This window comes from Corapipo altera, unplaced genomic scaffold, assembly GCF_003945725.1.
Source record: "Corapipo altera isolate COAL_440 unplaced genomic scaffold, ASM394572v1 47, whole genome shotgun sequence".
NCBI classification, from domain to species: domain Eukaryota; kingdom Metazoa; phylum Chordata; class Aves; order Passeriformes; family Pipridae; genus Corapipo; species Corapipo altera.
In genome coordinates, this window is record NW_020884897.1 from 3,277,734 (window position 1) to 3,349,822 (window position 72,089).

General features: G+C 38.2%; 1 long non-coding RNA gene across 2 annotated transcripts; it reads left to right on the plus strand.

The window, feature by feature from the left end:
* The first annotated feature begins 3,173 nt into the window (after nucleotides 1–3,173).
* LOC113949648 lies at nucleotides 3,174–46,013 on the plus strand. Of its 2 annotated transcripts, XR_003528492.1 has the most exons (5): nucleotides 3,174–3,309; nucleotides 5,546–5,602; nucleotides 6,471–6,642; nucleotides 38,337–38,430; nucleotides 44,490–46,013. It is a non-coding gene; the product is annotated as an uncharacterized LOC113949648 (long non-coding RNA). The 2 variants fall into 2 exon arrangements; XR_003528491.1 differs by lacking the exons at nucleotides 38,337–38,430; nucleotides 44,490–46,013 and having other exon boundaries at nucleotides 6,471–8,523.
* Nucleotides 46,014–72,089: the final 26,076 nt, after the last annotated feature.

The following is a 72,089-nucleotide window of genomic DNA, read 5'->3' on the forward strand; positions in this document are numbered from 1 at the left end:
TCTAGTTCAAATGTGTTTGCCATTGACTAGCAGGCATTTGTTTCCAAAGCTGGTAGAAGCAGTTTTCATTCTTCCTGCCTTCTCAGTGATTGATCTGTTTCTTTTTGGTTTTCTTTCAGAGAACTTAATTGCACTATGTTTATTCAAAAACAAGCACATCAAATGTCACAATATTAGCATAATCATAAAAATGTCAAGCATTCAGTGCATTTGCAATATGTCAGAGCTTCCTACAGAACATATTTTTTCATGTGATCAATGTGAGTCTCTGGAAAATGCCTTTGAATGGGCATCTCTTAAAAAGGTGACTAATAGTTGCTACAGATTATTCCCATTAGGGAAAAGAATAGTTTGTCCCTAAAGTAGAATAAAATTGGTCCTTAAAAGCAGTAGATCCTAAAGGAATAGACAGTTGTAAAAGGTCATCTGAGAAAAGGAAAGTTTACTGTTAGAATCATAGAATCATAGAATGGTCTGAGTTGGAAGGGACCTAAAAGACCATCTAGTTCCAATCCCCTTGCCATGGGCAAGGACATATTCCACATTGCTGTGTCTGGCTGACTCTATTGATCTCCACCTGCAAGAACCTGGAAACCTGAATCACAAATTTCATTGCCTGTCATAATCTGGATGCTACCATTTGTATCATGGGTAGTATTGCTTTTTAAATATAGATAGTTGACTAATGCTGTATATTTAAGATGACTAGGTAAGTTAAAAAGCATCTGATACGTACTAATACATGTACTTGTTTAATTGCATCTAAACTTGCACAGACTTTGTTGCACTGCTTGTACTCACTGTAATGCATTATTTGGGTCAGTAATTCAATGGAAGGATTTGAGACTGTGAATCTCAATGGTAAGGATGTCAGTGTGGGAAATGGGAGTTTCAGATACACTCTGTAAAGCAACTATTATAACTTTCTATGCAGAGTACCTTCATATTTCTTGGCTGTTACAGATGGAAATAGCCAAAAATGCAATAAAAAATTTGGACATAGGAACCCAATTTATTATTAGTGCAGTATTTTGCTCCCCAACATCCTCTTTTGGATTGTTTCCAGAGGTCTTCCCTTGATTTGTGAAAGATGTCTTCATTAAACTCTTGACTGCAGTTGGTGAGACTGTTATCTTAAAAGATTCCTTGGCATTGTTTTTTCCATGCATGGAAAGCTGTCTTATCATAGACACAGCCTGCAGTGTTCTGGTATGATCCCAGGAGAGGAATGGAAGCATGCTGTGAACATGAGTCTCCTCCTCCTTACAGCCTCTGAACGTCCTACTAGGTTTTTCTGAGGAGTACCTGTAGTATCACAGGACAGCTCTGTCTTACTGCCTATGTTTGGATTGGCAGAAGTTTGTTTTTTGCACATTTGTCCTTGTGAAAAATACAATGGAATATAAATAGGTCACACAGTTGGCAAAATGTGCCAAACTTCTAAATGTGTTTATGGAAAACAGTGGCCTGGTAAGCCCCTCCGTTTATGGTAAGGACAGAATCATACTGGTGATCTTTCCTAATGTCTCCTCGTCTTCTCCCTTTAAGGAATAAAATTAAGTCTCCCTGCCTGGTTCTTACTGACCAGTGCAGTAAGTTAAGTCTTACTGCACTGGGTAAGAACTGACAGCAAATGGCTGGATCTGCATCCTCTAATTGCTCTTCTGAACTGTTCTGTCCTGAGAGAGTATATTTGTGCTGCTTTTTTCTTCCTCTCTTTTTTTTTTTTCCTACAGATACCTTTCTGCGCCTCACAGCATGTTTGATGTTCATTGAGGTCATGCGTAGCTGCATGTCCCTCTCCAGGAACAGAAAAGAGATGAGGGTGGCTTCAGTCTGTGAACTGATTGTGAATGAAGGGGAGCAATGTGCACACACATACATGGACCCACTGCAGTGAGTGAAGAGGACATTTTGCTCATTCCTTCTAATTCATGTGTCCTTACATTCTTCTCTGGCCTAGGACATTTGACTCCCTCTCCTGTAGTGTTTGAACACGTTTGAACACCTCTACTCTGTGATAGTCTGCTGGGTATCACTTCATATTCATTGAAGAGATGATGGGATTGTATCAGAGATGTCAGAGGACATGGATTTGGCAGTGGAAAGCACTGATAATAAAAGAGCTGCAAGTCAGATTTTGTAATCTATCTGCTGGACATCCAGGTCCCAAGAATGGATTCAAATATACACATGAATATTTCAGAAAACATTTCACGTAAGTGAACTATAGAAATAACTTCCTTCAAAATCCTAAGCACTGAACTCTTTACAATTGCCTATGTAATGTGTACTTTTCTGATCATTAAATTTTGCTCTATGCTAATTTTCAAGCAAGAACAGGTCTTGCCTTTACCTCAGGAATATGAGGAGTTAGCAACAGAGAGTGCTTGCCTGCAGAGCAGTAAGGCCAGTGGAAAAAATCAGGATTTCGGAGTTGAAAAGCAGAAAATAATGTAAATATATGTAAAAAACATTAGCAGCTTTCTAAATTATTTGCAGGTATCTTTTTTAATCTATCTACAAAGACGAAAATGTCAGACTTTTCCAAAGTCTCTCTTTAAAATGAGTTTTGAAGGCAGTTTCCAGGTAATGTGCATTTTCCATTCAGCAACTCATGTGGTGCCATGTACGGTTCCTACCCTGCTCCTGCTAAAGGCAATTTAAGATTTGATATTGGCGTAATGAAGACAATAGCAAAATATTTCAGACATAAACTGATCCCTCAGTATGAGGGTTTCTTCCCTGTCACACAGACCTGTGTACACCTGCAGGAGCATGGAGGGATTTTTGGAGAAGAGTCTCTGCACTGCCAGGAGCATCTTCTAGTCTGATGTGGAGATGCCCCATGGGAATTGCTGCCTCTGAAGTCAGTAGAAGGGGTTTTAGGGTGTACAGTGTGTAACAAGGGGACAGCTGCAGCTCGTCTGCCCAGGTTGAGACAGGGCAGCTCACGAGTCATTCCTCCTTGTCCTTTTTCTCTTGTGAATGAGAGTTGCAAAAGGGAGTGTGTGTTGTTGCACTGCCAGTACAATAGTCACATTCGCCAGCTGAATTTGTAGACTTGCACTTAAATATCCCCAGTCTGCTCTCTGATCTGCTAGCCAAAATGGAGTTTTCACATCAAGTCTGTAGATGATTCATACTGCCTTCTTTTTCTTTCCTCTAGGAGACTATTGGATTTTATTCCTTCACTAACGCTGTCTACCTTTAGAAAGGACAAGCCATCTCATTATGGCCTCATATGAAGTCACTAACTTTTGCATGTCAAGAATAAAAGAGAAATGTATAAACAAAATGGGAAGCATGGTAAGATGTCAAAGAAAGGGGAAACAAAAGAGTGTGATCCAGAATGTTACATCTCTTTGTGGGTGACTTCACAGATACAGACTGAAGGGACAGACCTTTTTACTGTTACTCCTCAGAACCAAAAGATAAAAAATTGCTTTGCTGGAGGCCACTTCTTCCTGACTGCATTCATATACAGATGATTTGTTTCAGTGCACAGGGACATATCCTGCAGTGTTAAAATCAATGGGAATTTTGCTGCTGAAAATAGGAAATACATTTTATCTCTATTTCTGATAATTGATGTCACAAGATTTTGGAAGGGATTTTACTGCTCTTAAAAACAATCTCATCCTGTGTTTTATTCCTGGTACCTAATACCTCCATTGTAAATGGCATTTTGCTGTGCCTGTTACCCAAGATGCTGTCCCTTGTGAATTCAGGGAGAAGGTTAAACAGTGGAAAGACATAAGAAGCCAGCATTTAGAGAGAAACAAGTAATTAAGACAGCTGAATAGAGGAGACCTCATCAAAAATAACAATTTAAGAAAGTAGGTGTCTGAGAACAGGATCCAGGGAGGTGAGGTTTCAGGTGAACTCGTAGCACAGAACAGTCATGGTTATACTGGATCCTCGACTTGTTGCACTCTCAGCTGCTCCTTCCTCCCTGGAGTCTTTCCAGGGCAGATGGTGCAGCTGAGGCTGCATGGCCTGAGGCAGAGTGTTGGAGCAGCATGCTGTTAGCTCGCTTAGCACAAATTATTTGTATTTTTTTTTCTTTCTCTATCCCTGAAATGTAAGCTGAGGCTGAACTCTGGACTTACTGTTTTCCTGTTGTTGAATCCATAAAGATTTAGACTGTAATAATGGGAACAGATTGTATCTTTTCTTGTCTTTGGATAGTTTGACAGGATGTCAGTGATAACAGTGGTTTTCAGAGCAGTAAGGATTACCTGTCTGTCATATTTTCCTTTTCCCATTTACACCGATCCCAAAACTGAATTGCCTGAACAGCCAGTCTGAAGGCCTGAAGAGAGAATCCATGAAAATAATTTTTTTTTAATTTTAAAACAATCAAGATTTCTTGCACCAGTTAACTTTCTAGAGCCTGTGCAAACCTGGGTTCTTATTGTTTTGGTGAAGTACTGTCAAGGCTATGCACAGCCACAGTTTTCTAGTTTCTTTCCCAACATCTGACTCCAAGCAGGCTGAATCTGTATTTCAGGGAGGTTGGTATTCCCCCTAGTAATATTTCTGTGGACCATCAGCTAGTGAATCATTCTGAAGACCATCAGCAGCAACTCTCATTCAATACGCAGTGCTTGGAAATTCAAGTAGGGAAAAGAGTTCTGGAAATTTTATCCAAGAATGGAATTTTTCTCTGTATTTAATTTTTTTTTCATAGTTCTATGAAAGTTATAGAAAATCATATTTACATGTCACTCTGAAACCTTCACGTCTTCTCTTAAAGTTGTTTTCAATTTAAGTCTTCAGTAGAAGGGCTTATTTTAGGTATTAAGTTATGCTTTTTTTTCCTCCTAAGTACCTATTAAATAGAAAATAAATTTTTACAGGATACTGTTCATTTTTTTCTTCAGAACTTTAGGAGTGTTAAAAAGATGTCACTTAATTTGAACAGTAGTAAAGCTGAGCCCCAAACAGAGAAGTATGCAGTCTTTCTCAAGACATGTCAAGACATTCCCCTGCAGCTGTAATAGGCTATCAGCACAAAATCTCCACCCTTTCACCAGAGGCAACCTCTTAGAGGCAACTTTGTCTTCAGACTTCAGCTGTATATCATCTGATCTCAACTTGTGTCAAAAGACCCAGTAGCTCTCTGCCTGTCTGCTGGGAACATTGATCCACTCACCACAACTATGTACAAGATGTGAAATCTTTCCTTCCCTTGCACTCCTTCTCTCTCTTTCTCTCTTAAAAAAAAAAAAAAAAAAGCTGTCAGTATTTCAGAAAGTGTGAGCAGCAGATCTTTGTGTACTTTAATCCATAAATAAACATTTCTTCTTTTGAACTTCATTAAAATTGGATGTGTTTTCACTGTAAAACACTCCAGCATCCCTATCATTTAGACATATACGGTGATGAATATTGCAATTAAGTTTTGTCTGTGGGAATAATTGTGGTCTAGAAATACTCAATTTATGCCAAAAAAGTAAATAAGTATCAGACAACAAGATATACTGCTTATAACAGTAATTGTAGACCAAGATATTAAGCTCTGGTCATGCTGTTTTAACAGGTTGGGCCAAATGAATCTTTGTTATTATGACTGAGCTTGCAGAGAAGTTGTGGAGAGGTGAGTTTGGTTTGACTTGTGCACAATTATGTCTGACTTTCTTTGGTAAGACTTGTCGACGTATCACATTCAAATTTCCAGCTTTTCCTTCTCTGCCTTTGACCTGAAGAAAGGAATTCCTGCTTTAAAATGCTCATCAATCAGTGCTGCATAGTTAAGCTGATAAAAAAGCTAAGGCTAAGCCAGTGTTAATTTAACCAACTGTTACTTTACTGACAATATTTGTCAGCAAATAATTTTAATTATACCAGCATAATGAGATCAGTAGTCTAAAACTAAGCAAATGACTAAAATTAAAGAGGGGTTCTGATGACAAACAAGCCCTGATGAGAGTAAGAATGATTTTTTGCCACCAACGTCTGAGTATCCTGTGGAAATGGAGAGACAGCCCTAATCACATGAGAAATCACTCAGAAATGATGCTGGTGTGCTGGAATGCTGTGTTGGTGTCAGGAAGGCTTGCAAAGTTTGAGCAAGTGCAGTGTAAACTTTCCTGTGCAGCCTTGCATGTCGCTGACGCTCTCCGTCTGCACCGGTGGGGCTCACTTGTGTACCTGCCTTACATGCTGTGCATGGAACAGGACAGGGAAGGGTTGTGGAAGGTTAAATTGAAGAGGCAGCAGGTACTCGTGCTGGGAGGTGATACAGTGGAAGGGCAGGTGGAATAGAACCTACAGAAGTTTGTGGCTGTAATTAAGAAGAGGTAGTCAAAAAATAGGAAGAGTAGGCAGGGAAAAATACAGTATTTGCTTTAAGACAGAAATAAGAATAGAGAGGCAAAAAGAAAACTATTTTTTGGTGTCTGAGAATGGAAATGTTTGGGCTGAATAGCCTGCTGCTGTATTTGTCTCTTTCTCTCCCTACACAGATTCTTTGTTCTGATTTCTGGTGGAGTATTCTGGCCCTGGTGTTATTCCCCCCACCTGCCCATCATCTTCCTGAGACCTGTTGGCAGAGGGAGGTTTTCACAGCCTGAAGTGTTGATTCTGAAGTGTGAAGGAAACAGAACCACGCTGGATGATGTGACTCATCTTGGAGAAGTTGGTGTTTTTTGGCTGAGGGAAAGTGTTAAGTTTCAGCCTTACTAGTCCAGGTGTTTTAATGGATATTGCTGTAAGAGAAACCCTGGTCTGCTTGTCTTACTCAGTCCTGAATGGGAGAATAACAACTTACGTACTAACATAAATGTTTAATGATTTGTGATAAAAAAAAAATTAGATGGCAAGCAAAATGCTAGGTTAATTGATTATGGAGTCCTAAATTTCCCAAAATGTAGCATTCCAGCCAAATATGGCTGAAATATCAGCTGTCATATGATGAATATTTTAAAGAAGATTCTATTATACACCTAGGGGTTCATTCGCTTCAGTAATGAGGACAGTTACCTCTAGGGAAAGGAAGCTATATTATGCTTGCCACTTAACCAGGGGCTGGTTTGACAGGCATCAGCTCAGAATATATGTGTATATATAGGGAATCACAGCAGCTTGTCTCTAGCTTACTGAGCAGGAAATGTGCTGTACAATTCTTTGGGTTTCTATCTATGGATTTGTGGATGGCACTGAGTGGGATTCAGACTATTTTTATTCCTGAGTCTGATTGTTGAGGTGGAATCCATCACCTACTAAATATTAAATCAGCAAGTTTTTTAAAGAGCAACACTGTCTCTGCTGACTTGAACATCCTTATGTGGCCCAGAGGAAAAGAGAAACAAAGACAAGATGAGAAAACGATCGTCTTTGGCATTCTTCTTAATATTAATGATTTCTCTAAAGTTTTCAAACTGTTGAAGGCAAAAAGTGAGATATAACTTTCACATGGGTAAGAAATGACCCAGGTGAAAAAAAAGCATACATTATAAAAACTGTGGTGAAACTTCTGGAGTTGAATTATTAGTCGGAAGAGATGAATAAAATGCATCAACAGATTATTTTTTAAACAAGTTTTGTTTAATTGTTTCCAAACAAACATGGCTGGGAATTATTAGGAATGTGTCAATTCAAAATTATTTAAACTCTTTCATACAGATGTAAGTTATGTCAGATTTTACACTGAGTATTGTTTCTGAAATCTACTGTTTATAAATGCTGAAGTTTTGAGATAACTACCCAACTTACATGCTGTTGCTCATCTTACCAGACTGACTGGAATTATATGTAGTTCCTTTATGTTTTTCTTTCTTTTTAAAGTTGCACTTCATAGGCAATACCCAAAGACACCAGCTTGTGAGGTTTCTGAGTGAGTATTTCTACTGTACCCGTAGTTTTCTGTATGGACACTCATCATGCACCACTACAGAAATAAAAGCCCATCTCTGTCACCCTTAAAGGGCAAGTAGGTGAAATAACATTTTTTTGGTTTTACATTTTGCAAAGTATTCACATTTCAGTTCCAGAAATCAACATGAATAGTTGTTACAACAATCTTCTAAAGGCAGTGAAAATTCTTAGATAGTTTTTGGTTGCTGACTGCTAAGATGGAAGCTTACTTCTTACGTCACATTTTTAAGATCTCAGATGACATATGAAAATGTCCTGGATGCCCTGATATTTAAAAAGTGCATTCTGTTGCACCCTATGGTAGACAAATTCCAGTCCTTTGCTTAATTTCAAATAATTCTCCTTGTTTAGCCAGATGAATTATCTGGGTTTCAGAATACAAGTAATTTATTCTGATGCTCATTTTTTGATAAACTGACCCTTCGATGCAAACAAAAAGGACAAAATGAAAGTATTCATTAAGTTGATGCCTTTGCATATTTCACATGCATTTTTTAAGATCATGTTACATATTCATCAGTTTGTCTTAGTCACAGAGTTGCTGCCATGAATACTGTGTAAATATGTGGATATTTGAGCTGCTTTGTAGGGGCAGGTAAGGAAAAAGGTAAGGAGGTAAGGAAAAAAGAAAAAATCTAATATGAAAATGGGGAGGAAATAAGTGAGACTAGGAGTAGGAGGGACGTGGAGCTTTATAGTTCCCAGTCTGTACATCTGAATCTAGACATCTGTACATCTGTACATCTAGAGGTTGTAGTGTTTCCTTTCCCAGTGTAACTCTTGATGTGTACTGGGAGTTTCAATCAAATTTTGATGTTATTTAAAACCCAACAGTTATTCTTTTTCGCCTTGAGGTTAAGAGTTGAATAATCTTAAATTGTACAGGGACCATGAACTTTTGTTACCATCCTATCAATTCATTCATTACCTACATTGTTTTTAATTATGTGTGAAAAAGAAAATATTTTAATAAAACCGTGCATTCTGTTTTGATGCAAAGTTATGTTTCTGGAGTTTGTTTTAGATTTGTGCCCTGCTTGATGTTATGTTAGTAATGTAAGACTATGACATAAAGACTATCAAAACTTGAAAAGTTTTGGAAAGTTTAATTTTTGGGGTTTTTTTTGGTGGTTTTTTTTTCTTTTCTTTTTTTTTTTACTTTCAATACTATGTGGGCTTATTTTTTTACATATTGTGAAGCAAAATAGATGAATATTTCCAGCGTCATATAGCTCAGAATTTTTTTTTTCACAGTGATAGCAGTGAGTTGTGAGAAAGAGTATTTGAATGTTTGCACAAAGGAAGTAATTTCGTTCCAGAAATCTGTAAAAATTTTGCAGGGTGGTGCTTCATTTTGAATGAAGTTTAAACCCACTGGGGGTGGAAGTTGGTGCTAACACTGAAAATCCTAGACAAAAGATTTTTTAAATTTCTTTTTTTCACATAATTCCTATTCTGCCAGATTTCTTAGCCCTTTGTCACATCTCAGATTTGGTTTGCTATAAAGAAGTAAAGGGAATTAATTTACTTGGCATACAGCAGACAGACACAAGTTCTGCAACTTCCAGAAGGCCCGAAGGTCATCTGCTGTCTCTAGATATGGTTCGGAAATGTCACAGCTGCCTGCAGTGTTAGAGGTGGAAATGTGAAACTTACGTGAAGAGACTGGCCCTGGCATTGCTGTTTGTTGTGCCATTCCAGGAGCTCTTGCATCTGTCCTTCGTGTAGGCAGACCCAGCCATGCTACCTCACTTTGAGTGAGTGGTTTTGACTTACGGTGCAGTGGGTAAGAATGGGTGACCATTAATTATCCAATCTCTAAGAGATCCTGTGGATAAACCAAGCCAGCTTTAGAACATGCTGCTACAAGTCATAATGAAGATTTCTTGAAACAATGAGAGGGATCTGGGGAAGCGAGCTGTTGACAGGGCAGTCTGCACTTGAGTAAGCTGTGGAGGTCAAATGAAAGGTGCGTGGGCATAAACTTGTATGTTTTTTTTCCCCCAAAGGCCTCAGCATGAACCTGGCACTGCCAAGGTCTGCTTTAGGAACTGTATGACTGACATGCTCTCTGCCTGAGATTTGCAGAAGGCTTATTTAATTGCCACGTGTACGTACCCCCGTTTTGCTCTTAACTGCTCATTTTTCTTTCCAAGTCACTGTTGTAACCAGTGATTTTAGCCAGAAGCAGCTAAAATGACAGAAATCTATAAAAGGGGTTCATGGTTGGAAGTAGAGCACTACGTGCTGAGTGTTGCCTGCCAGCATTTTACTTGGATTTTAAGTGAGGGGGAAGGAAAGTAAGAGTTCTCATCTGCTTTTTTAATTAATGCAGACACCATTTTCATTCTGAAGTGTCACACACTGAAAATCAAAGGAGCCTTGTTTAAATAATAAGAGAAAAAAAGGGTTCTCTCGATTAGTAATGGAAAACATTTTCAAACAAGATCTTCAGAATAACGATAGGGCTGGCACTTCCTCAAGGTGAAAGTCTCTCAAAATCATAACATAAATTATTGATTTGTCCAAGTCTCTTCTCCATAGGAGATTTACAGTCTCATTTTCATAGTTGTCTTAAGGAGGGAGGAGAAAGAGATTCTTATCTAGGTCAGAATGAAAGCATCTTCCTTTCACAAAATCATAATAAACCCCTATTTTAGCTAAAGTGAGTTGCTATGCTACGAAATTACAGGGCCTACCACTCATGTCAGGAACAACTCCATTTAAGAAAATATATTTACAGCTATGCAAGTATAATCAGAGCCAAGCTATATGACATCTTAGATACAAGGAAAGATTGTTGTGAATAGTAAGCAAGATATGTAAGGAAGGTGTCTGGCCTTCTTTGAATTGGGCTGATAAAAATTGTCTTCATGAAAAGAGAACTCCTCAAAGAACAAAAGATGGAAAGTATGAAGACTGTGGCAAATTAGAAGGGAGCAAGATACAAATCTGTCCCTTTTTGGCTGCCACCTTCAGTTCAAATACAGCAGTATGGGTCTAGCAGATAAAGAGCAGGAAAAGCAAATGAAAGGCTAAGTAAGGTAATGTGGCATATCAGTGAAGGTTAACATTTCTTGAGGAGCTTACTATGACTGGCAGCAGTTCTCCAGCACTACGAAGAAGGGATCTGACTGCTGAGCAACCAAAGAAATTGAAACTCAGGAAGAAAGTAGTTATCTATTAATCACCCCAGGCAGGAGAAGGGGGTACCATTGTACATAGTAGGAAATAGAAGGTGATGAGCAGAAATATACTGAACAAGTAGGAGAGGCGTTTGGGCAATGTTGTCTCACCTTCTGTGGTAGGAAGAACCAACAGGCTTCAGATGTTCCCATCTCATTAGACACACAAGATGGAAATAAGCATGATGGAGAGAGTTAAAATTTATTTATTAAAACCAAGGAAGGACCAGTGAAGCAAAATTCCCCAAGGATTAGTGTTGTATGTCAAAGGAAAAGGAGTCTTCACATGACAGAAAATTTGAAGGTAACGCTCTTACGTGTTTGCTGATCAGGATCTTAAAACAGAAAAACATGGCATAGAATTTAGTTCTCTCCTACTGTGATAGCCATGAAAGGACAAAAGTACAGTTCCTAAAGAGTATTTTTAATAAAGGAAAGTACATTGTGTATTCTGGAAGACTTTAGTGTGAGCAATGTGTTGAAAATACCATAATATAAAAGTAAAATATTTGGATATTAAAAATCCCTATGAAATTATCATCTCCAAGCCAAAGACTTATTGTACTCGCCATAAATAAATATGATGTTAATATTTAAAAATTAGAAAGGAAATGATGACATCTCCTCATCAATGTGTTTTTAAAAGTTGATGTGATTGAGATAGATGCATTAATTGTTCGAGAAAAGAATAAAATATTACTACTGTATTTAGATGTGCATGTTAAATAAGTAGAAACATACACACTGTGACATGCACCTATGCATATTTGGCATGTGTAAAAATGGCCACTAGTTGGCTATTGAAGAAGGGAACTGAGGGATTTCAGAAAATTTTATGAGAGCCCCCAATACAGCTTAGAAAGATTTTATCTTAAAAAAACCCCTTACATGGTATAGAGAAAAACGTGAAAGTAGCTATACTTACTAAAGAAGCAGATATGAATGCATACAAAATATATATTTAATTATAGAAAATAGAAGATGGAGGCAAAAATCAGAAAAGGAAAAATCAGCGCCTGGCACATTTAGAACTGTAAGAAAGTTCTTCACTTATATAACAAAAAGAATCCTGAAGAATTCTATTAGTCTAGGTGAGATGGTACAGTTACCAATGACAGAAAAGTGGCACAGGAGATAAAAATTATATTTCTCCTTATTGGTGAAAAAGCAATCACACAAATAGAAGTACTTTTATTTTCATCAGTAATTTGGAAGATGTTGAGGGAAAGTAAGTACTGAATCTTTTTTTTTATGAAATTTTTTTTAATGAATTATATAAAGCTGGGATTTTAAAAAGATGAGGCTGATGAGGTTTACCAGTCATAAACACTGATATGTTTTAGACTACCAGGAAAGTTTCAAAGGACTTAAAATGTTTTAAAATTACATTTAGGTACCATTTCTCAGTGTTTAGAAATCTAGGTTACTTAATGCCTGAATTCAATAACAGATGAATTTGTTAAAGTGCATCAGTTAAGAAACATACAGGAGAAATAATGCAATTAATGTAGCCAACATGGATTGGCAGCCTGGAAATCCTCTCAAAATAGTTTTTGTTTTTAATAGGATTAAAATTTTGATTGATAGGTTTGTGAAATGAGTGTTGCTTAATAACCAATGACATTTTGATGAAGAAAGGTAAAAGATACAAAATTATTGTGCTTGAATACTATGTTTCAAATTATAAATGTAAGTGAGAAAGCCTTAGCACACAAAGGTGCTTATATGGGGCTCCTGCAGGGATTAATTCCTGCTCCATTCTATGTTTTTTCATATATTCTGAAAGAAAAAAAATTAAATTATCACAGATAAAGTTTACAGATAGCTCAAGTACTGGGGAAATGCCAAGTAAGGAACAGAAATGATACAGAGAGATCTCAAATAATTGGAAACAGGCAACTTTATCTTGGAAGAAAGAATAGAAACCAAAGGTACTAGAGGAGAGATTGTCCCAGAAACAGTCACTCTGACTACAATTAAGTGAGATTCTGGTTGATGGATAAGCTGGATATTAACTCCCAGGATAATTCCTTGGCAAACAGGACTAATATTGTCTTCATGTAAGCAAGAAGAATATATCCTATAGCTGGCATTTGCAATTTCATTTCAAGAACATTATATCCAGTTGTGTTCACAGTACAGTGAGGCTAATGACAAACTGGGGAAGTTTTAGGAAAAAAGAAACAAGAATGCTAAAAAGCTGAAAGAATTGGAAGCCTCACCTTGAAACCTAAGAGAAATAATCTGGAGATCCTGTTTTTAGATATCCTGCTTAGCTATGAGACTGCTTGTATGTTGATTAATCCATCTCTCTTTCAGGGGGTTTTAGGTGAATGTCTAATACACCACACCTTAAATTAATGTATTAGAAAATTGAAAAAAAAAAAAGAGAAATAAAAGACAAACTATTTCCATTTATCTTAGAGAAAATAAAATTATGGCAAGTAGTGACTCCCTGCTTCTGGTTTGCCCTTGTTCAAGCTGGTTACTTTTCTGGCAGAGGAACCCAAATTAGTTTCAGGTGCAATAGGCAAAATTAGTAAATACTTTTCTCTGCCACATACAGCTATCAAGGGAACAAATGGATTACCAAGGGCAGTATTAGATTGTCTTATATAACAGTTATCAGACATCTGACATAGTCTCGATTTTTTGTCGGTCTTTGAAAAAGAATAATAGTCCTTAAATATGGATACTTAGACAGATCTTTGCAGATCTGTCTTTAATAGTTGGCTTTCCCCCAGATTTCTGGTACTCTGTTGGGTCAAGTCATTGTGGATATGTTAGTAGTGTGCAATGTAGTCAGCCCAAAATGGAGTATTGGAGCGTAAGGTGAGGTTTTCTGTATGGGGACTTGTTCTTTCTATGCAATGTTGTAATGAGAAGCAGGTAGTTGCTGCATGTGATAAGAACTAAGTGAATACTCACTTGAATATTGAAGATTAAATGCTGAGATGAGATCAGTGTCAAGCAAACAGTTCAGGAACTAGCTGAACCTGTGTGGGCTGTAAGCCTATTTGCAAACCTTTCCCATTTGGACTTGCTGCTCCTCACAGCTTCTCAATAGCTACTATCCTGCATGACATTGAATATATGTTGAAGTTACCCTAGAAAGTATGTTACCAGAATACTTCTATTTCTGAATGACCTTTCCATCAGACACGTGCATATTGAATTTTTATTCAAGAGCTGCAACTGCACCTTTAAGTGCAATCATGCTCTTCACACCCAGCTGTGCTGTAATTCCATTACAACTCCTGCAACTGCTGTGTGGGCTGCAAGTGAAACTTCACTAGGATAGTTGCTGGGGATGTAGGAGAAAGTTCACATTGTGCTTCAGATTTATCTCAAAAGAACATCCAGCTTACAGGTAACTAATAAAAATGCCCTCTGTCAGTAAAATAAAAAGATTTGGCTAGGGTATACAGGAAATAAGTCCAACCGGTGAGGAAGGAGGAATTGTTTTTACCAGATCATTTTTTTTGACCATGACAGGACATTGCCTCTTCCCAAACACTGACTTTATATACCCTTAGTGGAAGAGAAATGTTCTTCTCATGATTGTAAGATTTTGTACATAATAAGTGGCAGTTTTGTCAGAGGACTGGCAATTGACATATAAAAATAGTTCAAACTAGGATTCCCCTGCTCTGGTGGGTTTGTCTAATGTGGAGCTCCTTTTCATTCTAAGTGTACCCCTTGGGCTCTTGCCTGGCTTGATTCTGTTTTTGTTTGTGTAAATCAGGAGTAACTCACCACTGCATCACTGCAGTTCAGGTAAATGAGACCAGGCTCCAGCACACGGTACTCAACACCTCTATTCTGCTAAAGGAGCTACAAATGGGTGTTCATCTAGTTATGATTTGCATAGACCCTCTGTTTTGTAGTTTTGTTATATATCATTTCATCAGATGTCCTTCCATTGTTTTCTAATAACTATTTCTTACCTTTAAGGTTTCCTTTAAGATTCTGTAAAAGTTTTTATGAACTTCAACTAAGTTTCATGGCATTCCTGTAACAGCAAACATCAGTTAATCAGTAGGATTGCACAACTGTTGCATCCCATCAAATGTAGCTCCCAGACCAAATGAAAAAAAAAACCAACCAAACAAACCAATCAAAAGGCATGTTAAAACAAGATTAAGTATGCAGTATTAATTTAAAATGCCTTCAGAACTCAGAGAAGATGTGTTATCTGGCTTACAGGAAACTTTTGGGAGAAAAGACAAAAAGAAAACAAGCCAATATGTTTCCTTCCCATTGGATATACAGAAGAAATTTCAGACAGAAAGCAGACTTTGTGGACAGATTGCAGTGAGATTCAAAACTCATTCTGTTTAGTTACAGTCCAGTTGTGGAGTTCCTGCCTTTTACAGTTCTCCCTGAGGGTTTTTCTAAGATATTTAAGAATCTATCAGGAAATCACGAGGCTTAGCTTCCTAATTAGTGTTGTGAAGCTGTGTTTAAGGCATACAGCAATTCAGTGGCAAAGTGTATAACACCTCTGAATATCCTGCTTTCTCCTCTGCCACCTTTCCTCCTGCCAAGCAGCAACTCTTAGCATGGTATATCTATATACTCTGGGCACAACTTGTGGGCTGCTCTGAACGCCTTATTCTTTATGAAAATACTAGGAGACAATTCCCACTTTCGGGCAGAGGCTCTCTTGTTTGCAGCATGGGAGTCCCTAGGCATAAAGGGCAAGTACAGGTAAATTTGTCCAGGGATTCTGGCCTAACAAAGCAAATGAGATCATGACACGACCACAAGACAGTACCCAAGGGCATTGAAATGAAAAAGAACTCAATTTTCAGTTACAAAAATTGAGCCTTTGGACAAGTAGGTTTTGATGAAATCTATTTTGTTTTTCTGATGGGAAACAGGCACAGTTTGAAAATATATTATGTTGGGTTTTGCTGTTAACTAAATTTTATTTTGCAAAAGTTAAAAGGGAACATTTCCTGGAATCTCTTATTGTAAGTCAATATATACCATTAATATGTACCCTGCTGCAGTAATAAGGAGACCTTGGGACCAGACTGTTACTGATAGATTCTCACGAGTTCAGCTGGTGGTCCTTGGGCCTTATTAAATGCTCCTCATCTTGTTTTTGCACACTTATTCCCTTGAGCTACAGCTTAACTGTGTAACTTCTCTTACTACTTGTCAATTCTTAATAAAATTTGTTGAGCGTTGGGGTTCAAGGTTGGCTCATCCCTATGATTAAGTTTTTTCAGCTTTCAGCACAGTCAGTTATGTTACACTTAGCTTGATTTGCTTTGCTTAAGGCTTTCTGAACAGTTGGTTTGAAAGGTGCTGTTGCTAACCCCAGTTCTAGCCATGAGGTGACCTTTTTCCAGCCCTGATTATTTATGTGTATCCTGCAGTTCACTGGGAAAGTGTGTGTTGGCTTCCAAACAAAGATTGCTGTCTATTATATATAACCTAAAAATGCAGCTGTCAACATGTGTAGGAGCTAGGAGCATAATTTTTTTTTCCTGGAGTTTGTTAACATACTATTTTATTTATTTCAAAACCTACAAGATGGATGTTTTTAGAGGTTTATTGTTCAAAAGTTGCTCTAATTGTAACAACTGACAGACTGATAGGTGCAAAGTACAACTGATTACATTAATGGGATTTAAAAAGCAGTTTAAATTTATGCATTTATATATTGCTATCTTCCCTGGAAACCTGGGATTGCAAGAGGAAATACCTGAACTTTGGTAGCTACCTACATATGCTGGACATTGGTAGAAAAAAATGAATAAATGTATGGGTGTTGAAAATGTCCTGCTACCCAGAAGCAAGTAGAATGAAGTTTTCTAAATCTATGTGTTCATTAAAAAGAAAAAAACCCCAACCAAACAAAAAAAATCTGTTTGACTAGTAAATATACCTCTCTGTTCCATCTCTTTGCTTTCATTTGTTTGACCAGATTTCCTAAGATGAGGCTTAGGTATTTATCCTCTGTGTGTGTAGGTATTAAGGCAAGATCGAAAGAGAAAATTTCTGGATATCTCCATGAAGCAGAAAGCTTTGTCTGCAACCCATGCTTACCACAATACCCAATACCAGTCATAGCTGTGGTAGTCTAAAACACCAGGCATTAATCTTGGGCTCTTACAGAACTGTTTGATTTCAATTCTGGTTAATAAAAAGACAATTCCACAAATTTGGTGTTGGGTAATCAGCTATAGTTTATTTCTTTTTCCTTAAAATATATAATCCTAAAAAAACAGTAATGTTTGATAGTGTGTGAGAGGAGCATAAAACTTGGGGAAGATGAGAAAGCCCTCCTGTTTCTGTGTGTGTCCTGCTGCAGATAGGGAGAGTTTTCTTCGTTCTGCTGCAAGACAAGGTGCACCACGGCAGTTTGGTGCTGCTGTGAACCAGAGGAGGGACTGCAAGGGATCAGAGTCAAAGGAAGGATGACTTGTTTGGAAATACAAATATATCTCCCTACTTTTGCTCCCCCATGGATTCTTGCCCGGTCCTGTGAATTCCTGCACAGTTTGCACTCACCTAACCATAGATATTTGGTGCTGTTATGAAGTTTCCACTACTGCAAGCTATAAATTTTATTTACTACACCCACTCCCATGAGCATTCAAACACCTGGGCTGACACACCATCCAAACGCACAGAGCAAAACAATGCAGAAAGTGGTAGCAGGAATTACAGGAATGAGAGAGACATGTGAAATCCATAAAAATGGCAGGTGAGTGTTCTCCCAGGCTGGTTGTGCTGAGAAGAGAGTGAGTGAAGTAGTAGCAGAGTGGAAAGTGGAACTGAGATTGGAGTCTAAGGATGGAGAGAGGTGAGGGGGAGTTCAGAGGGCAGTCAGGCAATGTGAAGGAAAGAGCAACTTCCAGCTGTAGAAAATTTCAGGGAGGAGACCAGAGGGAAGCAATTCTCCCCGACAGTAAACACTTTTGCCATTATAGTAACTCAGATTAGTAAATATTTATCTTATTAAGCTGTCCAAAGGATTTGGACCTCACTGGACTGGTCTCTGAGTAAGTGAGCAAACTGTCTCATTGGGGCTTCCTGGAGAGATCCAGTGAGTTTATCAAGTGAAGCTGGTGACAACAGGGCAGGATAAAAGAATGCAGGTCTCCTGGGCAAACTGCTGTGCTGTCTCTGTTCTTCCCTGTGCATAACAGACTCTTCTGTGCTCTACACAAACTCCACTAACCTTCGATGCTCTTCAACTACTGCAGCAGAGTGGATATATAAAAGGGCACTAGTCCAGCTGATCCTCCAAAAGTGCTGCTGCTGCACCTGGTCTCCTGAAGGCAACAATCTCTTGTACTTTGATTTGACATGACAGAGGTACCACAGACCATCTCCAAACTTTTGAGATGGCTGTGCCCATAAGTATGAGTTTGAACCAAAGACACAAGTTGGAATAAGCCTCCAGAGGTCATATAATCTAACCCAAAGAAGAAATAACTGCAGCTTTAAATCAGGTTACTCAGGACCTTGTCCAGTCATGTTTCAAAAATCTCCCAAGGTAGATAATTCACCATTTCCCTGGACAATCTCTTTCAGTCCTTAATCACTCAGTCTGATTTTTTCCCTGTTATGTCAAATTAGATTGTCTTGCTGCAACTTGTTGTGACTATTGCCTTTTGCTGAGCACCCCAGAGAAGATTTTGGTTCCACCCTTGGTAAACTCCTTTTTCTGTAGCAGGAGGCTGCTGCAATCAGATTCCCCCATACCCTTCTCCAGGCTGAACAAACATGTTCCATCAGCCTCTCCTTGGATTTAATCTCCTCCAGCCTCCAGCTAAATGGCCTTTTTCTGGAATCTTTCCAGGTTGAAAATGTATTTCATGTAGTGGTAAGCCCCAAACTGGACACAGATGCAGCCTCACAAGTGCTGAGTAGAAGCAGTTTCCCCCTTGTCTTTCTGGCTATTCTCTTCTGCTAAGGTAGCACTGTTTGCTATTACCCTGAGCCCCTGCCCAGGCCCTTCTTGCAGAGCTACGAGCCAGGTTGTCCCCAGTTTGTACCGCCAGGAGGGACATTATCATTCCCATTCAAGCCTAATGATACACATCTTTTTTATTGATTTTGCCATTCACCCACTGAAATCTCAAGCAACTGAAAACCTGTTGCCTTTTTGCAGCCCCTGGGGTGCACAAGGCTTCATACAGTTCACACTGAAAATCTACCAAATTCACTTCATTTAAAATTCAGCACAGTGTTTTCCCTGTTGGCAGAAGGAGCAGTTGAGTACAGTGATCAGTGTGTAATTTAGTTCCTTTCTACCTGTGGAAAATGAATGTTTCATAGCTGCAACAGAGGCTGAGGACTTGGAGGGCTGTTGTCCAAATGCAGCACAGGAGAAGGAAGTGCATCCTGGTTCTGTCCACTGTGAAATATACCTCAGACTTCCATTTCCAGCATTTGTCTCTCCTGTACAAGTAGAAATAAATAAGACTGATACTTATTTATGGAGATGTAATGCCCTCTGTTTGTGTAGCTGCAGGAATGCTCAGTTTATCAAAACCAAAAGATGTAGATTATCTTGAAAAAATTTCCATTGGCTGTTTTTCGTTGAGTCTTTTTTTTTTTAATATATATAAAATAAGATAAATGCATGACTTTAAGCAGCCACATAACGGAAAAATTTTGAACGGGAAAAGTTCTGCAAGGGCTCAAGGAAAATCAACTTACATGAGCAGCTAAAGGTTTGAGGAAAGGGCTGTTGGGATGCAGTGCAGAAATGGTTCACAGAAACAGCCTGTGTTATCAATCGATGTTTTATACCACAGCTGACATGATCTTATGGTCTTGTAAGCTCTCTCACACAAATAGCTTGGCTAATCTGAAGATTTTCACTATCTTCACGGAAAATGTGGTAGAATGAAGACTACATGTGATAGGATTTTCAGTTAGCAGCAAGTAAAGCAAACCCATAAATTTTATGTTGACCCAAGCTCTGTTTTGAAGTATATTTTGCAGGCTGCAAATGAACTTCTCATCTTGTTACTGTTCATTAACCCAAGGATGTGAAATCATTCTACATATCTGGTCTCTCGTCTCTCTCCAGACACCCCTCTCCCTCTCTCCCCCTGCCACCCCATTCCTGTGTAAACAGTGCAAGTTCATCCATCACCAGGTAATCAGAAGAATGTCAGGATCTACTGGCTGCAAAATTTGAGAGTACTTATAATTTCATCTATAATACAGAAGGATGTAGTTGAGAAACTGCTGGAAAGAGAAACAGAAAGAGATGCATGTATTTCACAGAATAATTAGTTCTTGTTTTGCACTAGATTTTCCATTAATTTTTTCTTAATGATGTGGACTGTTTCTTTTCTGTGCTGCTGTTCACATTTGGCCTGCTTTCATGTGAGGCTTATAAACAGGGGCTATTGCTGTAAATGAAATCTGTAAAACATATACAAATACATACAGGAAGAAAAAATAATCTTGATACTATTAATCTCATGAAAATTAATTTAACAGAAGTGGGTCTTTAGTTGTAGAGATTTCAAATGTGAGGAATTTATTTAATGTAGTTTTCAAGGCAAGTTTTGATAGCTTTAAATAATAAATGTTTTGTTTAAGAAAAATCTCAAGAAAGCCCTCTATCCATTTGAACGTGTGTTAACATTCCTGTGCTTGAGACCTCCCTGAACTGTCACATTCTGTGACTTTTATGCTGTTGACTTTGCCTTTTTTGCTGGTAATGTCAGGCTTACTTGCCCAATCTAAGCTGTGTGACTGAGGCACTCATTATTATCCATTGTTTGAACAAGGTCTTGTTGTATGCTCTGGCTGATTGATTGCTTATTCTCAATAAACAAAGACTTGCACTCAAGGTCTTTGAAACATTTCTTGCTCAGCTAGCCAACTTATATGCACAGAAGGCCAACTGTCCCTCTATTCATTTATTCAGACTTTTTTCTCAGAATCACTACCTTGAAGAGGAATAGAGAGCAGTCAGGAGGGAGTGTTATTTTTCTAGTTCTACTTATCTTTCTGTTTAAGCTGTAGTGTTTTTCCGGGTGCATCTTTAATCTGAAGTCACAGCACAAAATATTACATTAATGAGCTCCGTTTATTCTAAATGGCATAAAGTGAAGTCCCAGTAATGCTAGGAGAGGAGGAGCACTGAAAACAATTGTATCCCTATGAAAAGAGAGGGCACCCAGAGTTATGCCATGACTCTCTGTAAGAGGTGATGGTCAGCTCGAAGCTTCATTTGGGAAGAGTATCAGTTGTGAATATATCAGGTGATTTAGTTAATAGTTTTTTACACAGTTTTCCTCCTTTACTGACACAACTGATTAACATAAGAAGTTTTTAGAAATATCCTAGTACTGCAGTGTCATAATGACAGTTGAGTTTGCCCTACTGTCATAAAAAGTCCTGTGGAATTAAGTTTTTTCCAAGTCAGCCTTACCATTCTATATCTTTAATATGTGAAAGATAATTGCTAAGTAGTACTTCCACTGTCTCCTCCAATGGAAATATGCAATCTGGTGATGCAGATCTGCTATCATTTTACCTGTAGGTTGCTGCCATTTTGCAAAGCAGTAATAACTCCACTGTGCTGTGCAGACACAAAATAACACAACTGCCTGTCTTCTGTACACACCATTCCCTTCTACCTGTTCCCATGCAAGGAAAAGTCTCATCTAAAGGTGAGGTCAGTAAAATTCCTCCAAATAAAATTAATGATGTCACTATTAAGGGGAATTTTTATAGCTAGTATATGTGCAACTGACAAGTTTTATGGCAACTCTATAGTAAGAGTCAGCCATATTAAAAAAAAAAAGTATGAATCCTGATGTATTTGAATAAGGTTTTCCACCCATCCCCTCTTATTCTCTTTACTGGATTTGGATTGGGCTGCGAAGGGAGGAAAAGCATTTTATAGAACTTTTTTTTTCTCTTTCTTCTCTGTGGTCATAAGAATTGTTTTACTGTTTACGTAACTGTCAAAGTTAATGCACACCTGTATTGCTATGTACATTAAAATACATATGTGAACATTCCCTCATACTCCTGCATTCCTTTGCTACACAGTGGAAGTTTATTCTTATGCTTATATTAGTTAAATCATTCATTCTTTTGAAATACACCAGTATAAACATCACTTTGCAATCATTGCATCACATGCAATTCTGCATATCATTAACATTTGGAGGAAAATATGTATCTTGAAAAGTTAATTGAAACAGCAGATGAGAGTCTTCTTCCACTTGCAATGGCAGATCACATATAGAGGCAGTGAGATGAGACCAATTCAAAATGGGTGTAAACATGAGGGAAGAGCCAAACTCCATTTTTCCTGCATGAAAATAGTGACTAATACACAAGGGACTAATTTAGTAGGAGCATTTAGTCACGGCTTCCTGTAACTGCACCATTTTGTGAAACACGTAATTACACACCAGTAGTTGCAGGTAACAGCGTGCTGGAAAACATAGGACACTAACAGGAACAGAACCCCAACTTTGTGATTTTAAGAAGTGAAGAGCAATTCTTATGTAATCTCCTTTTATTTTACCCACACCCCTTCCTGCCCCTCTGCCTCCCACTGCAATATTAAACCTTAATTTGATTGGTAAAAAGGGATTCTGGCTGATCAGTGCTGTTCCATTCCTACTGCCTGTTATTCTGGAGATGGCAGTTACTGTTCCATCCCTGTCAGGGGGTTCCTAAGATTTCCACATGGGTCAGTTTGTCTTTCTGCATTCTTATGCCCTGTCCATTCCCAGTAGATTTTCGCCTCAGTAATTCTCATCATCCGGTAAATAGGCAATTCCACTACTGTGATTGGAACCTCAGGCTCTACCCCCTTCTGTGTAGCTTGTTTATCAATATTTGAACAATGCACACTTTCCCCCCATGACCCTCATTCTATCTTTTTTCCCCCCTGTCAGAGGCTGCTCTTTTTGAATAATCATTTGGATGGAATAATCACTTTGTCTCTAGAGATAGACGCTGATAATCTCATTTCCATTTAGTCTTTGCATCCTATGTTTTTTTTATACCACACAGCATCCTGGCTTCCACAGCCACTTTAACCAACATAAGTAACACCTGCTGCATCTGGACTAATTTTTTTCTAAAAGCGGTTAAGATTTGCAATAAAGTATTTTAAATTTTTTTTGAGTATATGAGCATCCCTACGCATGTACACATATATTGATAACTGTGTGAAAAACAAGGTTGTTAGGAGGTAGGCTTTGTGAGAGTTTTGTCTTGTAGTCTTGTGTAGCCTTAAAAATGTACCCTTGTGGTGGAAGTCCCAATGTGCCAGAGGAGTAGCAGTTTTGGCCATCATCTTTATCCAGAAGTTTTAATTAATCTTCTAGATATCAGCCATAAGATATCTTGAACATAGCATTTCATTTTTTTAGCTATATTCAATATTCTGTGGGATGCCATTGTAGAATCTGGCAAACAATGCTGATGTAGATGCAGCATTTCTCGTTATGCATTGCAAGATGTAGTGCAAGTTTTTTAGATTCTGTGGACATTTCTGATGCCGTAGAACAACACTTGTATATGAGCTTGAGGACAGTTGCAGTTGATCAGGATTAAGTACTCTTCTTATATTGAAGATGCTGTTAAATGACTCTGATGAACTCATGACATTAATTCAGCAGTAGTATATGATTCAGTACTCCATCATAAAGCACGCGAACGAAGATTTGGGAAGGGCTCTACCCACATTTGCTACAAGCGCGCTCATGGCTAAAAAGGTCAATAAGAGATAGACATGTCCGGTTGCAAAAGGCGCAGCAGAAAGACTCCTTAGATGGTATCGGCAAGACACGATTCTTTCTGCATTGTCTCTTCTCCTCAAGAGTGATCCTGTGTGTGTTCTCAAAGGAGGCAGCAGCATTATAGATGGTGTGTCTCCAGACCTCCTGATTGGAGGCCAGAGTAGACCAGTTATGTTGATCAATATGGCCAAGGTTGAGTTGTTGTTTCAGGGAGTCCTTGTATCTTCTGTTCGGGGCTCCTCTCTTGTGACAGCCAGTGGCAAGTTCACCATAGAGCAAGATCTTAGGGAGGCAGTGGTCCTTCATCCTTGAGATGTACCCTGCCCAACACAGCTGTGTTCTCAGTAACATGGCCTCAATACTTGTGACTGCTGCTTGTTCTAGAACAGATGTATTGGTCACATAATCTGACCAGCGGATGTTTAGGATTGTACGGAGGCAGCGTTGATGGAAGCGTTCCAGGAGTCGCAGGTGGTGGTGGTAAATGACCCATGATTTGGATCCATATAAAAGAGTAGACAGCACAATGGCTTTGTAAACACTGATCTTTGTACTTTTCTTCAGGTGTTTATTTTGCCAAACTCTTTTATGGAGTTTTCCAAAAGCACTATATGCCTTTGCTAACCTGTTGTCTATATATATATCTATCTATGTATATGTTTATATAATTCAGTACTAATTCATCTTAATTCACTAGTATAGGTCCTCTGTCCTAAGGAATGCACTAGGGCTAAAAATACTTCAGATTGCCATGTTTCTTGTCACCAGAAATTTCATTGGGATCAGTTTCATCTGGCTGGTCTTTGGTTAGAAGCTATTGAGAGTGGGAGAACTTGGATAAGCAGGAACTGGCCACTGACTGGAAAAGATATGGGCCTGTTTGTATCATATTTTAAGGAGTATAAATTTTCCCTAGTTAAATGATTTTGGTTACAAGCAGTGAAATTAATTAAGAGAGGTATGAATATGCAGGATTTTTAACTTTAATAAGTCTGAACAGGTGTGAAAGATTAGATGTAGCTGAGAATAGCAAGCTGGTGGAAGAAAATCCCTTGAACAAAGACTGAATGTAATAAACATCAGTATAAGAAAAGAGAAGAAATCTCCTTGCCCAGGAGAAAAGTTTTAAAATATGGGTTATTTTTCAGTATAATCTATTCTTTTCATAATTAGCAGTTCTTGGGTGATTATCTGAGGAGGCTGTTTGTGCTTTATGATTAACTGAGTACCAGTATATCATACAATTAACTGGAGTGTCCTCGGCTCTTTCTAGTATCACAGAAGGTTAGGAACCAGTCTTTTTCATCTACAATAAATGCTAATTGGCATCATGTTTTACTGGAGGGGCTTGTCTCTGGTCAAAACAGAAAACTGCGTTTTTGTAATCAGCAGTCGTGGCTGTCCTTGCTTGACAAGTGACAGCCTTGTCCAGGCAACCTTCTCTCTGTCCTGTAAGTTGATTGGTGGTGGGTTTTTTTTTGGCTGGTGGTTATTTTTTGGTAGTTTGTTTTTTACTTGGGAGATATTAAAACCGGGTGTAGTATTTTGTCAGTGGCTAGAAGGAGCATTGCCTTAACCTGTGGAAAAAAGTATGCCCATAACCTTGAATAGTAAGAATTGATTCCAGTCCAATTTTGAATTGTTTGGGTGTTTGGATCTGGGGGACCAACATGATCAAGTATAAAAGAAGACATTAATTTGGGTGAATAATTATTTAACATGAGAAAAAATCCCCTAAAGTTAAAAGAAGGCATCTCTTTTTTTGATCTCCTCTCTCTTTCTAAATTAAAGAGGATATCACTTCAAATGCAATCACAAACTTTCTGTGCTATATTTTTGTGGATTTGATGGGAAAAGAGCAGAGTGTTGTAAAAATCAGAATTTTTCTCAAATTGATAAGAAGTTTGTTTACACTGACAAGGTTTTTTAAGTCTCATTTGAATGGTCTTTCTTTGACCTCTCAAAGCCCTTGATATATGCACACACAAATAACTTTGGTAACTGGTGCCAGAGGGACCAAGCCCAGCCCAGGTATAAGTGAGTACATAGTTTTGCAAGTAAGCATGTAGAATTACAATCATATCTCTCAACCTTAATTGCCTCATAGAAAATAAACACTCCCAGTTACACGATCTCCCCTATTGCCACGACAATACAAATCACAGAGATCTGTGATAAGACCCTGCTTTTAATGAAAAAAGATTGTATTTCTCCTCAAATCCCTCTAAGTCTTTGGCTTGATTTGAGAGGGACGACTAAATTAAGTTGAGTTTGAGAAGTATGAAAATTAAAAAGCCCCCTAAGACCTCTGTTAGGATCAGGGTTTGAACAGCTTTGAGGATAAGATGAGAAAATCTTTACCCAGGCAGTCAGCTTGGGCTGGACCTGCTCAGTCTTGCTCATACTTTAAGAGGTGCTGAGCGTCCACTAATCCTCTGCACTTGAGGGCTGCTGAGGCTGAGCGTCCTCCAGAGTCTCACTTGAGGAAACTAAATTTGGACACTGTATCAAGGCTGTATGCTCCTGCTCTGCTAATGGGATGTTACACTTGTTTGTGATGCTGTACACAATTCAATGTTAGTGTCTGCAATGCTCCTCTGAAAAAGCACTTCTTGTTATCCCAGACAGGTAAGGCATGGGAAAGGTTGCATTAATGCAGTGGCACAATGAAGAAAACTGTAATCCATACCAAAGTATTGGGAAAGAACCTCTCAACTACCACCAAGGTGCCAGCACTTACTGTGGTTTTATACACTTCATACTGGTTGCCATTTGCAAACATTCAAAACTGATTAGATATCTTTTTCACCTCTTCAAAAGATAACAAGATTACGTGAAAAATCTAAAGGCTTAAAATAAACATATGTTTTTTTGGGATGACTCTTTGCATTTAGTGTCTACCAGGATTTTTGATACTTTTCCATGGGCGGTCAGTGAGGTGAGATTTTTAGCTTCCTTTCTGCCTGTGACTGAGCAGCCCCAGAGGGAGGGAACCTGGTCGAGTGAAAGGTGTCCCTGCAGGGGGTTGGAACTAGATGACCTTTAAGGTCCCTTCCAACCCAAACCGTTTTATGATTCTATGATCCTATGCAGGAGGCCAGTGAAGGTGACCTGTCCTCTGTGGGAATAGGTGTCCCACGGTGTCAGGATGAGAGTTGAGGGGTGGGAAACTTCCATGCAAAGAATCTGTCCTCATTTAGCATAAAAAAGTGAAGCACAGTGAAAGATTCAGCACAAAAGGAACAAAATTACCTCCTCTTTGCCTGCATACCTTCTCATGGTGTGCTACAGTTCCTGAAAGTTTGAATCAGATCCCTGGTAAGCAGAATATAACAGAAAGTACCTTTCTAAATCCACATTTACTAATTGGTATTTTTGTGGGCTTGCTGTGGCTCTGGCCTTCGATAGACTGTCCACCTTCTAATAATGTGTCTGTGATTCAAATAAGGACATTGATGTAGAATTCTGAAGTGATGGTTAAAGTATAGTACTTTCAAACTTAGAAGTAGATAGCCGCTCTGCTTGCAAAAATGAATATTGAAGTGTGCTGTATGGCAGCTATTACCTTGCTTTGAGAGTTATTTTCAAAGATTAATTTCCAGTTATAATCACAGATTAACTCACATCTTCATAATCACTGGATGCACATATCCATGTGCAGGAATATTCAAGCCTAACTTCCAAACTTGACATAATTTAAAAAATAAATTTTGAAGTCACCCGTATTTAGAATATGGGAAAAAATGAATAGGAAAAGACATTGCCTGCTGGAGATTTTGCAGCCAGCTCCTCCTGACAAACAATCAGGTACCTGTTTCAAATGTGCTTTCTAGTAATTTCTTTGTGTCTTCTTGTTTACTGCTTGGAAATTCTGTGAACCTTCATATGGGACAACATTGCTTTCCCTGCGGGTGCCTGAGAGATATGCAATGTTTCTTGCTGCTGTTCTGTGGCTGTCAGCAGGCAGCTGGCCAGAGAACCTTTATTTAGCGAATGTGAACAACTGGAGAATTTTTGTTTGCAAGACTGATGTGACCTGCCTCAATTTACTGAGAGCAACAACAATGTTTCTCCCCCACTGAATAGCTCTAGCCTGAAGCTCCCTGACATTAATAAATGACTAGATCAACCTCTCTCACCTCCCTATCTTCTTCCAACTACAAGTGTGAAGTATAGAAAGTGAGACATGAGTAATATACGCTGTAATTTGATTTAGAAGTTGAAGAAGAGCAGGGGAGAAAAGAAACTCTTCTGGTAAATTTTGTAAAAGCTAAGAATACTTATTAGCCAGATATGACTATATTGTGCTGTCGTTTCTTGAAGAAAAAACAGTAGAAATCCAGCTGTTAAGTTGTATTCAAGATGTTTGTCAGGTAAGATTGCAATAAAATATTTGATCTGAAAACAGTGTTGAGTTAAAACTTGTCAGTGGGAGAATGGAAATTTGGAGTAAAATTCACCGGAAAGACCTTCTTTCCAAAATGGTTGGAGTAAATTTTACTTCATCAAATTTACTAATAAATTTGTGACAATCTTGGAGCAGAAATAGGATTCTAGCTGGGGCAGTGCTGAGTTAAGCTCAAACTACCAGCAGTTTTAGGAAGTCTTTATCCTGATCAGTTTAGGACATTTCTTTCTTCTGGGGTTAAATATCTGGGAAAAGAACAACTGCATTTTTGTGGAGTTTATTTATAATGACTTTAACATTTTGTTATTCATTTGGAAATGATCAGTTTCTCATTAGTTTACTTGCTGATGAATCTTACTTTCCTTCTTTGTTCCTTCTGATCTGCCATGGCCATGCACAATCTCTCTTTCTGTGCAAGGCAGAGGTGTACCTAACAGCTGTGAGATATTTCTGGCTTTTTGTTTTAGAAGGAGACTGTGAAAATGTCATGTCTATTTTGTGTACATTTTCCTCCAACAATTCTTTTGGTATTCAAGTAAATAAAAGGAATTGAGTTTAAAAAAAAAAAAAGAATGTTTAAATTTGGTTTGACTAACCACGTGAAAAGACTGACTTTGCAGGTAGATGTGAAAATGGACATCTCTGTAGGTCTCTGTTTGCCTTGAAATATTTCAGTATTTATACTATGCTTGGACAAGTGTCAGATACTTTTGTGGATCATAAAGAAACCTGACAGCAGGTGAGAAAAATGTTTTACTACCAGAGTTTGGGGCTAGGATTTGTACCCAAGGTTCCTGGGCTTTGGAGTACTTGGATACCTGTATTGTACTAATAAACCCTGTATCTTTACTCCATAGAGAATCATAGAATATCCTGACTTGGAAGGAACCTATGAGGATTGTCATGTTCAAGTCCTGACTCCACACAGGGCAAACTAAAAAGTTAGGCCATATGTCTGAGTGTTGTGGGGGACATGGGACCATGACCACTTTTCTGGGAAATTTATTCCAGTGCTCAATCACTTTCTCAGTGAAGAACTTTTTCATAATATCCAATCTGAATATACTGCCGTGGTAGTGAAGTATATATGGAATATCACCTTAAATCAGCTTGAAAAAGCTGGTGTGGAATATGGAGATCCCTCTTAGCTGGGACCAGTTATAGGTGCACAGGACCCACAGATTTTCTCCGTAGCATTAGCTGCCTGTTGGTTCCTTGAAGGAGCTGGAAATACAAGTGTAGACTCACAAATCTCTGAATGGCTTAAACCTAATATCTTGAGAAACTGCACCTTTTCCCACCACAGCAAAGACTGGGGCATGTACCAAGATACTTTTGGGATTCTTCACAGGGAGGTTGTTATCCTTGAGCATATGGGCGATTGAAAAAGCTGATCTTTGGACCAAATGGCAATCTCCATTTACCTGATGTGATATGGCGAATCCCTGACACAATGACATGTATGTGAAAATAAAAGTGCTGTTTAACTGTCCTATCATTTAGTTTGTAAGTCTGGGAGTGCAAAGGTCCTGAATTCAGCTCTTATTGGACTGCTTTTTTTAGCTTATATCACAAGAACAATCAAGGTTGAAGTAGGAAAGATGTGAAGAGCCTCTACTAAAATATTTCAGAACTGTGAAAGAATTTAACCTTAGTCTGCTAAGAGAGAGGGAGAGAGATGTAGTTTTCCTCTTGCAAGTGTAGGGAACTTTAAGGCTAGAATTTTCAGAGGTGAGTGTTGTTACCTCAGTATTTCACTATCCAGTATTTCAGTATTTTAACTGCTTATGGTTTAGCATGTCCTGGGTTAGGTATTTACAAACTGGTGCACAGCATTAGTCACTTCTGAAACATTTGCCTAGCCCTGAAACAATCTTGAGAGAGATTTGGAATGACAATACATATTTTGGAGGTCCCAGTCACTGCCTTGAACAGATTATTGATATTAATTCCTAATTGCTTGTATATATGCATTAACAGAATGGATTATCATCTGAGATTTTTAATTTGTATATGATATTCATATACAGAATGTTGAAATTTTCTGTTGACTCGACCTGATGGGGAGAAAGAGGTCCAGCTTTAATGGTTTTCCAAATTTTACTATAAATAGTTCGTCTATTTATGCTGAAGTGTCTAAACTGCATATATTTTGGTTTTGTTTTAAAGCTGCATCCAGTGTGAATGGAAACAAAATTTTCATTTCTATGTTGATTTCCATTCTGTGATACTTTTGCTTCAAATACTGCCCTCATGATTTAAAAATATAAATGTTCTCTTTCTCTCGTGAGTATGTCACATCCTGGTTATATATGTTTAGCACCGGGCTTGGTAACATTTTCACTTCATATGAAGAGGGTTAATTATGAACTAGACTACAGATCTCAAATACATCAGCAAGCTAAGTAGTTGGTGACTGGTGCAATCAGTTAACTGCAAGGAAATGAAACAGGACTTATTTACATTTAGAGTGATGCCTGAGTTCTTAATCACCTCAAAGCATTTAAAAATTAACTTTACTACCAACAGCTCAAGAGGCATAATGAACCCCAGGAGGGAGTTTTCTTCTCTTTCATTTTCATTGAAGCCATCTATTCATTTACATTAGACTACTTGCACTCCAGTTTGTTTTTCGACTAAAACCTCAAAAGTTTCCTTATTTCATTTTCTTAAATAACTTGTGGTTCCTTTGGTATGCTTCATCATAAATAAGTATTAAAACTGTGCAAGAACTCTTGGCAACTATTGAAGTACATGCAGTTGCAAATCCTTTAAGGACAAATAGAAGTAAACAGCTTAGTATTTCTGTGTTTTGTTGTAGACGTATCTACGTATTAAAAAGACAACAAAATATCTTTAATTATCATCTTCATGCTTTCCCAAGTTTTGCACCTGCACAAGCACATTTTATGATTTTACACACGGAGAGACCCATACTCCAGAGAAGGGGCTATGCTGTAATCAAATGAGCAGCTAACAGCCTGAGCAGTAATGACATTTGACAATTGGCAATTTAGAAGATGGAAGCAAAGATATTGAAACTAGTACAAATTCTCCAAGCTTTCTGCCATAACTTTGTTTTATCGTGACTCTTATTTGCCCTGAATCTCCTAATAGTAGCAATCCTTTCATAATAAACTCAGCCAACCCATTATTTCTATATACTTTTTTTCCATTCCTACAAACATGAAGCACTAACACATCCAAAAGTGGCCTGTTCCCTTGGGAAAGGTCTCAGTTATGAGGGAAAAAATATCTTTTCTTTGGAAGTTTCCCTTTAAGGTTTGAACAATTTTCCTGGGCTATTTACAGCTGAAGTGAAGGTGGTATTTTGAGAGACAACAGTAATAAAGAGTACAGCAATCCAGCAAAGCTTAATAGGGTTGAAACTTAACAGAAGAAGCTTTTTTTTTTTTAGTGATTTAATGGACAAATTGAACTAAAGTGTTTATACATCTATTAAAATAAGCAGGAATTCTATCACGGTAGATGATTATCATTATTTCTTTTACTATAAGACACAACATGATAGACCATAGCAGTTCTGATAAACTGTAGATACATAGTTACACTAGATGTGGATGTATTTATTTAGTAAAGCATAGTTCTTTTAAGAGTTTTCCCATGGTCTACCCTTTCAATGAAATTTTAGTCATACATCTAATAAACTTGTACATGAATTGCTGTAGCAGCTTTTGTTACCTGATTTTTTTCAAAGCAATTAGCATATGTAACTGTAAATCTCAGGTCTCTGATTATTTAGGCCTCTTATGGGACAGTGTCATCAAACTGACCTGAGGTGTTACGGGGATCAGCTGTTGTGTATGGGGCATCTGAGCCCTCACGGCTGCTGGAGTAACCCTGTCCTGGCTGCCTCCCCTTCCCTCCCGCTGACCACATTAACTTTGCACCCCTGACCTGCTGAGGTGGCTTGGTAAATTGGATGGCAGAGTTGATACTTTGGGAGAACAAGCGGTGTTAGCACTTGTGGAGCCTGGTGTGGTGTGGAGGTGGAAATAAACGCCAAGGAAGGGAAAAAGAAGTGTTGTGGTTTAACCCCAGCTGGCAACAAAGTACTACACAGCTGATCAATTTTCACCCCATTGCCTCCGCTGGGATGGGGAGGAGAATCAGAAAAACGATAAAACATGTGGGTTGAGATAAGAGCAGTTTAATAATTGAAATAAAATATAATAGTAACAACAGCAACAATAAAAATGAAAAGCAAGACAACAAAAATAGAAAGAGAAATAAAACTCAAGAGAGACAAGTGATGCACACAGTATAATTCTTCACCATCCACTGATGCTCAGGCTGTCCCTGAGCAGCAATCAGCCCCTCTCAACCAACTCCTCCCCATTTATATACTGAGCATTACATTCCATGTTATGGAATATGCCTTTGGCCAGTTCAGATCAGCTGTCCTGGCCACATTGACTCTTGGCTTCTTCTTCATCTCCTCACTGGCAGGGCATGGGAAATTGAAAAGTTCCTGACAGAGTAAGCACTGTGAGCAACAACTAAACCACTACTGTGTTATCAGTATTTTTCTCAAACTAAATCCAAAACCACAGCACTGTACCAGCTGCTAGGAAGGAAATTAACTCTATCCCAGCTGGAACCAGGACAAGGAGCCAGGGTCTATTTTTTTTCAGATAACCATGTCACCTCCATACTGCCAATCTGCAGCCCCAGTAGAGAAATAAACAGTGAGCTGGTTGCAGCTAAGGGGAAAGAAATGCTTTCATTTAAGTAACCTAGGCACTGATGCTACAATTGTAAGCAATAACTGTCTATATTTATGAAACAACTGTTCAGTCTTGCAAAGCCTTTTTCAGTCAAGAGGGTAAAAAGTTTGCTAACAAAATTTCTGTATCATTTTACTGACGTGATAAATACTCTGATTGAGAAACAGATGGATTTTTCTGTGTGCTCTCCTGGGGAAAGATGTGACTGCTGATAGCTGTTGCCTTGGGGAAGGCTGGTACAATATCTGCTCACCTGCTGGTGAAGCTTGAGGGATTGTATCCTTTCTTAGCCTAAAGTTGTATACCTGATATTACTCTATCTCTGCAGGAAATGGAATATGACATGTGGTGAGGCTGGAAACAGAGAACTCTATCTATCTGCTTTGGAAAAGAGTCAGAAAGTTTCTTACAGTGTTTTTAAATAGCAGGGTGCTGTTGTCGTGTTCAACATTTCAAATCTGTAAAATGATTCTTGTGTAACTTTCTCATGACGGACTATGCTGCCTCTTGGTTTTGATGTTCTCTTTCAAAACTAACAGCTCATTTCCTCTTTACATGTCAAATTGTCCTCAACTGTAGGGTTTCTGTAAATATCTTACTTAGGCTACAAAGAGCTAGAGTTTGTGATTAAAAAAACATTTTCTTTCTTATCTGTTTTCCTATTCCATTTCTAACCTACCTCCCTAAAATTTCTTTTTATTTCAGTATTTCACTTGTTATGAGCCCATCTCAACTTAGAAAAGCCTAAAAATATGTGGTTTTCTTATCCTTCAGTTTCAATGCATTTTGATATAGGTGTCTATGCAGCAAATATGGCAGGTCTGAAAGATGAGCAGAACCCAATCCTACATTTAATAATATTGTGAGTAACACACTTTCCCTGTAGCAAGTACTCCTCACCTCTGCTATTAGTTGCTGGATAAAAGCTCTGAGGAGAGTTTCTCTCCTGTATTTTACAACTGTTTGTTTTTGTAACTAAATATATTTGTTTCCTTACTAGAAACCATAGCTGTCTCTGGAGTTTACCTCTATTTTCCTCTATAAAACCATCTATAGTTTCATCTTGATTTATATTTACTGAGTGAGAGGTTCAGATATGTCTGTCAGTTCAGTCAAACTCTTTCAAGACATTTATTCTGTGGAAGGCTTTGATGGAAAACAGTGCATTAGAAAATGTTTTTTTCAGCGTCATTTCATCGAGATTAGTTTTCCTGGCTGGTATTACTTGTAGCCAATGGGGCCTGAATCCCTTTTGACTTAGTTTTAAATGACTCCTGATATAAATGTCTTCAGGGCTCCTGCCATAAATGTCTTTAGGACTCCTGCCAAACAGTATACTACTATTTCCTTGTCCTTTATTTCAACCAAAACCTTGTAACGTACTTTTATTGTTTTGGCTGTTTGTGACATTGATTTTGAAGGATTTGTAATATACAATAGAGCATTATATTCACTCAAAACATGAAAAACTGCAGTAAATGTTTCTTCATAAACAAGTCCTTTTGTTGGTATATAGGTATTTGATTCTATCTAGTGGAGATGGTCTGTGTGACCATGTTGGATGTGATGTATAGTATTAAGTCTTTTGTATGAATTCACTGGTAGTTAGAAAATTTATACAATAGAGTGACTGCATACTTTTTAACCTTCTTAAGTCTGTTTTTTTAGTCTCTCTTCATGCTTTCAAAATGTGGGACAGAATTTAAGGTAGATTTCCAGTTGGAAGAATTAATATCTTCATTGCCTAATACAAAAGCAGCTAAAATTACTCTGGGAGGGTCTTACAGGGATTTGGGATGCAAAAATACCGAAAACATTCATAACTAGGAAAATTTCACTCAGTTATTTCCTCTTAGCCTCTGACTTTCCTGAAAGTGATTTTATGTAGAGCACGTTCAGATATCATGGTTTTGTAGGAAATTAATGTCAGGTAACAAATTACTGGGAATGAATTATCCAATGTACTAACAGAATTGTTCACATCCAGGTGCTCCTCAGGCACTGTCAGCATAAACACAGTAGAAACTCTAATTTCTGAGTGTTGCCTGTTATTGCAGATTTAATGTCCTGCTTTATACAGTTTGTACTGAAGGAGCTAGAAAAAGGCTGCCTGGTAGCTGACTCCTTTGGGAATCCCTGCTAAAATAAAATGTATATTTCATAAAGCCATCCCAGAGAACGAAATTTTAAGTAAACATACATTTTAAATGAGTAAGCAATTGTCTACTGGGAAACTGTGTATGGAGCTTTATTTTTAGATATATGTACTCGTATTTCAGGTTGGGGAATTACCCACATAATACACAAATAGAGAACATGCTAGTTAATTCTCAACATCCCTCTAAACACAGTCTTGAAAGTTAAATTAGTAAACACTATAGCAAGGGTATTCTCTGCATAATGCTCAATTTCACTACACTCAAGTCAAAGCTCTATTATTACAGGAGAGTGTTTTATTAATGTATAAACTTTGCAATGTATCTGGCTGAATATTCCTGGAGAGCACATTTTAACTGGAGTTACCTGCAGTGACCCTAACGTAGCAGTATATTTAGAATATATATTTAGAATATTTCTGAATATTGATATGTATTTGTCTGGCACAGTTTCTGTAGTCATAATTCAAATTGAGTAGGTTGGTTTGTCAGAGGCTGGACACAGTGAATGTTTAATCTCTCATGACTTTAAACATCTGTGGGGTACATGCCTGAGGTAGTTATTCAGGCTCCCCTTATTTTTAGCGCAAGAAATAGATACTTTTGTAATGTATTCAGGTGGTTTGTTTTACCTCTCTGCTAAGGATGAGACCTCTTAGTCCCTGGGCTCTGTCATCTACATTGACTACGCACAGAGACAAGGATGGCTGCTTCAGATCTAGATGCCTCTCTCCAAGTGGTCACAGAAACTCTAGCAATGCTGACTAGCAAGACTTCTTTTCTTTGGGATAAAATCCTACAGTTGCATCTTTAATATTAATAATTTGTTAGAATTCAGCTTGGTTTTATATGTTCGTGTGGGAAAATTGGACCTGAGTGATAAAGGAAGAAAATTTGATGAATTATTCAATGCTTTTCTCTTTCTTCATTTCTATAGTTCAAAAGAACTATAAATAAAGGCATTTATGTATGTGTGTATGTATATATGAATATATATAAATATATATATATATGGAAAAAGTCTTTAGGACGAGGTGAACACAGTGATTTCTTTGTTGCTTTTTTGCACCAGAGTTCAAGCTTGCTGCTATGATACCTTTTCTGAATGGATTGCATCAGTCTAAAAGAATAGATTGTCAAGTATGTCAAAGAACAAAAATAAAAATAAAGTAAAAAGAATGTCTTCAGATCCGGACCCTTCATCCTTTTAAATCCTCTCACATTTTCAGAAAGCACTCAGATCTTACTGCTGCCTTCAAAAAATAGCCACATTAAAATTAGCAGCACTCAAAAACGAGTTAGAGGACCATCGCAAAAATTTTAAGGTACACAGCGCATCCTGTGCCCATAGAATCATAGAATGGCTTGGATTGAAACAGACCTTAAAGATCATCTACTTCCAACTCCCCTGCCTTGGGTAGGGACACCTTTCACTAGACCAGGTTGCTCAGAACCCCATCCAACCTGGCCTTGAACGCTTACAGGGATGAGTACATAATTAGCAAGTCACCGGGGGTGGGGTGGGGTCGTATTCTGATTCTTTGTTAATAAGACTTAGCAACTGTACCTCTTTTATATGTATGAGTTCTTATTAATAGTGAAAGCCATATATGGTTTCAAATATTACTTCTCCTTTGTCCTTGCCTTGCACTCGTAGGAAAAGAGGTTACTTGAGAATTAGACGCAGTCAAGAGCATGGTCTGACAGGGCTGTGTTTAGTCCATCTTTCAACCAGGAAGAGTCGCTGTGAATGGGTTCCTCTGCTGTCTACCATGTGCCTGCTGCATAACCACACCACTGCCTCCATTGTGAGGACTTAGTGTAGCAACTCCTTTTCTAATTTGATGATGGATTGAAATCAAAGTTTCCTGGAACTACAGGAAAAACACACAGAAAAGATAAAGATTTCATAGTGCCTTGATCATACATTTTCCCACCTGGTGCCATGTATTTTTTATATTGCTTATATCAATACCCCAAATCACATCAATATCCAGAAAAGGATTAATCCCAAGTTCAACAAGCCAATATAAAACTAGAAGATTCAGTATAACTAGATGTCATTTTATTTCTGTCCTGTGGCAGAAGGGACTCAGTATTTAAAATGTGTATAACTGGAGAAAATGTCAGTGTATGCAGTGTGGTTAAAACAGGCTCTGACTCAGTGTAAGTTTGGATGATGAACTGTTTAGATTTGAGCATGCAAACACAGAAGCTGCCAGGGTAGAAGGCTGATGACTGAGCATAAGCAGGAGGAAAACCCTCCTCTTGGACAGTTCTTATTTTCCTCATACTTGGTTTCTTTTTCATTTTATCTTTCTTTTCCTTTTCAATATGTCAGCTGCAGCTTAATGGGATACTCGGGTAAACAAAGGATGCAGGTCTTACAGTTCATTGGACTTAATAGTTTTCAGTTAAAAAAGAAAGTAGATCACTATTGCTCATACACTGTGATTTGCTATTGCAACTCTTTTTATGTTTGTAGGTGTTGTCATATTTTTTCAAGCACTTGTATAATAGTATATTAGAGAGGTATGAGGGGTAGATGTAGGCAAACACTGATATATTAATTTGGATCACTACGTGAAGTGTAAAATTTATATTATAGTTGATGTACAAAATACATTTTATGTATACTGATTTTTTTTTTTTCTGATACAGAAACTACCTAAATTTAGCATTTTTAAAAATAAAGAACCCATGTAGGTCATGAGATGTTAGATCTCCTTCCTTCCCTTTTATTTTTGGGCAACATGGCAGTAACAAGAGATCATGAGAATCTTTATAAAACGTGTGCTTTAGCAAACAAAAAAAGATTATGAATTTTGTGATCAATGCTCTTAGGAACTGATTTTTTTGCACTGATACTGTATTACAAATGATAGACTACATCATAACTTAACAAAGGCATGTCTCCTCACTTCCAGCTGATGATATCAAAAATAACTTCAAGTGGCAGCATTTTGAATTGTTAATTGTACTGTTGTTCTATGCTGAAATCCTTGACCTAAATATTTGTGAGGAATTTGGTTCTACAGTACATTACATTAGTGCCCTGCAGTAGGACCATGTAAACAAGAGTAGCTGTGATTATTCACATGCTCCCAGAGACAGTGGCAGTGTGGAGGAGTGGGAAGTCTGAGCCCCTGGATCCTGGAGGTTTTTCTCTTGCTCATTTTCTGTGTCTCATTCTCTCTCTGCAGATCAAACATTCCCTGAAGTGTGGTAGAAGGCAGGAAGAATGACACTTGCTAATTTGAATTTCAGAAAGCACCTAAACCTCATTCTGATCTCCAGGTAAGTGTCTGTGAGCCACTTGGCTTTGACACTTGTTAAAACTTAATCACATATCTTTTTGGTGCCAAGCTACCTTATGCAGACCAAAGAGAGGAGCATGAGTGCACAGGGTTTGTGTTTGTGGGGGATGGAATGGTTCATTTGTTTGTGCAGACGATGTGAAGTGAAAACAACAGTACTCTGGAAAACATGAGATAAGCTTATGAAAAAGGAGGAGAGATTTAGTGACAAAATGAAAACCTTAAACTACAGGTGATCTGATGCAGTTGCTCTATGTGAGATCTCAAGAAGGAAACACCTGGGAACATGTAAATTACTAATTTAGATCAGGTTTTATTTTCTTGTATTCATTCTCTTCCTCTTCCCCCAAAGTCCTTTTTAAAAATACCCTCAGGCATGTCATGGGCTATATCAAAGTCCTTTCTTAAGCCGCAGCTGTCAAAAGTAAAGGAGAAGGAAAACAATTAACATATTCTAAATGTCAGTGGTAACTAGGATATCTCTAGCTATCTCTTTGGATAGCTACAAAGAAGTTTCCTGCATGTTATCTATACTGTGAAGCTCAATATTAACTACTGAAAGGGTGTACATAATGACCAGTGATTCAGAATGAAGATTTCTGCTTTAGATGCTTATCCTCATTTTCAGACTGAAGACTGCAAAATATTTTCCATGCTTTCACTTACATTTGGGAAAAAAATTTAATCAGGACTGGGCTGCTTCTTTTGGAAGTATTTGAGCTATTAAGTTTTACCAGCCTGAATGCTTGTGGGAGGTCTGTTGCATGATTTTACTCAAATATTGCATACACCAAAAGTGCTATGCTGAGATAACCACCTCTGTTGGTGCTGATGCAAGATTGACTCACTGTCTGCTTTAGATATCAGACTGAGATACAGTTTGGTGCACTAAAATTTAGGAGCCTGTGTTCCTCCTAGGGTCAGTGGAAAGGGGTGGGCACCTCTGAAGGATGACTTGTGCAACCTACCAAGGGGGATGGTATCACTTTAGTGGTATGTTTAGTAACAGCAGAGTCAGCTAGCATACTTTATGCTCATGTAAATACGGCTTAATGAATTTCCAGGCTCTCTGGCAGGGGTGCTGCATGGGATGCGGGGCATGTGACTGATGAAGCAGGAAAATAGACCTGGAAAATGCTGTGCCATCAAGGTACTGGAGATCCTGTATGACAGCGCAGAACAGAGCAGAGGTGTGTAATACCTTAAACATGTTTTCCATCAAATGATTACATGCAGCAGCCTTGCTGTATCCCGTGTACTTTCTGGAACAGGATGATATATGAACACCTAACAGTTTTGAACTATGTAAAATATTGTTAGCAGGCATAGTGACCTTGTCTAGGATGTTCAAAAGCAAACCAAGAAGGGTGCAAATGAGGATAGTTTGTTTTCCATATTTTTGCTGGACAGGAGAGCAAAATGTTCTTAAACTGTAGCAGAGAAGACTCCAGTGAGACACAAGAAAAGTCTTTCTTAGCAGCACTGAAAGAGGCTGCGAACATGCTGTGAAGTTGTCCCGGGGAATCTCTAACTCAGGAAAATACATCTGGTGTGTCTACCATGGGGGCTGAGCCACTGTTAAGCCTGTGGTGAGGGCTGGCAATGAGATGGTGGTATCAACAGCTGAGGTGTGAGCTGCACTAAACACCTGGGCCACGTCCGGGTGATGATTTGCTATAAAGGACAGTTTTGCCAGGCAAAAAAAGGGCATTTTCTAAGGCTGACACCAGTACTCCTCAGTTTCCGTATGTGGCCTCAGCCTTCCCTGACATGCGGCCTTGCTTTAGTAGCAGGGAGGAGTGAGGGAGTTTTTGTAAGCAGAATGATCCAGGAGTTGTGCTCCCCGCCAGTTATTCAGACAGCCATCCAGGAAGGGCTTGTTTACTAGAAGAGTTTTTTCAGCGATTTCCCACCTTGGAATGGAGCGTGATACTTTTCACATGTGTTGTGAGCACTATTTATAGCTGAGCAGTGAGAAATGTGCTTGCAGCAGAACTGACAGTCATTTGATGCAATGTGTGATTTCTCCCCAACCCCAGATGTAATAAAACACAACCTGCAATATACATTTTATCTATAAGCGCAATTAATCTCAATGATTCTCATGATCTCTTAGCCTGTTAATAAGGTGAGGAAATATTGCTTGATAAGTAATAGGTTGAGGAAGGATGTTTCTGAATCACTGCTTTACTTACTGTGGACACATCACTTTGCGTCTTTGTGCTTGGTCCCTAGGGATTACTCCATCTTCCTGAAAAAGCTGAATAAGGACAGATTCAGGTCAGCATGTTCTGGAGATAACAATGTGATCTGTACTGCGCAATATCAGTGTCTTTTCATAATGGTTCCTAATGTGCATTTTTAATATTTTTGAAAAGACAATTTGTTATTTTTCAATCTATCAATGCATGCATAGCATTTTCTGTCATTCCCCAAAAACACAAGTTTGTTCTTAGTGCAAAAATTGGACCTTAAAGGACTTACGGTGTAAATGTTTCTTTATCACTGGAGAAAGTCTGTGTTTGTGAAATGCAAGTTGGCAATGGATGGTTTGAAGCTACTTGGATGAAGCTTGGTAAAGATGTAATACCCCCCCTTTCATCTTCTGGATATGTGTTCAGTGTCCAAATAAAGGAGAATGCAGGCTCATTCCTTATCTCCATGGATCACCAGTCACATCACTTTGTGATGCATGGATCAAAATTGAGGCCAAGAAGGTGGGAAGACAGGTTAGACCTTCTCCTTCCTGCACCTTGCTTATCTGAATTTCTTTCTCCCCTGTGGTACATGCTACCTGTACTCCCATGGGGCAGCAATGACTCTTTTGAGAGGGCACTGTGCAGGGACAGCAGGAGAAAGAGGCCCGGCATCCTTGAAACATACCATCCTTGCAGCGTACTGTCCTTGCAGCATACCATGCAAGCACTGGCTGCAGCTTTGCAGTTATTCTTGTTGACAAGCCTTTATTTGTACAGGATATTGTAATAGTGGTTTACAAACATTGTGATTGAGATAGTTGGTGTGATAGCTGGACCTCAAAGCCCAGTACCCTGTGGCACTGTTGAAGGTGTCATCAAGGCTAACTGAGGGGCACTGAGAACCTGCTGTGAGGGGAGGCTACATCCATGACTGTGTCTCTGAGCTGTGCCCTGTAGGTAGAAGGGCGGCTTCACTGCTGTTCTGGGGACTCTTGTACACAGGGCTGCACCAACCCTCTGGCTTGCAGACCCTCGGTGGTGGAGCTGGTGGTGGTGCCATCTCCACAGCTTGCCTAGTAAGGGGCCCTTGCACCAATGAGCATCTCTGTGCCACCTTATCCTTACTCCATGCACAGGCACAGCCTCTATTTGCAAGTTCAGACAAAGTCAACACTTGGGAAATAGTGGGGAGGCCTGACACTGTGAGGCCTGCATCTGGCTGTGACCATGGTTTCTGTCCCTGCTTCCCAGACCCTGTGTCTTATGTAGGGTTTCACAGTAGGCTCATACAATCGACATAGTGTGCAAAATAGGAGGATGAGTGATGGATGACTTATTGCACACCACAAAACCAGTGCCCCAGGATTTTCTCTGTGGATACGCGTAGGAGGTACAGTGATATACACTGGGAATGACTCAAACATATTTGGTGTGCAGGCATGCTGGATATTCTGGATGCTCTCAGAAGCTTTCTGTCTGAGTGGTGTAGACACAAGTACCACCTAAAAAGTGAGAGTTCTGTTTTCATCTCAGTGGCAGAATATGAAATTCAAACCAAATGCAACTCTGTCCTTAAGTTGCTTCCAAACAGCACACGAAGATTTCCTGACTTGAACAGAGCACATGAAATATGCGATCAAGTCTGAGTTTTTCAGATTGAACCAGGACCTAGTCAGGAAAAAAAAGGACATTGTATTTGTAATAGGAAAGGGGTACTTGGCTAAGAGGGTGTGGAATGTGTTTGTGAAGCCTTCAGACTGTGTGCAGGATATGTCTCAGGTATGCATTTTCAATGCCAGCAGGCATGTACTTCTTAAATCCATCTGCCCACCTGAGCAAAACCTGTACTCGAAGCCTGAAGGTCTGCTATATACACCTTGTGTGTTCAGGATGTATACAGGGTTTGAGTGGAAAGTTGCCCATGAATGGATAAAAACCAGACAAATTATGGGAAAAAATGTTGAAAGGAAAGAAATGGAATTCTGGAGGATGAGGAAGACAAACAACACAGGGGCAGTCTAGCAATGTGACAGGCAGCTCTAAAGCTTCAACACAATTATTCCTGGACCTTGTCATCTTAGCTGCTTTGGTATGTGGTCCAGTAAATGGGAAAAGGAAATAATGATCAGAGCAGCAATAAGTTGTGGTTTTGTACAGCTCACCACAAGCTTTCTCTTTCCTATCAGAAAGTATGTATACTTGTTTTTAAAAATAACTTTAAAACCTCTCTTAAATATTATTTTTGATACCATTGATTTTTGAGAATCCTGCTGATGAAGTAGAGTAACTTTCTGAAATAGCCTTTTTTATAGTGCTACATTTTATGAGGAGTCCCTAGTAGCTCACTTTCATTAGAAAATATTATTTATTATTTTTCTAACTGCAAGTATCCATGCTCACAACTGTGATCTTGTGAACACTTTTTATAGTCTATATTTCCCATTGTGAGTAAAGTTGCGTGAATGACTTTTGAGTTTTATGAGTGCTCAGCAACAGGGACGGGTGAAACATTAGCTGCTTTTAGCATCAGCTATTCTTTGTTTTACCCATTATTTTAAGAATAGAAAGTGTGTTTTATGAAAGAGAAGGACTTTCAGACATAGTTCTAAGTAGTGAGGGTAAGCTGAGCATATTACCTTCTCACTGTTCTTGAACTTGGTCCTTCCTACCTTGGTGTGCAGAATTTCTCTTGGTCTTGGCATAACTTTTCCACCCAGATGGAGAGGTCTGTTTAAGAGTGCACATTTGCTATTAAGACACTATAAAGACCTGGAAATTAAAGACATCACAGGTTTAATTAAACACTCCTATGTTATTCCTCTCAGAAATATTAAGGTAAGAAGCTACAAAGAATTGGAGGCTACAGCAAAGTAGACACTATTTAAATATAGTTATGTCAGAGAGGATGGGGACCACCTTCCCTCTTAATGGCACAAGATATAATTTTCATTATTTCAGCTCTCTGAGTAACTTAGAGGAGTGTCATCCAGACTGCTTAAAGGATTTGCCTTCATGTGGTATGCTGACACATATATCCAACCTATAGGTTAGTTGATAATCATGCTTTTATGATATAAATATCATCAACAGTATTACGTAACTAATGATCTACTGAAGGCTTCAAAGTGGTAAAGAAAGTGATAAAAATTGATATTTCTGAAATAACAACCATGTCAGGGCTACAGGGTGCAGAAATTGATTTTATTTTATTTACATTTTAATATGAAAAAAACAGAAAATTTTTGAGCATGAGGTAACTTTAGAAACCAATGCAAATGGACTGCTCACAAAGGCATTCACCTTTTGTATGTGTAATTAATAATTAAACTCTAATATCTTTGGATCAGTGAAATATTTGGACAGAAAGTAGTGGTCGACTGAAAAATCTGTGAAAAGCCTGGGTATTTTTCCCTTTCCATTCCTCTGCGGTAGTCACTAGAATGATGCCTAGTTAAAAGAATTTTGAATCCTTGTTTATGGCATTCAATTTGCTTTCATTTTTCATATTCATCTTACATTACAACACTCTTAATAGAGATATATATTTATCACCAGAGTCCATGCAATAGAGTAAGTGTAGAAAGTTGTATACTGTTTGATTATTATACTTTTTGTGCAATATTTATGAGATATACTAAATCAAAAGTGTGCTTCAAAACAGGATCGATACAGAAAACCAGTCCTCACTGTTTGGCTTACTCCTCCTTAAAGTTTCTAACAATCAGGAAAAATCTCTGTAGGTCTATTACTCATTGCTTAGTTGGCCTTTCACACTGAATTATTTCTGCCGCCTCTAACCCTTATTAAGTTCTTCCTTATTGCAATGTTTTCTATTTTTCAGAGATTGTGGAAAACAATTCATTATCTGCTGTCACGAAGAATCCTGAAAATCTGAGAACTGTTATCAAATCTTCTCCTAGTCTTCCCCCTCCTGGATTAAGCAAGCTCAGTTCTTGCAAAGTCTTATGCAGGATAACTTTTTTTTCCCCCTTAAGTTCACTCTTATTTCTGTTTTTCGGACTTTCTCCAGTTGGTCAATGTATTGTATCATCCTGACATGTGATAACCTGCAGTGATCACAGGGATCCAGGTAAAGAATTACTAACTCTGAGTAGAATGGAAGGAATATTTTGTGTGCTTAACATAAAATGTACTAATTTCCCCTAAGCCAGCATGATTGCTTCTTATGCAACTGTATGATTTTGTTGCTTGTTTGTGATCTATTCTAATTGCCAGATTCTTTTCTACACTGTTTGTCTGGTTAGTCATTCTCCATTTTATATTTATTCGGGTAATTTTACTTGTGAAGGTATCTGTGAATTAATTTAATTGCTTAGCTGGATTCAGATTTCTGCTGTTCACCAAGATCATTTAAAGTGTACATTCTACACTCCAAAGGATTTGAAGTCTTTTTAGTTTAGCGTATTTTAAAATGCGAAGACCATCTTAATCATCTACCAGTTCATTAATGAATATGTCATACAGCTTCTTGCAGAACCTGACCTGATATGTCTTGCTCATTTGAAAATGAATCGTTGATAACTATTGATGACTAATTCTGTGAATGGGATTTCCCAAATAACTATCTTAAATCTGCTTGTCTATGTGAATGTCCTGTGAGATGTCAAAAGCCAGAATCCAGATGCATGACAGTATTTATTCTCCTCTGTCCTTAAAGCATCTTATCTACTGTAGAGAGAAATAAATTTGCTCTGACATGATTTATTTATTAAAATTCATCTTGTCTCTTACATACTGGTTATATTCAAGATTCTTAAAAATAGACCTTTTCATTATTTGCTCTGATATTTTTCTGGTAATTGAAGTGAGGCTTTCTTCTTCTTTTTGACATTTTAAAAATAAGTAAATGTTTGCTCTTTCTAGTCTTCTGGAATCTGTACTCCTGAAGTTGCTAAAATAATTGCTAGTAGCTATATATTGTTTTCTGTTTTCTCAGCACTGAATTACACTCAACCTAGCCAACTTGAAAACTGCAATATTACCTATGTAGATTCTACGTGATTCTTTAACTTTTTTATCCTGATTTTCACTCTTCTATTTATGCTTTTAATGAGGTTGACTATGACATTAAAACTGATCTTTTAAGCAAAGGCTAAAGCAAAAAGATCACGGAACACTTTCCAGATAGAGTGATAATGCTGATAGCCTAAGAGTATAAGCAAGAAAATGCTGTGGGAAAAAGACACTCTCTTTTATTAATCCAATTGATATAACCGGAAAATAGACAAGCATCTGTCTCTGGAGCGGGGTTTGTGTTCCTGAAGACTTTCTTTTTACTACTTAATTAGTCAGTCTAATAAAAGATATAAGTTCACTCCCCAAATCCTGTCTTAGAGTCAATGCTTTAACCCACTTGCTAGTAATTAACTGTATTTTGTTATTACCTTAATTTTTTCTCTTGTTAATAAAACACTTAAAAGTCTTTTCTCGTGATGTATTATTTCCCTTTCAAATTCTGTCACAGGCATGCTCCTGAGCCCATAGAAATATTTCTCCTATGGGTTTGTGCCATCCTTTTATACTGTCCTTCAGTAATTTGTACTACTTCTATAATTAATTGGATTATACATCTTTTTATGTGTCTTTCCTGGGTATTGGAACATTGTGGAATGCACGATCAGACCAGTGTCCTAGAACACTTCATACATTGCCTTCAGACAAAGGTAGCTGGTGTTGTACAGATGCTGCTATATCTAGTGCAGGATGCTTTCCTCAACTAAAGCAAAGGGTAAGAACTCAAGAAGTGCTTGCAATTCAAAAAAGTAAAATAACACATGAGGGCTGATAATCTGGGATGAGAAATAAAAAGGGTGCTGATGGTTCCTCTTTTAATGTACTTACTTTTGGTTCACTGTAAAGTAATACTAAAACAATAGAGGAAAATATTACTAACTACCTGAAGTCCACTATAGGTGACTTATTGATTCCATAGATTGTTTTTGGTTTTCTTTCCCTTCTAATTTAATCATGAAGAGGGACTAAAAAAACCGACACGTTAATGACACTAATATGTTAATGACATTAAATACTTATGTGGACTTTGAGACATACGTCCAGAGGAAAATGAATTTTTTTTTTGTCTATAGAATTATGAATTTAGCGATCATGGCAAAAAATGTGTGTTATAGCAATGGATCCTTTGATATCTATGTGTCATACAATTCTCCCAAACTAAAATACTTATAGCTAAAAGTTCCATAAGGGCACAGTTACTGAGGGCATCCTAACCAAGTGAAGAGAAAAGCACGTACAGACACAGGATGGTTCTGAGCAGCTGTCATGCTTCATTACTGAAGTGGCAATTTTTCAGCTGTATGTAGGAGATAGAGAACTGTATTTCAAAGATGACATCTTATTACATGCTTGCTTTCCCGAGGGCAACTGGACACTTAGGTGTATTGGGCTCGTTTCAAACACTCCTTTCACTTTTATCAGGGCTAATTGTGATGGTATTCTAAATACTTATATATAGTTCTGGAGCCTGCTGAAGCATCAAAACTCCACAAAGTAGTTTGTAGAAAGGATTATACGTATCTGTACATATGAATTTAGATGAGGGGATTGAGTCCACCATTAGCAAATTTGTGGATGACACCAAGTTGGGGGGGAGTGTCAATCAGCTGGAAGGCAGGAGGGCTCTGCAGAGGGACCTGGACAGGCTGGAGAGTTGGGCTGATTCCAGTGGGATGAGGTTCAACAAGGCCCAGTGCTGAGTTGTGCACTTTGACCACAACAACTTCCTGCAGTGCTACAGGTTGAGCACAGAGTGGCTGGAAAGCAGCCAGGCAGAGAGGGACCTGGGAGTTTGGATTGACAGGAAGCTGAACATGAGCCAGCAATGTGCCCAGGTGGCCAAGAAGGCCAATGACATCCTGGCCTGGATCAGGAACAGTGTGGCCAACAGGTCCAGGGAAGTGATTCTTCCCCTGCACTCAGTGCTGATGAGGCCACACCTTGAGTAGTGTCCAGTTCTGGGCCCCCCAGCTCAGGAAGGACATTGAGGTGCTGGAGCAGGTCCAGGGAAGAGCAACAAGGCTGGTGAAGGGACTTGAGCACAAGTCCTGTGAGGAGAGGCTGAGGGAGCTGGGGCTGTTTAGCCTGGAGAAGAGGAGGCTCAGGGGAGACCTCATCACTCTCTACAACTACCTGAAAGGATGTTGTAGCCAGGTGGAGGTTGGTCTCTTTTCCCAGGCAGCATCAGTAAGCCAAGAGGGCACGGTCTTAAGCTCTGCCAGGGGAGGTTTAGGTTAGATATTAGGAAGAAATTCTTTACAGAGAGAGTAATCAGACATTGGAATGGGCTGCCCAGGGAAGTGGTGGATTCTCCGTCCCTGGAGGTTTTTAAGATGAGACTGGATGTGGCACTTAGTACCTGGTCTAGCAACCACAGCAGTGTTGGATCAAGTGTTGGACTTGATGATCTCAGAGATCCCTTCCAACCTGGCTGATTCTATGATTCTATAAATATGGAATTTTAAACGTGTATGTAAACATGGAATCTATAGAAATTCTCTTAAAGCTAGCAAAATATTCCACAAATAGGAATCAAAGCACAAAGTCGGGTTCAACAGTTATATTTATGAATCCTTGGAGACATGTTACCAGTGATCTCTGTTCATTATGTTGGTTCTCTCCTGCTACCTCTCCAAACTTGGTCATCTCTCCTTACTTTTGTAGGTGAATGGAGAAAGAGGATTGTATTTTCATTGATTTGTATATTTGGTTCTGCTCTTCTTTTTCTCTTTCTCTTTCCAAATTTAACCTCAAATTCTTTTCTTGTGCTCAGTGATGATTTCTTGGTGAAGCACTGGGCATCAAGATCGCACATTGTGCATATAAGAGGTTATATAAAGTTTAATGCATTTAAATGTTTATTATAACACACTAAACTAACTGAGGCTACAGATAGAATGATGTGTAACAGCTTGGAAAATGTTAACATGCTCATTGGGCTTTATAAAGTAATTCTTGATAAGATTTACTTTCTTGATAAAGAAGCATCATACTTTGCCCAAACTTAAACTTGTTCATCCTTGACTTCACACTTGATAAACAAGGAATAAAATATATATTAGGAACAAGAGCACGTTTCACTCCACTGCAAACATAGATCACTAGAGAGAATAAATCATAAGTCAGCCAACTATGTTTTACTCCTCCTGCATCCTCTCCAAGCTCAATTAAGACTCAACATGTTTTTTCTTCTCCCGAGTTCCTTTCATCTGTTCTCCTTCTTGTGTTTCCACGTCTTTCCCCCCCATACTCTTCTTTATCTGATGAGGCTAGTGCTGTAGGATAATGAGGTAATTCCTGTTAGTGTTGGAAGTCCCAGACACCTGGATGACATTTTTTTTTTAATCCCAGACTGGGTCAGATAAGACCTTGGGTATTTCAGTGTTATATGTTCAGGTTAAAGTCAGTCCTTACGGGATGAAATAAAGTTTCTGTGCATTGCAAAATATGAAAATGTCGGTCTTTAGATACAGTGGTTTTGGTCTGGAAAACTAGATCTACATGAATGGCTAGAAAATCACCTAGATGTGTAAAGAACCGAAGTGTTTTATGTTTGTCTTCATCCTGTCCAACACTTTACAGATGTCTAACCCCTGGCTGTCTTTCCTGGCATGGATGCAGTTCTTGTTTGGCACTGACTCACTCTCCATATGCAGTGAATACTCCCAATCTAGTGAATTTTTAAATGTAACTGCTTTGCATACACTGTGTAAATGAAATATTAACCTCTGTGCTCTCGCAAAAAAATTCTGCAAAAAATACTGTTCCCAAGACAAATTTTTTTCAACAGAGCCTAATCTAAATTAGGTCTCAAACAAAGTAGTTTCCATATTTTTTATTTTATGTAGCCATTAGAATTACATGATTATTTCTTAAAAAAATTTGATTTATTTGGATTCAGTAAAGCAATTATAATGAGCAAAGGGATTAACAATTAAGAGACCTCCAAAAAGGCTAATTACAGGGCCAATAATTTAGCTGACTCTGATGATTCAACTCTGATTTCGATTTCTTAAGCTTTTGTGGACTCATTCTTCTCCCTGGTGCTTTAATAGCGAGCTTGCATGCAAATACTTGCTTCTCTGTGACTGAGGCCTATGCTGCTTTGGGCCAAAATTGATTGCTGAAGTTACATGACTGAAACGCCTCAGGTAAAAAAAAGCAAACAACCACCCCAAAAAAGTCACTAGAAGTAAAGCATCCAGTAGACAGCTATGTAAAGTGTGCAACCTGACAGTCACTAATGCTCTCAAGATGGAGGAAATGCTGCAAATAAGGTGAGTAGAATTAACACTCACCCCTTAAATATCAAAAAGGCTGCCAGGCACACCTCTGACAACATTTGGGGGTGATCATGATTGCAAATCACCTGCTGCATAAGCATATGTGGTCAGATGCTTTCTCTTCCTTAGAGTGACTGCTCTTCAGCTCATATTACGAACCTACTCAGTCATACTTCATACCATTTCAGAACATGATGACCATGTACTGTATAAAGTCCATTCTCCTTTAAAGTTCAGATCTCTCTGCTGACATAAATTGTCACTGCTCTACTGGAGTTGGTGGAGTCCTAAGGTTTTACACCAGCTGAGGTCACACATGTTTATGAAGTCAATCAATAAAGATGGTGACAATGTAAATCCAAGTGTATGCTGATTAAATAGTCGTTTAAATTTGTTTAATACATGCCAAGATAGATACTGCCACTCTCACTTCTGTAAAACACTGAGGTTTAGGTTCTGACATAGAGCATGTTGAAATCAAGGGGGTTTTCACTTAACCTCTGGGGGCTTTGGCTCAGAACCACAGTCCAACCATTGTGAAATACACAGTTTATTTCTAGCCCTTTGTTAAATGTATTCCAGACGTATTTGCCCTTATTTAGCTCCTAATTCTGTTTGCTTTCCCATATTTTCTCTTTGAAGAAAAAAAAATTCAGACGAGAAAGCAGGATTGCAAGTGTCTCTGAAGGGGATGTCATACAGTCAGTCAGTCACCCATTTACTAGCTCAGCAGTACAAAAACTGACTTATGTCTCCCTTTTTCAGTTTACATTGTCCTTTTCCCACCCTCAAACCTTGCTATCAGCCCCAGCAACTAACTAGTATTAAAGACCTCCTCTTGCTTTTCAAAAGCAGAAAAAAAAAAAAAAAAGCTTTTTTTTTCTCAATTGTCCCAGTTTAGTCCCTGAGTCTCAATGGGGTTGTGCAATCTGAAATCTGACCTCTTCAAATTGGGTTTGAAGAATGAAATCACAGCAGAAAACTCTTTCTTCACATTTTTGTTCATATGCTTTGTGGCTTGCAATCCTACAGTATTCGAGGGTTCAATTAGGCAGTGTGTGATTGGCAGGTTCCTGAGTTAAATAGCTGGGATGGGATCATATACTTAAAATAGCTTTAAGAGAAACCTGTAGACAGACAATCAGTCAGACAATCTTTTCAGGCGCTTGGAAAGCCCCTACTTTCCTAAGCATTTGCCCTGTAAATGATTTGGAAGTCTTGCACGTAAAGTAGTTTAATATGAAAGATGGCTTGGAGGCAGTTAACATGCAAACATACCCCTTGATGTAATATCTAGGAGGCATTTTTTGAAGTTGTTTTTTTCAGAAGCGTTGTTGTTGCTCATTACGAGTGTGACATCACTTCCCCTGCCCTAGTGATATGTGTACTCTCTGCCCTCTGATTTTTAACTTCTTTAAGATCAAAGTTTCATTTCTTCTGAATTCAAGCCTACCTTTCCTTTTGCTCTGTTCATTTCCAATATCTAGAGGAAAAACTTACCAACAAAGCAAAGGAAAAAAAAAAAGGCAAAAAATTTCCTGTCTTTCCCTGTTACTAGATTCTGCAATTTGTTGGATAAAACTCCCCTATTTTTGTGCTCCTATACTGTGTTAGAAATCTCAGTTCTGAAGCCTAGGTATACCAGGAAAAATAGGAAAGAATGTCTTGCTTTTCTGTTCTTGAAAGAGTGTCACTGCTGGATGTACAATTGTCCATTTTTATTCATACAAATTTACAAAATGTAATCTTTTACGTTGAGAATTTTGGGAGTAAATAATAACTTCTGAGTACTACAACACTGGAGCTTAAGGTATCTTATAGAGTCCCTGTTATTGCAAAAAGCCTGAGAGATCAGGGGCTTTAAAAGTGGAGCAACTGTTTTTACTTTGGCGTTTCCACATCTGCCCCCCCCCCCCAGCCTTTTAAAAAAGCTGGAAAATCCGAACACTGTTTTCCCTTTGTATAGCAGCTCACAAGTTGGAGCTTTTGACCAGCATATTGAAACCCTCAGTTTAGCTGCTAAATTCAGTGGATTTAAATCCAAGTTTCTTACCTTTGAAGAGTGCCCTGTTACTGCTCTTGTCTGAAGAGAAGACACTCTCCATCCCTTGTTTTAAAGCTGTTCTACTTACAGAAAGCCCTCCAGGACCCATTGAACTAGGGGAAGGTCAGATGCTTCCCCCACCACACAAGATATCACTCGGGAGGAGATATCTTGTGACCTTTATGTCAGCTCCTAAGGAACTGAGAATGGCTTGGAATCATCACCAGTAGAAAGGGGTAAATTGGACCAGAGTTCTTCCAGATCCAGCGAGTGGTCTTTATATAATGTGGTATTTTGTATATGATGCCATGGAGTGCTCCTCATGAGAAGTTTTTGTGTTTTTTAATCCTGATCTGGAGCTCGTAAAACACCAGAGAAGGGAAGGATTTAGTGGTGGCATCTCCTTGCTCTGAGCATTTCCTACCAGCTAGCTCTGAACAGATCCTTCAGCATGCTGTTTTTGTGATGATTTTGTGCTGTAAGGAAGGAGGTAGAGACCAGAAGATCAGAACACAGACCTATGAGTTTTTTTGTAAATCAGTGGTGAATCCACATATTAAACACTGCCAACAGTTTTGACATCCCCCCTGAAAAAAACATATACAACAGCAAGAAAGAACAACAGAAGAAAAAGAAGTATGGCAGTAAATATGAAACAGTTCTCTATGATCTCTTTATCTAACAGATAACAGTTTATGATCTGTTATTGTATCTCTAAGATACACTAAATAGATTAAGAGGTTTTATTTCAGAGAAGAGAGGCAGTAGGGATATGAGAGAGGGCTAGAAAATCAGTAACAGAGAAGGGGATGGGAAATGATCTACCATTTTTTACAATAAAGAGCAAGTAAAAGTACTGAAATTATCATGTGGAAAGAAGCAGGAAAAACAATACATGGAACTTTTTGACACAAACTGCTACATAGATCAAAAATATGAGTAGATTCTCTGTTTGCATGCATATGTATGTGTGCATAAACACACACACACACACATATATCTGTCTGTCTATCTATCTATCTATCTATCTAGTATCTATGGATAGCTACTAGAAACAATTCAATGAACTTACTCTTAAGATAGATAGTACTCATGTCCAAGAGAGTTACTGGAAAATATGCATGTGGCTTCTTCTGTAACCTGAGGACTGGAATAGTCTTAGTGAGAAATTATTCCATTTTCTGTAGAGGATTACTTCCATGAGGTTACAGAGCCTTAGTGAGTGGGAAGTTCCCAACTGTCCAACACAATAACTTGCAGTTTTAGGAAGATTAAAGAAAAAGAGATGGATGGGGAATTTTTGGTTGGTTTTAGTTGGATTTTTTGCTTGTTCTGATTAGAAGCGGAGATGATAATATTGAAGAAAAACATGAAGCATATAAGGATTATGAGTATTTTGTTTTCCATAACTGGCAGGGTTTAAAATATGTCCTAAAATATTTCTCTCATTCTCTTAATGCGCTCCCTAGTGAATTCTTCACTTACTGATGGTATTTTTCATCATTCCTTCCAGAGGACTGTGCCCTAAACTGTTTAGGCAATTAATATAACCCTTCCATAATCAAGAGGAGGAACTAACCCCTCAGTTTTTAAAGTCTTCTAGAAGTAAATGTCTGCCATATATTTTCTTCTTTTGATCTCCAAAACTGGATTGCTTTGGAGAAATCAAGTTAACGTAGTGGTTCCAATCACTCCCCCTAAACCCCCAAAAGACTCAATACCTTAAAAGTAAAATTTTACACATCTAAGCCTAAAACAAGCACTTCAAATTTGTTGAATGAATCTCACCCTAATATGCCTGTTTCCTTCTAGCTGATTATTAAGAAAACCTTTTGGTATCCTTCCCACGCCACTGGGTCGCAGACATCTAACAGTAGAAACATTGCATCCAGAGTTCATAGACAATGTGAGGTCACAAGTGGGAATCATGATGAAAGAAATATATTATTTTTTTCCATACCAGGGACTCTGATACAGTCAGTTAGTTTGTTCCAGTTTGCTGTGCACATCTTGTGTACTGTAATAGCAAAAAAAGGAAACCTACTTTATGTTATCCTGCCTGCTGCTGAAACATTTGGGAAGAAAATAAAAATTAGACTTTCCCCTAAAAGAAAGTAGTGAAACACAGGTAATAAGGAAGCACGGAGTTGGGGCAGTAGTGCAAGGTCTGATCTGCAACAAGGAGGAGATCCAAATCTAGCATTTAGAAGTGATGAACAGAAGAGTAATTGTCTGAGGACCAAGTGAGGTAGGGTCAATGCAATGCAGGAAGTCAGTGAAACTTGCTGGCTTGCAAATTAGGACTGTCAAAAAAACCCTTACTAAAACAAAACAAACTACAAAGGTATCCCCTTCAAACTCTCCCTGTGAAGGAGTGAAATAGTTTCCAAAGCTTTTGCTTTACTTGTCTCACCCAGCACATCTGAGTACTCTCCATTTAAAGAATATCATTATAGTTTGTTATTATGGGATTAAATCAAGCTTAAGGTTAGAGTCTGGAATTCTATTGCTATCTTCTAGCAAGTCCTTTTGCAAGGCAAAAGGGTAAAGAGCGCCATAGTAATTCCCAGCACCTATAACAATCTATTTATCATCATTATTGTAAAGACTTCTTATGTCACTTTTCTACTGAAAGTTTTGTTCTATCATCAGATATCCACGTTTCTTCTGTCCCTGCTTTGAGACAAAGTTCTAGTTATTTCTTGCTCTTGCGTGCTCTGAAGGTTAAATACATTTCAGCTGTAAATCTGCAGGTAGGGCATGAGGTTTAGTGGTGTGCCATGTTATGGACAGGTACTACATACAATAGGTTCCAAAATTTCTTACTGTGTTTGAAAGATTGAATGAGCTCTGTAAAACATAAGGTCATTTCTGAACTCCCTAGAAAACTGAGCAGTGCTAGAGCAAAAGTCAGCTACAGAGCAGGTGATCTGATATGGAAGAGACCTCTGGATGAAAAGGATGCTCAGAGCTGGCAGTGAGGGAGAAAGAAGAAAAGCTTTCATGGGGCAGGTCAGAGGACTAGTTCACTGGGAGAGGAGTGAGATCACTGCGTGTCTTGGTGAAAAATCTCACTTTTGTTCAGATACAGATACATGTTTATATTCGTCTTAGCTTCAGTTATAGTCCTTCAATAAGTGAGTGGTGTTTAAAACTCAGGAGCATAACCAGCCCCTGAGAAATATTATTGCTGAAACTCAGTTCACAGTCTACCTTTCTGCCTTTTGCTCATCCTTGTCTCATTAGAGCCACTTGAGTCCCCACCAGCCTGAACAGAACAGGAATAGAAGAATAGATTATTTTATGTGGAAACTATTGCACGGTAGACCATAGAGCTACACTTTCATACTTTCACACAAGTCTATCCCCAGCTCTCATGATTTTACAAAAGTTTCCCCAGGTTCCTCTCACAAATGATGTGAAGCAAAGTTTCGAGAGAAGAAAAGACCATTTACCCGAAGACTTTCCTTGCAGTGAGTGTTGGTCAGTGTTTTAGTGGAAGCAATTTAATTTCTTCTCTCCTGGTTATGGACTGACTGATGAAAGCCCCCCTTTGTGCTACCCAGTGGCTGTTGACCTCATAAGTGTGGAGCTGCTGCTGCTCCAGAGTGGCAGTGTGGAGCTGCCACCTGGATTTAGTGACATTCCACACAAATAAAGAACTGGTGTGGGACTGGTGGGGAAAGAAGAGACTTTGTCTTAATGCTTTTTCTGAGAGAGGTACCACTGCCAGGCCCCTTCCACTGTACACGCTAGAGCACGTAGCAACAGTTCAGGCTATTGATCAAATGAAGACATGTTGTCAGCCCCTTGAAGTCTGAACCATTAAAAGGGATACATATGTTAGGAGAATACAAGCCCAGCCATGCACATCTCTGCAAGTCAGAGGGAGGCTCTTCCAACTCCATGGACGTTTTGAATTAATTTAACTCTTAGACATCAAAAGGTAGACAAAAAATATAAACAGCCAAAATATATGAAAAAAGTAATTGAATTATAAGACTACAGTATTTCAGTCACATTCCTGCCACATAGGGAACCAGTCAGAAAATTCCCCAAGTTTTACAACCCATTATATGTACTTTGCACTTCAAACTGTTCTACGAAACAACTTATATCCTGAAGAACATTCCAAAAATAAGATAAGGAAGTGAGCTTATGTGATGGGCCCTGCAGCTCAGCAGCAGGAAGAGGTTTGTTGGTACTGCACTGTATCAGGTCAAATTTTTAGGAGTGGTAGAAATGGTTACTGGAGGTGGATGTGCATGATTTGTCTACAATTTGTATGTAATTTTTTTCTTACCTACCTTTGCAGTACCGTTCCCTCTCTCTTCTATCCTACAGTCTCCATGTATGTATTCCTAGCAGTTTTGGATCACATCACACAAATTAACTCCTTGTCCATTGTACCTGCTGATATTTTTCAGCTCACTGTAGTTTAATGTCCTCTTTTTGGGCTCTTTTGCTTCTCTCATCTCCCAGATCTCAACTGTTGAGATGTGCAGACACCTGACTTGCTACCATTTTACCTGTACCATGAGCCAGCTCATATAGCACCTTTTCTTCAACTGTCAGCTGTAATTTGGGGGCCTACTCTATTAAAAAATTCTCTACAGTCTTTTGCTGGGCCTTATATGTCACTACCATCACTTAATTTCTTCCTGCAAATTTAATATAAACATCATGTAATTTGGCATGAGAATCTGTTGCCTTGTAGCTCCTGTTATCTAAAAAGAAAACCATTTTCAGCTCATTGTTACACATTAAAAGCTGTTTTCTTTTCAATCTATGTCTTTGTATCATCATCAAATTAAATAACTTCACTATTCAAGTTGGTACATCATTCAGGGATATATTTTGCATGAAAGGCACAAATCAGAATTCATTTACAAAGTCCAATATGGTATTCTCATCTTGAGGTTGGACTCTTTCGGAGACAGTAACATACACCAAAGTGTCTCATGTTATCTTGTTACTATGGAAACAGTGATGCAGAACTGTTATGGGTGGAGATCTGTGACATTCAAAAGCACAGTATAAAACTGATATACTCCATAGCCTGCATTTTTATTCATCCTTAGTGCTATATAATAGCACAGCATAATAGTTGTGATAGTTATCTTGCTCATGTGTGTGGGTAAGTAATATCATGTGGAAGAGGAAATAATAAAAGAAAGGAAAGTCTGAGACTGAATAGGGAATAAGGAATCCAACCTTCTGCCACTGATTTATTGTATGCCTTTGGAAAATACTTTTGACTAAATCAGCCTGTGTCTCAGTTCTCCATCTGTAACATGCCCTCTTTTACATTCTGCGCTTGTTTCCATTATTTAGGTAACAAAGCTATTAATGCAAGAATGCTTCCCACTGTTGGTTTAGAGTGCATGGCACAATTTTGGGAAGGGTTCATTAAGCGGCAGCAATAAGAAAAAGACATGATATGTCGACTGTAATAGAGTTATAAAAAGACGTTTTACTGTTAGAAACAGAGCATATTCTATAAAGAGAATTTTTTACATGGTAGATGGCAGTCATTCCATGGAGCTGGAATGGTGAATGGGATAAATATTTAAGCTCTGCAGAAGTAATGGAGAAGAACAGAAGGTGATAATGCAATATGATATGTAACCACAAAGAATAATACTGCATTCTGAAGGGAAATTTGTGTGCAGGAAAACTCATCTGCTTTTTTTCTAATTACAAAAATTAGTCTCATGGCAGAACATAATTTTCTCCTACACAACTTGCCATACTTCTGTCCTAACTCTGGTAGCATATCTCCTCTAACTGACTTTTAACGTGGAAAAGATGTTTCTAATTTTTTGTGTTGCAAGCACGTTATTTGTAGACTGAAGCTTCCTTTTGGAGCTGGTTGTTAATTGTTCTTTTTAATAAGTAAGATATTCACAGAAGTATTTGTTTATTAGTATTACTATTCAGTCTTCCTCATAGGTTTTGTATTTTTAATGAAGTCCCTAGCCAGCAGATAAAGAAAAGTTTATTGAAAGAATGAATTATTTCATAAGAGACCGTTAGGAAAAGATTATCCCCTTAATGAATGGTTATATTTACTATTTACTCATTTGTATCATAACGCCTGTAACCACAGGCAAAGTTGCATTTTGATAGATACCAGACAAACATTGACTAACACAAGAGACTAGCTACTGTGTTCCACTGATTCAAACTTAGAAACTACAATATCAAAGCAGGGTGGAATTGGTGTAAAAAAACATTTGAACTTCAGCCTCTCACTTTCCTTGCTACTGTTGGTTTACAGGAGGTCTATGCCAGATTTTTGTTTTCTGTGCTGATAAGCCTTCATCTCTAATTTCTGGCAGCAATTCTGAAATGACACTCTTTGAAATACTTCAGTTGCTTTCTGCTATGGCAGCTATGAATGAACTGATGACTGATGGTTAAAAGGATTTCTAGTTGCCTACATAAAGGTGTTTTGTTACCTTGAATTCAGGGGAGACCATACTTTCTATGCTAATTTCTTTATTTAGACTGCTTGTTAGTTCTGAGTGAGTGAGTGGTGTGAGTGTTCCACAACTAGCAGATCACTGCCCATGCCAACATTCCTCATTTCTGGAAGACTGTTTGAGCTTCCCAGACCCCAACACACCACCACCCCCTCCCACTCCAATTGCTCTTCTGGTGAAACTTCTATTTTAAAAATGCATAAAATTTTCTGAGAGTCAGTGTAAAAAATGGACAGCTGTGTTATTTTGTTTTAAGTGGCTATCCTACCTCTTTAATTATTATGGCTATTTCTTTCAATGTCAGCATCTAAAAGTCTTAGAGAAAGTCCAGCTAAGCCTTCTTAGTATCAACAATTTATAAATTTCTGATGTAATACATATGAATAAATCCTAATCACCAAAATGAGAGATACTGAGAAGGTCATTATGGTGAGGCTTGGATGAAGGTGTGAGGTGCAGAAGTAATTTTGTTTAAGAAAAGTTCTCATGTTTGGGGGATGGAATCAATCTATTACTGAAAATCTACTGCTGCCCTGGATGCCTACAGATTGCCCTTGCACTGTGCTTTCAATGTAGATAGATCCTAATTTTTAAATTTCATGCAGTAGCTTATTTGTCATAGGAGGAGGAATCAGTGCCTTAGGGTGTTATACAAGGTCTCTCAAATTCATTACTTCATTAAGTGAACAACAATATATTCTTGTCTTACAAATCCCTTTTGTCACCTGTGATCAGAGAACCTAATTCTCGAAGAAGTACAGGCAGAATTATATCTCTTCTGCAGTTTGTAACAAAAATGGTTCATATACCTGGTCCCAGTCCTTCTACATTGGCCCAAATCCTTTGCCGCTTTGGTCTGCCACACTGCACTACCGTGAGTCTTCATCTTCTCTAATTTTATGCACCTTAATGTTGGACATCTAGATTGAGCCAACTTTTAGTTTCATTACACTTGTCTTAGGCACCTACAACAGGATCATGTGTGCTTTCTTTTGAACCACCTTAATTTCAGAGTCTGTGTTGTTAAATGAATGAATCCCCACAGTATGATTCATTACAAAAATAATTATGTTTTATGTTTTCTTTGTATGTGTATTTACAGGTATTTGTAATGCGAGGTAAACCAAATGAAACATAGTCCTTGCTCACTCTCTAAATTTTATTAAATGGTATTCTGGAATCATACAGAGATATGGTTCTGATACTGTTATAAATTATTTTTAAATAGGGAATCTTGAATGGATATGTTTTGCTTAATGGTTCATATTATGATCCTGAAAAGGGCCATGAACAAACTAGGCAATTCTACTGTTCTGAAAGAAAGTAAAATGTATTTCCTTTAGGAAATTTCCTATAGGAGACTGTGTTGATTTAGGAAATGCTGAGAGACAAAGATTGTCTTGGCATGTGTTTAAGCACAATATGTGTTCAGCGCTTGACAGGCTTGGTGATGCTTTAATAGGAAACCTCACCATACACTATTTTCTCCTCTTTCTTAGTGCTGGGAGATGAATTTCCAATAAAAGGTCAGGGAGTGCATTTTTGCTGTTGAGCTCCCAAAGTACTGTGTGTCAGAATTACAGCCTACTCGGCACTGATTCTACTTCAGCTGCAGTAATCGCAGTTGAAAGAGATAGAGTAACTTCAGTGTATTCAGAGCAACATTGTCATGACTGAGCTCCTGTGGCAGCGCCTGCTCTTCAAGCAGCCAAGCCCTGTCTCAATCTCAAGGTATCCATTCTGCAAAAAATCAACTGGTCTGTTTGGTGGTGGATGATTTCTTATGCTTGATCCATCTCCATGAGTAAGAGCTTGGACCAACAACAATGCTTTGCTGAAGAGTTGCTGACTCCTCCTCTCGAGAGAGTTGTGGAGCTTGAGCAGAGGAGGTCTCAGTGTAGCATTAAGAGACTGACTGTTATAATAGTCTTGGATTGAGCCTCAAGTATCAGAGGAAACATATGCTGAATGTTTCTGCAGGGTGTTTCAGTGGGACTCGGGAAATGCCATATTTATACATTATACATTATACATTATACATTATAGTGCTTTCTCCGTTCTCTTGTTATAGCTTAAAGCTAAAGACTTCTGCCCATCCTATCTCCTGAAAGTCCTGTCTGTCTTATTTTACAGTGGTAAAATGCAGAAATGTTATGAGATAAAGTAGAATGTAATGAATTTACCCACTTGAATAATAACATAAACATCACAATTGTTCCTTCAGAACATGGTAATAGTTATGACAGGCTTGGAAAGAGGGAGAATGAAAATAGACTAATGAGTAGCCTGTATTTGAATCTAAGCCTGTGTGAGTACTAACAAAAATCACACTGATGCCAGTCTTTGAGAACAGTTTGTTTCACCAAACCTGTGGAAAACAACAACCCAAGATCCATGGAGTTCTAGATTTCAAGTATAAGTGTAGAGATGACTACTTGGTCAAGGCCAAAAATGAACCACAGAGTTTGGACTTAGCTAACTTTACTAGTAACAGCTCCAGAGGAAGACTGGCCTCTGACAGCATCACTGTGCTCATTTTCCCATAATGAGCACTCACTTCATTTTTCTTTCAGGTAATAAATGTAATACTTTTCGAGCTTTTGCAAATCCACAGCACTTCATTACCAGACCAGGGCTTTGGTGATTAATTCGTTGAAACAATGAGGTGCTTCCTGAAAATGAACTCCTGAGGAACAAAGCAGCCCAAGTGAGTTGCACCTGGTTGGGGAAATTTTCTCTTGTCTCTGTGGCATTTTATCTATATAGCTGGTCTGGCAGGAAATTAAGAGAAATCCAGTGATAGACACAAAAGATAGAAAGACTAACAGGCTTAAAAATAAATAAGGGACTGTTCTTTATAGCAGCTTTTAGACCTATGTTTTTAGGGACATAATCAGATTCTTAGGACTTGAAATTTTAGCTCGTGCTGGGAGAGATGACTGTCTTTTAGTGGAACTTTTAATGTCTCTCTATTACTTTTCCTTGTGATATTGTCTTTGTGATACCTGTACACAAAATTATGTCAATTTTCAGGAACCTAATTTCAAAAGAACATTTTGCAAGGCACTAAGATCAGTGATATTCAGATCAACATATTAGCTATTAGCTATAGCCCAGCAAGGTATAGAGGAAATGAAGAGCTGAGGTAGCTCCTGGGCACTGACTTTTCCAAATGCATTGTGTTAAGTTCCTCTGTTATAGTAAGATACAACGTGGCTACTAAAGAGACTAGAACTATTTCTGTATTTATGTACAAATATAGTCTATTTCTTTAGGATACAGAAAGTTTCAGGTGTTTCACAGTGTTAGAGAGCGGCAACAAATTAAAACAAATACCTACCTAATAAAGAGGAAGATTATGTTATATTTCAATGGAGTTGTAAAACAAATTTCCCTGGCCTTATACAAGAGTAGTCTCTGAATGGCAAACTTTGTTCTCCTCTCTTCCTGTGCTAACCTCTTGAAGAAGTCATTAAATATTCATTCCAACAGTTATTTTGTCTCCACTTTAGACTGTTTTGCCTTCTTGCAGGTGAGAATTTCTAGTGCCAAGAGTAAACTTTTTATTGTTTGTGTGTATGGCACTTCCACTGAATAGTAATGAATGCAGAACACACTGAATGGCAGGCTAAAATTTATTCTGGACTATAGGTTCCTGGGACTTCAATTATTCTTTGCTATAATCATGTCCTGCAGTCTTTTTCATGCTGTGGCTTCCTTTGTGCCATCAGTGTGGCACAGAAGCTGTGACTCAAAAGACCCCTGTTACTACCAAGGAAAATGATAAAGAGATAATAAATATAAAAAATGTGTTGCAGAGCTGATTTAAAATAAGATTTTCATGTATGGCTGTGTGCCTTGATTTCCCCTGGATCTTGAAAAAGAATTACCAACACAGGGTGAGAAAAATCTGGTGTAATCTAAAAGCAAAGGGAAAGAAAAAGAAAAACCTCTTATGAGATTCTCAGTCAACCTTTTAAACTCAGTATGTCTGTATATATAACTTAATACTTAAATGCTTTCCTGGACAAAACCTTGAATATTTCTTAATTGCTGTAGATGGATCATATAGTGAACTGGACCAAAGCTCTAGTCTGCAAATCACGTGGCATATTTACTGCTTATGATATTTTTCAGATAGTCAGCACAATTTTTATACCTGTGATGATGGTAAATGGACTTTGGAAAGTATTTTATATTATAAAAGAAAAACATTCAGTATTCATTAGGTAACTCCTCAGGGAAAGTATACTGAGAAACAGGATCTGCTCTTCAGCAGGGTGGCTTTATGTCCTTATTTTAGACTTATATAACAAAAGAAAGAAGGAAAAGAATCACACCCCCATGAGTCCAGATTTTGTGTTATTAAAGTCAACCCCTATCTCTGTTGATAGCTTCTACAAGTACCTGGCAAACTGGGCCAGAAACCTGCCGAAGATGACTCCCAAAATCAAAGCAGTGAGATGGTTCTATATTTCTGAAGAGAAACTAAGTATAATAGTCTCTACTGGACACTGGTGGAAATCAAAGAAGGCTTGTGATTCAGTTTTTAAGAGGGAAGGCAAACACAGAGGTGAAACTCTTCCTGATAGTTTTTTTTTCAAGGGCAGGTGATGGCCAAATACCACAAATACTTTCAAGGAGCATCTCAAAATAATACTGAATGTATGAACAACAAAACTATGCTTTTTAATAGAGCCACTCCTGAGATTTATCATAAATGCTGGATGTGACCTAAGTCTTTCATAACGTGAGCTGCACCTCAATATAGATCATGCCCCCGCCCATCCATGGGCACATCCTTTCCTCCCAGAGATCAAATAGTATCTGTATGGCAAGCTCAGCAGTTCTTGACATGGAAAAGCACTATGTAATAAATAAGTAATAAATTAATATTTAATTAAAACTTCTTTTAATGAAAGTTAGCACCTGAAAGGAGGTGGAGAGACAGACATATGTGACCAGTAAGCTCTCTGTAGAACTGCAGTGAGCCACTTTGCAGAGGCTTACGTAAAAAACCCAGACACTTACGTTATAAAAAAGAAGACCTATATATCACTTAACTGAGTACATGGTCAAAGCAGGACTAATACTGCTTGGAATGTAATTACGTGCCCTGAAATCTTTGTGTGGTCATCCAGACTGCAGTCCCGTGGTCCACTGGCCAAAGGTGCAACTCTGAAATGATTATTTGACTTCGCTTGTTCTTAGAACTAGTGTGTAGTTTTTGTTAAATACAGGTCAGGAGATCATTATGTGTATGACTGCCTGTTGGGACTATTTCTGCCTTTCTTTAGGTAGAATTTTTTTGGCTATGGTTGGTTTCTGTCTATTTATGTTTCCATAAGATAAAGGTGGGTATGCTAAAGTAAGGGCAACTGCAAACTTCAACTTTCCATGACTACTCCCTGGTTTCTGAAAAGTTACTGGAACAGAAATCAGGTTGTATTCTCCTTCCTTATTCTTATCTAGTTTTACTCAGGAAGTAGGGATGGAAGAAGTATGAAGATTCTCGGTAGTTATAGAAGTGGTTATAAGAGGTTCTATCAATTCATGATCCTCCTTTCTGCTGGTTTGCCTTGCTCTGTGCAGAGAGAGGGTTTAGTGCACTCATAATGGAAACGCTTTTGAATAGGTATATAAGTGAGTGGAAGAACGTTCACCTTTTCACATTCAACCCAGTTCAGCCCATGTATTAATATTCCTTGCATTTTCTCGTGCATTTCCTAAGAGAGCAGATTAAAATTAAAATTCTACCAAGGCTAGGTAGCAGAAAGGATTAGTGAACTAGGTCTTCACCTCTAGAGAGAAAGGTGACATGAAAATGATTGGACTGGACACATCCTTATTCTGGAAACTATTTGTATAGATAAAAAATTCTCCATGCAACTGACAGTTTGTGCTGAAGAGATATCCAGGAAAAAAAAGGAAAAAGGCTGAAGGTCAGGATTGAAGTACAGCACATTGAGAGGGTTATACAGACTTTGCATGTTTATCGCAAGCTATTAGCATTTAATTTTCAAGATCAACTCTTTACTGGCAAAACTTTAAAAATTATTGTGCCCATTCCTCCCACACAAACATCCTTTCAAAAGCTCTGAAACAGACCAAAAAAAGCCCCTAAAAACAACAAAAAATTGACCAATGAAATAAAAAAACCTCTCCTGTCTCATAACTGCTTTGTAATTGAAAGGCTAAATGTAGTTTTGAGGGAAAACTTCAATGGGGTTTTCTCTTAGAAGAGCAGAGAACTATCTGAGAAACAAAAAGTGAACACTGCACTACTCAATTTCATGCCTGTGTCAGATTTAGGAACTGGACATTTGGCCTAAATTGTAAGGATGAAGATAACTATTGTAAGTACAGAAAGGGGGCAGGTAAATGTAATTGAAGGAATGTCCTTGCCTACATAACTCACTTTGCAAATCTTTCACTAAAAATGGCAGGAAATAATCTTTCAGAACCTGTCCTTGCTTTTTGTTGCTGTATTGTTAGTGTATGAGAAAACTGGGACATACACACACGTTATATAGACAGTCCATTGAATGTGTATGTGTATAAATATATAGAAATGATACACAAACATAGCCCCAGATCATCAACACCGTTAAATACAGTATCTCCACTCTTTGATTATTATTATCAGGAAACCCCCACCAACTCTGCAGTCATCTGTGCTTCTGAAAAATGTAAATGTCAATTTTTGGTCTTTAAAAATTATTAAGCTTAGCAAAAGATAGCAATTTCCAGTGTTTGCTTGCTTGGTAAGATGCAGGAGAGTGAGCATTACTCCTGAGAGCTGCCATTGGTTAGCTGGAGGGAAAATGGATATCAATTATACATAATCTAAGAAGCCTCTGCATAATAATCAGGCCCAGTAGGGGCTTTGGGGCAGCTTCGTTATTCTCTTGTAAACACAAGAGCCCAGATAGACATGTCAGTCAGGAGTAGCGGCTGCAATTCTTCCTTTTTAACACCTTCACATTCTATTGCTTCAATATGCAAACAAGGCTGTTTAGCTGAGGGTTGAGGCTGTGCTAATGAGCTCCCTGCACTAACCCTGAAGTAAAAAGGTTCTGTTTCACAGCTGCTCAGAGACTAGCTCCTCTGGGCATGCTCAGGTATTGGAAAATAATTCCTTTTAAACAGAGAAACGCCAATCAGGATTTCTTGCATTCTCTTCTCTTTTCGCAGTGTGCTAATGCAATTACCTCATAACTTGTGAACTTTTTATGGTGGTGGAAAAATGTTTTGTCTTTGAATTATGTATTTTTGTCACCATAAAGAAGAATGGCCTTAGAAAATTTAGCAGATGTAAAAATCATATTGTCCCTTTATTCCTGGAGGACCATAACTAAGGGTAATTTTCACATTTCCTGCTTAAAGGTGTTTGGTCCTCTTATCCCCCTCACCTCTGTGTGTTTCCATTTCAGCATCATTTCCATTTCCTTTCCACGTCATAAGTGACAGAGGAGGCTCCTAGGGCAGTGCTGCCAACTTGGTTCCTGCTTGACACTGAAAAGGCCAACTTCTGTTGGTTTAGGACCTTGAATCTGTCCTAAAGCTAGGTTTCAGGGCATTGCTGAACTTAACCAACTGCATAATTGCCTTGGTAAAGGCGTGCAGACCCCATGATAGTCCTTTATGGACTAGCCAACATTTACAACTCATGATATGAAACATGGTGATCTCTCAAATATCCAATTATTTTTACGAGTAAAGCAGTTTTCTACTTGGAACAGTGAGAAATCCCCGCTGGGTTAATTTAGCGTCTGATAGAAATCATTTGGGTTTTCTGTTTAAAATAGGGCAGCATATGATTTCTGATACAACTCTGTGAGATGCTCCCTGTCTTCCTTCATTCATTCACTCACTCTTTCTCAGGACTGTGCCTTCTAGCAACATGACACAGGAGAGCAGACCCATAGGCACAGCCACAAAAATGTCTGTCAGGTGAGGGTTACAACTATCTCAAACCATAACGTGTTGCTATGAAGAGAGACAGCACATTTGTAATATTTAGCAGTCAAATATTGTGATCTACTCATTTTGACTTTGTTATTGGTTGGATTTCTAACGGCTGTCTACATGTGTGACAATCCACATTACGGAGTCAGTGGGAAAGTCTTAGCTTTGTTATATTTCAGCACTTAAATTATTTATTATGTTAGGTTTATAGCATATTAAAACCTTACTTAAACAGGTAGAGCCAACTCCTTTCTGCCTTTCTGAAGCTCATTAAATGGCCATCATAACTGGACAGACTTAATTGTGGTATATCCAAATAATTCTGCCATTTGTATTGAAATCCAAAGCAAATGGCCTACCCAGAAATCTCACTTATTTGACTGTGACTGGCAAATGATTACAGTATGCTGTAAGCAGTTTACTTATGGCAAGTTAGTGAAAATTTACAAGTAAAATTAAGAAACTGAAATAAGATGTGACTTTGCTTATTTCTAGAGTGTTTTTAAATTATACCATCCCATTTTAGTACTAGTATCCTCAGACAGCAGAAAACTCATTTATTCATCTTTTTTTGAGGTATTTTTAAAATAATAACTGCCAGTGGTTTCTATAGTTTAGAATTCAAATTTTCCATCTCAGAGAATAAGTGACTGAAAAAATATTTGCTTTCCATTCAGGTCACCTTTCCAAACATCAGTTTACAGCTCATCAGTTCACTTTGCATGGTCCAAATTCTGAGCACTGTTATCATGTAATTATTCTATAGTCTTATAGCTCTTGATAAGGAAGAATGTTGAGGCAATTAAACCACTTTTCTGGGACTCAGAGGACCCCCTCTTCTTCTGAAAAGTGTCTGTGTCTTTTTAGGAAAGACAATTAATATTAAGGTTTTACAAAACATATTTAGGAATTTAGATAATTCTGCAAAAACTCTCTAGGTGCTTCCTCCTTATGCAGGTATTACCCGTTATAGCTGGATTACAGGTGTTGCAGGGCTCTATGAGCCAGAGGAGTGCCCAGCTCCAGCATATGTAGGAAGGTTTGACACTGAAAACAGCATTTTTCTTCTGTTCATTTTGTATTTTGTTTTGTCTATTTACGCTTCAAGCAATTAGGATTAGAATGCCTTATGCTGTTTCTGTGTGGTAAAAAAACATTCTCAGGAGTAAAAATACCATTCTGACTACTAATATTGTACCAGCCATCTATCAGGTAAGGACATCTGTACACAGTCATCTGCTTTGTGCAAAAGTAAGATTAATCTCATATAAATTTTAAAAACCAATGAGATCTTTTCATTGAATTCATATACAATTTACCATTGACATTTTTGGTCCTACAAGAGATGATAGCAGGATTACAACCCCAAAGAGAACAAAACACCCTAAAAACTAACAAACTGTATAGTGTGCGAAATAGTGAACTGTAGTGTATGATTGGGGGAACTGTGCAATGGTTTTATATTTGGTTTTGATGGTTAAAAGAAGGAAAGATCGAGCCATGCAATAATACCATAATACCATTTTTTCATTGTCACCAAACACCAATACTTATTACTTCATTTTATTAAAAAATACCTTGTGTTGTGATTCAAGGAAGTGGTGTTCAACCAACAGACTGAGAAAGACCCAAAACCCAGACAAATTATACCGGTTCACTGAATAATTTCCTAATTCCCTTGGATTTTGCAGAAGGTTTGAAAGTTCTCATCATGCAAACTGCTTGTTTGAAAGGTTAAACAGAAAAAATAAAGGACAATAGAATACATTTAATCACTCTTGCGATACTTTTCCCTTCTTTTTAATCACATATAAAAGCCTTTCTGTGTTTATTTCTTTGACTTTATGCATGTAGCTATAATACATCATAGGCAATAGTGACTAGCTGAATATTGATTTTACATATTTAATTTATCGTTGTATATATAAAACAATTTTAAAAAATTGTACACAAATGTTAATATAGAAAATACCCTTCTTCCAGTGTAACCAAGCTATGGGAGGCAAGGAATTCAAGTGAGGTGGACCAGTAGGCTGGTGAGCTGTGGTATAGGTACTTAGTTTGATACAGCTTTGACTTAGAGGGCAGAAATTGTCACAAATCAGGGCTGTTAGCAATGGGCTGATTTGGGAGGTGGGTATATACATAAAAAGAGGATTTTGTTCTCTTCTCTTGAATATACCTGAAATAATTGATTCTGTTTGGCCACACAAGGGATTGTCCACCCTGGCTTTGGAAATGGTGTGGATCTGTGTTGTGCATTGGAAAACAAAATATTCTTGTAGCAGGATCATCCATTTTCCCTAGGAAAATAAGAAGAACTCCCATCAGTAAGACAGCAACAAATGAATCAGAAAGGTGAAGTAGACTTTGGGGTAAATGCTGTGGCTGCCTGCAGCTGGGGTGAGGATGGAGACAGATTTGGTCATGATACATACCAGTGGGAATCACCATTTCGGTGGTGGGAGGCAGATACTGCTGTGCTTGAGCCTCTGTCTGGGATCTTGGTGAGTCTAATACTGTCTTTATTATAATACATACATTAAGATTACTTATTTATTAATATTGTTTTCCTTCCATTGAAAGAAAAGCAATTTGGTGTCTAATTAGTTTAATTAAATACTTTTAGTCTGTGAATGTTTTCAAATTAAGCACTAACTCCATAAAATCATTCCAGGTACTGTTTTCGCTGCAGGTCATTAATTCTATTTTTTTAAGTATTAATACAGATAAAGGAACTTTGTTCTTTGTCTACTAAAGTGCCTGAAGTGAACTTTTTTCCCTCTACTCCTGCTAAATTACTAATTAGTTTGATGTACCTCAGAGATGACAGCCTTTGAGATTGGTAAAACTTGTGTTTTGAACAAAAGTTTATTAAGAGGGTATCTGGTGCTCTTGATGACAGATTTGAGGAGAAAATTATATTCCTTCTTTTTTTTTTTTCCTTAAGCAATATCACAGAGTGAAGCAGTTGATTAAAATAGACACAGTGTAATCAAAATTGTGCAACAGGCCAACTTTAATACAATAATAGAGATCTCCTGCCTCAAAGGAAAACATTATATATCTTCTCACGGGAAAATGTTATTGATGTGTGCAATTTCAACCCATACTGGAAAGCCTTAGGTTCAGAGTTGGGTTTTTGTAGCTGTTGGTGCCAAACCCATGACAGGTAAAACTGCATAGGAAATGTGCACTACTTTGGCTCCTTCCCCATACAGAGAGGAGAAACAAGGAAAGCCAGGACTGAAGCACTTGGATTGGACTGTTAAAAGTATTCTTGGAGTGCTTGAGCTCAGCCTGTCTGTCCTGGGGTAGATTTGCTGAGGAATTAAAGCAGTGTTTCATAGTGCACATCTTAAAAGCAGAAATGCTACTTTATGCACTTGAAAAGTACTCTCCCACTTCCATTGTGCTCCCATTCAAATGTACTGTGGAGGTTGAGCTGATACCTAGGGCATTTGAACATTCAGATACAGGAACTCTAACCAAGAAATTAAGTAATTTGTTGTTATTTGACAAGTCATCATATATATTGAAGAGGGGCTGAAAGCCAAGGGAGGAAATTCTGGCTGTGATGAAATATCAGAGATTTGTCAGTGATTGCAACCTTTACCTGTAACTACTCCATGGTTGTATTTTTAGATGGTCTGTCTTCTTCTGTAAGTCTACCTTGTTTAGTTTAGTTTTGTTTCAATTATTTCCTCAGTAAACCTGCGGAGTTGGGAAGGAAAGATAGTAGATACTAAGAAAACTATTTACTCTGTGAGCAGAGACTGTATTTCAGATATTGAAACCTTCATCTTGCAGGCACTCACCATTGTTCTGAATGCTCTGAGGAAGGAAACAATAGTTGTGTTGGAAAGTGTTTGAAGACCAGTGTGAACCTGAATTTTCACACATAGAACAATAAGGTTTATTCCCCAATGGTTGTACTCATTTTAGAAAAAAAATTCTGCTTTTGGGCAATGTAAAAGGTATCCCTTTAGTACTGATGTGTTTTTTAATTTATTTATTTAAATCAGAAAACTGAAGGTCTTTATTTTAGTGGCTCTTTCATATTGGTACTTTTAAAAACAGGAACATGATGAGTTACAGAAGCTCTCTCAGCTTTTATTAGTCTAAATTTATTCTTTTTTTTTCTAATCTGCCTCCAGAACTGATCCTAGCCACCTACCTTATGTTAACATCTTCTAGGACCTCCAGGGGAGGTTCTTGAGAAATCTCTTAATTTTTAACAACTGTTAGCTCCCCATCCTTCCTCACTTCGCCTACCTTCAAGCCAGTGACAGATTGCATCACAAAGTGAGATTGTGCTATAACCCTCCTGGAAACTACTGCTGGAAAAGAAAAGAAAACAAACAGAAGATGGTGGCTTCTCAGGCTATTTCACAATTCTGGGTCACACTGGAATGATTTTTGATTATCTGTTTAATGGTTTGACCACATGTAGAAAGAAAATGATAGGGAAGCAATGAGAAGTGGAAAGAGAGGAAGGCCATGGCTCCTGATCCCCTGTAAACTGCAGGATCTCCTCCTAGACACTCATTCCCATCTACCTCCTAAAATCCCAGTGTTTCAGTTCAGAGGCTTCTACCAGAAATCTCACTGCTTCTCTGATGTCTTCTGTGGCAGACTACATTTTACTGACACTGGAAAATCAAAATTTGCCTATAAGGCTGGAGTGCTTTGAGCTAAGTCTAGGTTGTAGTATCAGTTATCTTCGATATCTATGTCTCCAAATACTTTGAGAACTAGCCTGGAGTAGTGTACAACACTCTGACCTCAAATCCCAGAAGCAGAGGCAACAACTGTAGTTTGAAGACAATAGGATGTGCTCCAATGACTAGGTTAGTGAAGCTTATCTTGCAACATATTTATGAACCTAGTCCTTTGTTTCCTTGGTCTTTCCTGACATGTACCTTTAGATGTTTTATTTTGTCCACAAGGGAACATAATGTGCAAACGGGAGAAGATGTCTTTATCTTTTGGTTTTGGTATGGAAAATAATTCAAAGTATTTTCAATTCAACCATTTCCCCCCCTATTCTGTTGTTTCCATGTGGATTTGGGTGGAAAGGGGAAAGAATGGTTTCAGCAGTCAAATGTAGGATTTAACTGTGTACAGAGCTGTACTCTCAACTCACATAAGCCCTTTTGAAACACCATGTTTTGTCCTCCCTAAAAAGAAAAGCTGTTCCTTCATGTGCTATTTAGCAAAGGTTAAGTAAAACATATTACAGTCTGAATTATACAGGGCTGTTGCAGCTTGCTTAAGTGTTAGCAGGTCAAAGAGAACACTGTGTCCTTGATAATGTTTTGGTTTGACCTGCTAACAAATGTTAATACATCTGTCTTGTTCAATGTATTTTTGTGTGTGAATGTGCATGTATTTAAGGACCAGAAAAGAAATGCTATATGTCAGGAGAAAGTCCTTCAGAATTCAGCAAGTGTCATTTAAATGAAAAGCAATAAATCACTGAGTATACTACACATTCCCATAGATGACATGTTTTACTGAAGGCTTTATAGACAGTATTTCTGCAAATATTCTTCCATTTTTTAAACATTTCCATACATAAATTCATTAAAAGCTAGACAATCCAACAAATCAGCAGTTGGCTGGCT